The 61,687-nt window shown below is 49.3% G+C and overlaps 1 long non-coding RNA gene across 2 annotated transcripts; it reads left to right on the top strand.

Moving 5' to 3' along the window:
- The first annotated feature begins 1,999 nt into the window (after nucleotides 1-1,999).
- LOC310697622 lies at nucleotides 2,000-30,906 on the top strand. Of its 2 annotated transcripts, none has more exons than XR_014521107.1 (3): nucleotides 2,000-2,415; nucleotides 2,930-3,111; nucleotides 30,838-30,906. It is a non-coding gene; the product is annotated as an uncharacterized lncRNA (long non-coding RNA). The 2 variants fall into 2 exon arrangements; XR_014521108.1 differs by lacking the exon at nucleotides 30,838-30,906 and adding an exon at nucleotides 28,212-28,273.
- The last annotated feature ends 30,781 nt before the right edge of the window (nucleotides 30,907-61,687 follow it).

Here is a 61,687-nt window from a genome sequence, read left to right as displayed (position 1 = left end):
CTAAGTAGTTCTGTTTGTGACACTCTCAAGACATAGGACTATGCAGAAGGCAAGTTTGTTTGTTACACTTTTAAGACATAGGGCGATGCAGAAGGAAGATGGCTTTGCCAACAGGAACTGGCACTGAAGTGGCATTGCCAAAGTACATTGTAATTGTTGGACTTGACAATCTTTGGACTTTACAACAATAAAAACATATAGAAGGTTAATAGTAATAGGATATGTTATTGCCACCAGGAACTGTGCTTTGCAATTTTTTGATATGACGATTACAGTTTTATTATATATAATGTTATGTTACTTTACGGGGATGCAGGTGGTGCTGTGGTCTAAACCACAGAGCCTAGGGCTTGCTGATCAGAAGGTTGGCGGTTCGAATCCCCGTGACGGGGTGAGCTCCAGTTGCTCGGTCCCTGCTCCTGCCAACCTAGCAGTTCAAAAGCACGTCAAAATGCAATTAGATAAATAGGTACTGCTCTGGCGGGAAGGTAAACGGTGTTTCTGTGCGCTGCTCTGGTTCGCCAGAAGTGGCTTAGTCATGCTGGCCACATGACCCAGAAGCTGTATGCCAGCTCCCTCGGCCAGTAAAGACAGATGAGCGTCGCAACCCCAGAGTCGGCCACGACTGGACCTAACGGTCATGGGTCCCTTTACCTTTATCTCCCCTTGTGGCAGATATTAATGTTGCTGTGATGGCCTGGGAAACCGATTCAGAGGCTGAACCGGAGGAATCCCAGCCTGCACAGGAGTCCCCGCCTCCAGGGCCGGCTGAACTGGGGCAGGGCCTTGAGTCTGAAGTGCCTGCACCTGTGCCGGATCCTCAGGAGCAGGCACCAGGTGATTCCACTCTGGCTCCAGAGGTGGTTGAGGACTCAGTGCCTACAGGTGAGTCTCCCCCTGGGCCCAGTAACCCTTCAGCCTCTCCTGAACTGCAGAGGCTCAGGGCAGAGAGGCAGAGGGAACTGGTTTCTCCCAGGAGGAGTGCTCGCCTTAAGGCCAGGAGAGGCGGGTCTCCTGGGGGCCAGGACCGCCCCTGGCCTCAGAGAAGATAAAGGCCAGTCAGCCCGGTCCCAGGTTGCGGGAGCAACGTCGTTGAGTACCTGCCCTTGCCCGGACCCAGACCTGACCTTCCAGTGTTCCTGTCCCTGCCCGGCTTCCTGCTTCGGACCTCACCTCGCTCCTTGTGAACTGTTTCCAGCCCAGTGACCCAGGACCGGACTTTGACTACGCCAACGGTAACCTTCCCTCCGGGACCAGCATAGTTGCACAGCTTGAAGCAATTGGGTGCACAAAAGCTACAATAAAAGGAAACCCATCAGCTTTGTTAATCAGAAATTCTTCAAAGCAAGTACAAAACAATCCATGATACACCCAGAGAATTGCATAAAGCAGAGGGTTTCAACCTTTTCCAATCCTAGGATTGCCCTGGCCCAAGTGGTCCTTACTCGACGATTCCCAGAAAACATCTCTCCAGCAGCTGCTGACATTACGTCCAACTGAGGGGATCATTTCCATTCTCCATGCTTGGCAAAGTTGTCTCTTTCCTCCATGCCTTTCATGCAACCACTTCCTGGCAGGCCCCTTCACAAATCGTGATGTCATGGGAGCGCATTTTTGGGAGAGTGAAAGGCGCTTCTGTCACAGACCTGATCCACGGACCGACACCCCCCCCCCCGCTCCCCACTGACAGCGCAACCAGGGGGAAATGCATTTGGAGGTACGAGCTTTTGGATTTGTTCAGACCCACCCCCATTCCAATACACTGGAGAGAATCTCTGCACGTAATCCTAAAAGCACATTTAAAGCCTCTTCCGTGCTGATGTGTCTGTCAATGTGCCTATCAACGTGGGAGGATAGGAAGCAGAAGGATATCATTATAATTTCTCAAGTTTCCCTACAGATCTGTCAGCAGAGATATTTATTTGTACACAGCCATTCTTTGGGGAGCGCGGAAAAGTTACGGGATGCGGTATTCAGCTGCTTTCATTTTATAAAAATAAAACTGCACGCGTCAGGTTTCTAGTCCTTGTGATTGCAGACCCAAAAGCAGCTCTTCTCAGAAAGAAGACCCACTGGAAATGGTTCAGGTGATGCCTGAGGCAAAGGATCCAGTGCAGACTGAGTCTCCTCTGGTTCCGAGTCCAAGCCCAAGTCCCAGGCCATCAGACTTGAAACCATTTGTTCAGGTTCCACCTTCCAGAGCAGGAGAAAACAAGCTTTTTCCATCTTCCATGTGGCAACCCTTCAGATATTTGAAGATGGCTCTCATATCTCCTTTCTGTCTCCTCTTCTCCAGGCTAAACAGACAAGGTTCCCTCCAGGTAGATGTACTGTGTGTGGCTCATCTGGAGACACACCTGGCCTGTAGCAGAAACTCCTTCCACCTTTCTAGGTGTGGCTCCTTCCATAGCTGGAGTACTGTGTCCAGTTCTGGGCACCACAGTTCAAGAAGGACACTGACAAACTGGAACGTGTCCAGAGGAGGGCAACCAAAATGGTCAAAGGCCTGGAAACGATGCCTTATGAGGAACGGCTAAGGGAGCTGGGCATGTTTAGCCTGGAGAAGAGGAGGTTAAGGGGTGATATGATAGCCATGTTCAAATATATAAAAGGATGTCACATAGAGGAGGGAGAAAGGTTGTTTTCTGCTGCTCCAGAGAAGCGGACACGGAGCAATGGATCCAAACTACAAGAAAGAAGGTTCCACCTAAACATTAGGAAGAACTTCCTGACAGTAAGAGCTGTTTGACAGTGGAATTTGCTGCCAAGGAGTGTGGTGGAGTCTCCTGCTTTGGAGGTCTTGAAGCAGAGGCTTGACAACCATATGTCAGGAGTGCTCTGATGGTGTTTCCTGCTTGGCAGGGGGTTGGACTCGATGGCCCTTGTGGTCTCTTCCAACTCTATGATTCTATTCTATTCTATAGCTGAGTGAGAACTAGTCGTTTTCCCCTTGCTCCAGAGGCCAGGCCCAAACCAGTGGATTCCTATGACGGGAAAGGAGAGTCCAGCTAAATTTAGGAAGAACTTTCTGATGGCAAGAGCTCTTTGACAGTGGAACGGACTCTCTCAGAAGGTGGTGGACTCTCCTTCCTTGGAGGTCTTTAAGGAGAAGTGAGATGGTCACCTGTTCTTCATGCTTTAGTTGAGATTCCGGCATTGCAAAGGGGTTGGACTAGACCAGGCTTCCTCAGCCTCAGCCCTCCAGATGTTTTGAGACTACAATTCCCATCACCCCCGACCACTGGTCCTGCTAGCTAGGGATCATGGGAGTTGTAGTCCAAAACATCTGGAGGGCCGAGGTTGAGGAAGCCTGCACTAGATGATCCAACTCTACAAGCCCTATACGGCCTAGGACCCTTGTACCTACGGGACCGCCACTCCTGGTATGTCCTAGGGAGGACCTTACGGTCTTCAAATAAAAACATCTTGGAGGTCCCAGGCCACAGGGAGGTTAGGCTGGCCTCAACCAGAGCCAGGGCTTTTTCGGCTGTGGCTCCGATCTGGTGGAACGCTTTGTCACAAGAGACTAGGGCCCTGCGGGACTTGACATCTTTCCGCAGGGCCTGCAAGACAGCTGTTCCACCAGGCCTTTGGCCAAGGCACAGTCTGACCCCCTCCTTTGTTGATCCTCTTAGAACTCTGGCCCAGTGGTGAGAGCCAGTATGGTGTAGTGGTTAAGAGCGGTAGTCTCGTAATCTGGGGAACCGGGTTCGCGTCTCCGCTCCTCCACCTGCAGCTGCTGGGTGACCTTGGGCCAGTCACACTTCTCTGAAGTCTCTCAGCCTCACTCACCTCACAGTGTTTGTTCTGGGGGAGGAAGGGAAAGGAGAATGTTAGCCACTTTGAGACTCCTTAGGGTAGTGATAAAGCGGGGTATCAAATCCAAACTCTTCTTCTTCTTCTTGACATTTGATTTTGCATTGATTTTAGAATGAATTGATTTTAGAATGCTTTGTTACTTTTATTGCTGTTAGCCGCTCTGAGCCCGGCTCCGGCTGGGGAGGGCGGGATATGAATAATTTTTTATATTATTATTAAGCCTAGGATTCTAGTCTTGCCTTTTGTAGCAAGATGCACTCTGCTGAGTTGCTGTTCTGTTATTCGGGAATAAATACAATTCTCGAAGCTCCTCCAACTTCTGCTGCTTCCCAGCACTTGGCCAGACCCATTGCCAGGTTTCCTCGCGCAGTGAGGACCCTTCCCCAACTCTCAGGATTTGCTGCAGACGTAGTTTCTGGCCCACGCTGCCCGCATCCCTCTCCCCGTTATTTGCCTCCCACCTCTCTTGCTTTGCCAACCCTCCGGGGATTACGAGGCGAGGGATTGAGCTGAGACTAATCCAACTCTTCAATGTGCAAGGATGGGATAAGGAGCCGGAGCCAGTGGCCTGTGAGGAGAAACTTGGCCGTGGCTGCTGCCAGGCCTGTCCTGTTTCAAACGGCAAGTTTTGCATATATGCAGAAGACGTGGTCGTCTTGGGAAGACAATAAGCGAGGCTGCTGCATTTGGGACTGTTAACGGAAAAATCTGAGGGCTCCCTTGGACAAAAAGTAAAGACACCAACCAGAGTAAATTGAAGCAAATCAGCAGCCTGTAGGCTTGGTCTTTTATTGAAGAAAGACTGTCGCGACAGGATGTTCCCCTCACTTGCAGGAGAGAGGAAAGACCCAGAAAGATGGTGTGCAAGACCTTATAAAAACTTTTGAAATTCCCATCCTCCAGGTCAAGCCCACCCCCAGAAACATCATGCATACATTACAGAAAGGAGGGGTTGACATCATGCATACATTACAGAAAGGAGGGGTTGAGGGAGGAGTTGTGGTGGTAACCTGAGTGTCCTGTCACCTGGCTGGTTCTTCCTTTCCCCCTCCCCATGAGTCACTTCCAGGAGACAAAGGGGAGTTTGCAGTTTCCTGCCCCCAGAGGGAAGATCTGATCATTGTCCTTTGTTTCAGTCCATGCTGAATCCACTCCCATATGCAAGTTCTTTGTGATCTTGATTGTCTTCTGTCTGGGATCATCAGGGTTGGCATAGCAGCTGGGCAGGGCTCCTGTGGATGTGCTGGGATGGTGAAGGGATTATGGCTGACCAGAACCAAGCCCCCCCCCCTTTGATAGTCCTTGTCATATGGAGTAAAATAAAAATGGAACAGTGCAAATCCGATGTATGGTTGATTTTCTATGAATTTATAACAGAAATGTGGCGTATGTAGTGTGTGAGTGTGAGTGTGTGTGAAGTTTGTGCAAACAGAATGATTGGGGTGGGGGGTTCCTGCTACAGGACCTTGGGCTCATCTTTTTTTAAAAAAATAAATAAATCATTTTTATTGATTTTCCAATAAAAAACACCCAATTAAATACCCAATCATAATAGAAAAATAAAAAACTAAAATAAAAAAAGATCAAATTATAGTCCAAATTGTATTTATTAATCTCTTGGGGCTCCCCACGGTCTGGATCTCTGGAGCATATCTCCACATCTTAGTCCTGTTGTTGTTTCCATATTTTCCACATCTCGATATTAACGCTTGGTAATTTTTCGTCCCTGGGTCCGGGATTCTCATTCATGTCAAACACTATATACTTTCATCCTCCTTTCTCAATATATATATTTTTCCCAACTGCCTTTGTATCAGCTCAGCTTCGGGGCTCATCCTTTCTTGAAAATAAAATAAAAATATGGCGATGGGATGTATCTAAATTCTACTCAGAATAGGTCCGTTGAAATTAGAATCATAGAATCATGGAATTGTTGAGCTGAAAGGGACCTGAGGGTCATCTAGTCCAACCCCCTGCAACGCAGGAATGTCAGCGAAAGCATCCATGACAGATGTCCATCCAACCTCTGCTTAGAACCCTCCAAGAAAGGAGAGGCACAAACTTTCTTCTGAGGGAGTCCCTTCTGCTGTGGAACAGCTCTTACTCTTTCTTGGAAGATAGCTCTCATTTCACCTCTCAGTCTTCACTTCTCCATAACATAGCATGCTATGGTCTAAGAGAAAATTATATGGAAATGATAAATGAGTAAATTGGGGACGTGGGTGGCGCTGTGGGTTAAACCACAGAGCCTAGGACTTGCCGATCAGAAGGTTGGAGGTTCAAATCCCCACGACGGGGTGAGCTCCCATTGCTCAGTCCCTGCTCCTGCCAACCTAGCAGTTCGAAAGCACGTCAAAGTTCAAGTAGATAAATAGGTACCGCTCTGGCGGGAAGGTAAACGGCTTTTCCGTGCACTGCTCTGGTTCGCCAGAAGCGGCTTAGTCATGACCCGGAAGCTGTATGCTGGCTCCCTTGGCCAATAAAGCAAGATGAGCGCTGCAACCCCAGAGTCGGCCACAACTGGACCTAATGGTTAGGGGTCCCTTTACTCTTTACCTTAAATTGGCAAAAAAGCATAAATCCAAATCAAATAAGTGTTGGAAATGTAAAGAGAAAGAAGGTTCCTTTTTATAAAAACAAAATAATAATCTTTATTAATTTATAATCTCATACTACAAAAAGAAAATTAAAGAAAAAAGAATTAAGGAAAGAAGAAAAGAAAAAAATACAGAGAAAGAAAGAAGAAAAAGCAGATTTACGTGCATAAAAAAACCTTAATCTTCCTAATTAATACTTAAATAAACACTTAAATAAAAAAGACTTCTGACAAAACGAGTCTTCCAATCATTCCCATTGTACTGTTTATACTGTACAATATTAAAGAATATAAAACTGTGTAGAAAAAACAATGACAGAAGGTTCCTTTTATCATATGTGTTGTAGTAAGGTTAAAGCATATTGGGAAACGATATATAATGAATTGAAAATGATGTTTAAAATAACATTTGTATAATAATGATAATCAGCAGCAGCAGCAGCAGCATCAGCATCATCCCAGAAGCTTTCCTTTTGGGATTTATAGGGACAGAGCTACCCAAACTGTATAGAATTTTTTTTCACGTATGCGACCACAGCAGCAATAATGTTACTTGCCCAAAAATGGAAAGAAGAAGAAGTCCCAGCAAAGGAAGCATTGATACAAAAACTTATGCAGAAATAGCGAAACCTACCAGAAGAATAAGAAATCAAGATAACAGACTTTTTTATATAAAAGAATGAAAATGGTTTATTGAATATTTACAAATAAATTGCAAACAGATAAGAACATTGGCAGGCTTATGGGAATAACCCTATAAGAGTATATATTTAAAGTAGATGAATATGTGAGTAAATTTGGATATGCAGAAAATATTAAAAATAAATTTAAGGAACTGCAGAAAGAGGGGGAAGGAAGAGTCAAGTTTTGAAATGTTAAAATGATTATAAAATGATTGAAATGTATAGAATTGAAAATCATTAAAAAGTCTTCGCTTCTCCAGGCTAAACCATAGCTGTCAACTCACAGATTTGAAAATAAGGGACCAGCTGCCTCGGAAATAAGGGATCAGCAGCCAAAATAAGGGATTTTCCAGGCACAGGTATGTTCAACTTCTGAGCCCCTCCAAGCCAAAGGCAGAAAGCCCAGCCAGCAGCCAAACGAAGCCTCACGTGGTGGTTCCCACAACGCAGCAACCCGGCAAAGGGGATGCAGCAAGGGAAACCACCGTCACCTCTCCGCTGGGAAGCGCTGAGCAAAGGCGAGTCCCCAGGCAACGCGGCCGATTTGATCGGCACAAGGCATGCAAGCTCCACCCCCAGTCGTTCTTAGACTCCTTATTGGGTGAGCAACGCAGCCAAGCAACACAGTTGGAGCCTCCCTCCTCCCTGGCCGGCAGGGAGGGAGGGAGAGGAGCTGCTTCCTTTGAAACCTGGGAAATTTAACGGACATCATCAATAAGGGACAGCAGCGGGAAACGGCGCTGGGATAAGGGACTTTCCCGCCAAATAAGGGACGGTTGACAGCTATGGGCTAAAACTACTTGACACCTTCAACCATTCCTCATCAGGCCCGGTTTCCAGGCCCTTCATCATCTTAGTTGCCCTCTTCTGCACACATTCCAGCTGGTCAGTAGCCCTTTTGAACCGAACCGTGCTCAGAACTGGGCACAGGACTCCAGGTGGGCTCTGACCAAGGCAGAATAGCAGAATTAATGGAACTACGTTTGCTGGCTTCCGGAAGCAATTTATAAGCATTCCTGCTTACCCAGGCATTTGACAGCTGAAAGACAGCGCTCCTGGCAACCCTGAGAAACTATGCTCCTTTGGAATGCTTTTAAAAATTGTTTTATTATGCACTAGCACGGAGTGCCCAGCTCCGCCTGGGAATTTGTAGAAACCGAATAGCGTCGTGACTTTTAAACGGAGAGCGTCATTTGTGAGTTCGGACCTGTCACGCCCAAAATCAGCTGAAGTCTTGCCACAGTCATGGTCTGGTTCACCATCTTGAAACAAAACGCTGTTCACTTCCCAGACCTTTGGCGGCAAATCTCAAGAGATAGAAAGGTGGAAATGTATAGAAAGGCAATGGAAAAACAGACAGACAAACTATTTTCTAAAATATATAGCAGATGTGTTTGTTGCCCAGGACCCCTTTGGGGGGAAAGTTCGGATGTACACTGAATTAGTAGCATTATTATTATTTTTTATTAAATTTTATACCACCCTTCATTCAGAGATCACAACATAAAAAGACAAAACAAGAACACAAAATAGACAATAAAACCAAAACCAACCAGTAACTCCTCTCCCACAAATTCATTTGAGAGGCTATTGGATGTTAATCAGTCAAAGACCTGGTTGAAGAGAGATGCTTTTCCTGGCGCCTACAAGATATGTAATGAAGCTGCTAGGTGAGCCTCCCTGGGGAGAGAATTCCGCAGATGGTGGAGCCACTGCAGAAAAGGCCCTGTTATTGTGTTGCCACCCTCCTGACCTCTTGAGGAGGAGGCACCCGAAGAAGGGCCTCAGAAGATGATCTCAGGGTCCGGGTAGGTTCATATGGAAAGAGGCGGTCCTTGACGTACTGTCAGGGAACTGACATCAGAGCGAAAGGAGAAGGAGAGGCTCCCCAATTCTGCAGGAGAAGGTACCAGCACCAGGGGGAGACGCAGCTTGGTAGAGGGGGAAGGAAATCGGCGTAACATCAGGGATCCAGATGGGGGAAGCGGAGGCAGAGCTCCGGGATTCTTCCCTGGACATCAGTGAGGAGAGCACAGGTCCTCCACTACCCACGCCCTCCCTGCGCAGAAGACTCCCGCGCAGTGAGAGGCGGAGACGACTGGGAGTCAAACAGCTTTTATGCTGGAAAAGGTTTAAGAAACGCCCACAGACAGATTCTGCTAGCGACTGAGGCAGCCACGATGAGATGGGCTGTGCAGTCAGGACGGTTTAACCCAGGCAATTAAGCTCCCTAACGGGGACAGTTTACGCACGAGTAACTCAGACCCATTACACGTACTGTGGTACCTCGGTTTACAAACTTAATCCATTCCAGAAGTCCATTCTTAAACCAAAACCATTCTTAAACCAAGGCGCGCTTTCTCTAATGAGGCCAGTGCCCTTCCGCCGTTCGGATTCCGTTCTTAGACTGAGGTAAAGTTTGCAAACCGGGAAACTACTTCCAGTTTTGCGGAGTTCGTAAACCAAATAGTTCGTAAACAGGGCTGTTCTTAAACCGAGGAACCACTGCTTATTGCATTCCTGAGCCGGCCTAGGACCCTCGTACCTACGGGACCGCCTCTCCTGGTCTGCCCCACGGAGGACCTTAAGGTCCATAAATAGCAACACCCTAGAGGTCCTGGGCCCTAAGGAAGTCAGATTAGCCTCAACCAGAGCCAGGGCCTTTTCAGCACTGGCTCCAGCCTGGTGGAATGCTCTGTCTCATGAGACCAGGGCCCTGCAGGATCTGATTTCTTTCCGCAGGGCCTGTAAGACAGAGTTGTTCCATCTGGCCTTTGGCTCAGAATCAGTTTGATTCCCTCCCCCTCTTTCTATTTCATTTCTCCTCCTGTGAAGAGGCTGCATGTTTTAATGTTGTATTTTAATCTTTTTAAAATGGTATTTTAATCAACTTGTTTTTATTATTGGTTGTTAGCCGCCCTGAGCCCGGTCTTGGCTGGGCAGGGTGGGGTATAATAATAATAATAATAATAATAATAATAATAATAATAATAATTATTATTATTATTTCCGAACCTGCACTTTGAATTGGACCCAGAAACTCATGGGCCGCCAGTGCAGTCGGTCCAGGATCCATGTATTATGCTCAAACCCCGATGAGCAATCTGGCCACTGAATTCTGCACCCGATGGAAGTTTCCAAACCGTCTTCAGAGGCAGTCCTATGCATAATGCGTTGCAGTAATCTAACCTAGAGGTTACTGGAGCATGGAACACAGTACAGTGGTACCTCGGGTTAAGAACTTAATTTGTTCTGGCAAAACCAGAGCAGTGCATGGAAACACCGTTTACCTTCCCGCTGAAGTGGTATCTGTATATCTACTTGCACGTTTGGTGTGCTTTTGAACTGCTAGGTTGGCAGGAGCAGGGACCGAGCGAAGGGAGCTCACCCCGTTGCGGGGATTTGAACCGCCGACCTTCTGATCGGCTAGTCCTAGGCTCTGTGGTTTAACCCACAGCACCACCCACGTCCCAAAGAGAAGATTGTTGTTGTTGTTTAGTCGTTCAGTAATGTCCGCCTCTTCATGACCCCATGGACCAGAGCACGCCAGGCACTCCTGTCTTCCACTGCCTCCTGCAGTTTGCTCAAACTCATGTTCGTAGCTTCGAGAACACTGTCCCACCATCTCATCCTCTGTCGTCCCCTTCTCCTTGCGCCCTCCATCTTTCCCAACATCAGGGTCTTTTCCAGGGAGTCTTCTCTTCTCATGAGGTGGCCAAAGTCTTGGAGCCTCACCTTCAGGATCTGTCCTTCTGAGCACTCAGGGCTGGTTTCCTTCAGAATGGAGAGGTTTGATCTTCTTGCAGTCCATGGGACTCTCAAGAGTCTCCTCCAGCGCCAGAATTCAAAAGCATCCATTCTTCGGCGATCAGCCTTCTTTATGGTCCAGCTCTCGCTTCCATACATCACATGGAAGATGGAGCAAGCATGTTTTCTCCTGCTCCAGAGGGCCAGACCCCAAAACAATGAAAGGAGAGTCTGGCCAAAGGTCAGGAGGGGCTTTCTGGTGGTAAGAGGTGTTTGACAGTGGAGCCCAGTCCTTCAGGAGGCTGGGAATGGAGGGCGGAGGGGTGCAGGGAGAAGAGAAGGCAAACAAAGCTGAAGTTTGACAATTAAGACGTGCTGGGTTTCTGCCAGCTGCGGTGGGTGGGAAAGACAACATGCTTCTCCTTCTTTTTTCTCTCCTGGAAACGAAATCTTCCTCCTGCATGGGAATGTGATTTCCAGCTTCTGAGCACCGCTGCGAGGACAGCTGCTCCTGGCTCCGGACCCTGAGAGGAGAGTTGCAATTTGCACCCCTTCTGCCTCAAGACCGCAAGCCGTTGTTTGCAGATGCTAATTAGAGATTAATTAGATCTTGCAACACCCCCCAGCGAGAGAGCGCTATCACTTCCCAGCAGCTCGCAAACACCCCCTTTCCTTGTAACAACAGAACAGGGAGGGGGGAGAACAGTCTGTGGCATCCGAGACGCCAAAGCAATGCCAGCTTTGAGGGAATAGATGCCACAGTTGGGATGCTCAGGAGATGGGCACGATAATAACGCCTGACGTGGAGCATGCGTTTTGAGTCTTCAGAGCTAATAAGTGCTCAGGACTCTGATGAGGAGAGCACATTGTTGTCCCTGGTGAAACTCTCGGGTCTGGGCTGGTAGGTATTTGCCTTACTTTCAAGGTGAAAAGGGTAAAGGTAAAGGACCCCTGACAGTTAAGTCCAGTCGCAGACGACTCTGGGGTTGCGGTACTCATCTTGCTTTCAGGCCGAGGGAGCCGGCGTTTGTCCGCAGACAGTTTTCCCAGGTCATGTGGCCAGCATGACTAAGTCGCTTCTGGCGAACCAGAGCAGCGCATGGAAACACCGTTTACATTCCCGCTGGAGAAGTACCTATTCATCTACTTGCACTTTTTGGTGTGCTTTCGAGCTGCTAGGTTGGCAGGAGCAGGGACCGAGCAACGGGAGCTCACTTTGATCAGCAAGCCCACATCCCTTTGAAACTCCTTAGAGTAGTGATAAAGCAGAATATCAAATCCAAACTCCTCCACTTCTTCTTCTTCTTCTTCTTCTTCTTCTTCTTCTTCTTCTTCTTCTTCTTCTTCTTCTTCGTGAATTTATTGCACAGAACCCACAGACAGCTTTCTGGGTCATGTGGCCCAGCAGAACTAAACTGCTTCTGGTGCAGCAGAACACCATGACAGAAACCAGAGCGCATGGAAACATAGTTTTACCTTCCCTCTGCAGCGGTACCTGTTTATCTACTTGCCCTGGTGTGCTTTCGAACTGCTAGGTTGGCAGGAGCAGGGACCGAGCAACGGAGCTCACCCCGTTGCGGGGATTCGAACCGCCAACCTTCCAATTGGCAAGTACTAGGTTCTGTGGTTTAACCAAAAGGCTTCGGGGTTCTTTTTTTTTGCAAAAGAGATTTTAAACATCTTTTTGAGCTCATTGTATATTATGTCCCAATATCCCCTTATTTTCCTACAATTCCACCACATGTGAATCATTGTACCCTCCGCCTCTCTACATCTCCAACAAATGCTTGACCTGGTTCTATACATTTCTTTGCCAATTTTGATGGTGTTAGATACCAACGGTAAAGCATTTTGATGAAGTCCTCTTTCAGGGTATAACATGCGGTCAACCTCCAAGCCTTCCCTCCATAATCTTTCCCAGGATTCCATTAAAATATTATATTCCTTGCTAGCATTTGATTTCCGCTGGAGTGAGACGTGAGTTGAGAAATAAGACTAAGAGCACATATTGATACAGAAATGTATTAGATAATATGTAAAGAAATATACAATAATAAGAGTACATTCATTTGTAAAAGAAGCGGACACGGAGCAATGGATCCAAACTACAAGAAAGAAGATTCCACCTAAACATTAGGAAGAACTTCCTGACAGTAAGAGCTGTTCGACAGTGGAATTTGCTGCCAAGGAGTGTGGTGGAGTCTCCTACTTTGGAGGTCTTTAAGCAGAGACTTGACAACCATATGTCAGGAGTGCTCTGATGGTGTTTCCTGCTTGGCAGGGGGTTGGACTCGATGGCCCTTGTGGTCTCTTCCAACTCTATGATTATATGATTCTATGATTCTATGATTCTATGAATATACAATGGGAAAGAAAGGAAGTCCAGTGTGTTAGTATGTATATGATTTTGGGGAGGGGATTTTTTTTGTTTTCTCTCTTTGTTCTTTCTTTTTGTTTCATTTTCTTTCTAGGTCTATAAAATTTGCATATTATTTTTGTATACATGTCGGAAATTATATTATAGTAAGTCCTGTAAATAGGGACATGGGTGATCGGCAAGCCCAAGAGGCTCAGTGGTTTAGACCACAGCGCCACCCACGTATCCCTACTTTCAAGGTAGAGTAATCAAATCATAGAATTGTAGGAATCTCAGCTCAAGCATGCATGGCAGATGGCCATCCAATCTCTGCTTTAAAACCTCAAAGCAAGGAGAGTCCATACCATAACCCCCTCCCCAGGGTGGCCGTTCTGTGGCTGAACGACTCTTACAGTCAGAAAGTTCTTCCTGATATTTAGTTAGAAACCCCTTTCTTGTCACTTGAAGCCCTTGGTTCAAGAGCAGGAGAAAACAAGCTTGTTCCATCTTCCATGGGACAAGATACCGTATTTTTCGCTCTATAACACGCAACCAGACCATAACACGCACGTAGTTTTTAGAGGAGGAAAACAAGGAAGAAAATATTCTAAACGAAATAGTGGATATATGATTTTTGTGGTTCATGCTGTGGCCACAGACATGTGATCTGACAGTGAGTTTGGAGTAGCCCAATGCAAAAATCCTGAGGATTCATGTGGATCCATGCTTTGTAACCACGGAGGAGGGAAGGAAGGGGAAGCATGGATCCTCTGCTCACGACTGCAGCAGATCCCCCCACCACCACCCGCAGGCATTCGCTCCATAACACGCACAGACATTTCCCCTTACTTTCTAGGAGGAAAAAAGTGAGTGTTATGGTGCAAAAAATACGGTATTTGAAGGTGGCTGTTTGCAAGTGTCTTTGCAGCTATCCGAAAACCGTTTCTTGACCGGTTTGCCATCTTCCTTTAAAAGAAGACTGGACAAGTTCACAGAGGAGAAAGCAGTGGATACCAGTTGCTGGGAGACAAAGAAGGGGAGTGGGCTGTTGTGTGTGGGTCTGCTTATGGGTATCTGGTTGGTCCTGTGAGAACAAGATTCTGGACTAGATGGGACAATGGCTTGATCCAGCAAGGCTCATCTTTTTTCTCTTTCCCAAGATCAGAGCTCTCTCTGAGATCCTGGGCAAGAGGATCCTAATAATAATAATAATAATAATAATAATAATAATAATAATAATTTATTTATATCCCGCCCTCCCCAGCCGAAGCCGGGCTCAGAGCGGCTAGCAACAGTAAAAATAACACAGTTTACATAAAATCACAATCAATTACTGTAATTGAAATACATTCTGAAATCAATTTATTCTAAAATCAATTCAGAATCAAATTAATGGCGACCATTGGGCTAGAGTTCTGTGAAGAAATTACCAAAGGAGGGGGGGGGGGTGTCAGACTGTGCCTTGGCCAAAGACCTGGCGGAACAGCTCTGTCTTGCAGGCCCTGCGGAAAGATGTCAAGTCCCGCAGGGCCCTAGTCTCTTGTGACAGAGCGTTCCACCAGATCGGGGCCACGGCCGAAAAGGCCCTGACTCTGGTTGAGGCCAGCCTAACCTCCCTGTGGCCTGGGACCTTCAAGATGTTTTTGTTTGAAGACCGTAAGGTCCTCCATGGGACATACCAGGAGAGGCGGTCCCGTAGGTACGAGGGTCCTAGGCCGTATAGGGCTTTAAAGGTTAAAACCAGCACCTTAAACCTGATCCTATACTCCACCGGGAGCACCTGGGAACGAACAAACGAACAAACTACGGTAACTGCGTCTGCTTATTTCATTTCTGAAAACAGCTGATCTTTTCCAAGGTTCTGAAACAGCTAAGACCAAGTGCTTGTGTATGAAATTTAATAAGCATTTCATTTCATGAGCGGTGAACTTTGCTCATGGATTAATGAGGGATGCACCACTGGAAATGATATTTCATGTGCATTCATGTTTGGATAGACCCACATCAAACTGTACTTTTTGGTTTTATGCCACGCGAAGGCCAGCTTCAAAGAGGCAGCTTTTATGGGGTCTGGGACAGGGAGAGAAACAGTTTAATTTCCCTGACCCACATTTCCACCCACCCCAGACCTGAGGCTTCCACTTGCGTAACAAAAAACAAGATGCTTGTAAATTTGACTCCTGCAATTAATATCGAGTCTGCTTCAGCCTGGAGGTACTGAAATGAAAGTTGGTGTGCAAGTTCTGTCATGTGACAAAAGTATTTATAATAATAATAATTTATTATTTATACCCTGCCCATCTGGCTGGGCCTCCCCAGCCACTCTGGGCGGCTTCCACAGAGACCAAAAATACACTGAAATGTCACAGATTAAAAACTTCCCTGAACAGGACTGCCTTAAGATGTCTTCTGAATGACAGGTAGTTGTTTAGCGCTATTGATGGGAGGGTGTTCCACTGGGCGGGTGCCACCACCAAGAAGGCCCTCTGCCTGGTTCCCTGTAGCTTTGCTTCTTGCAATGAGGGAACTGCCAGAAGGCCCTCGGCGCTGGACCTCAGTGTCCAGGCAGAACGATGGGGGTGGAGACGCTCCTTCAGATGTACTGGGCCGAGGCCGTTTAGGGCTTTAAAGGTCAACACCAACACTTTGAATTGTGCTCAGAAACGTACTGGGAGCCAATGTAGGTCTTTGAGGAATGGGGTTATGTGGTCTTGGCGGCCGCTCCCAGTCCCCAGTCTAGCTGCCGCATTCTGGATTAGTTGTAGTTTCCGGGTCACCTTCAAAGGTAGCCCCACATAGAGCGCATTGCAGTAGTCCAAGCTGGAGATAACCAGAGCATGCACCACTCTGGAGAGACAGTCCGCAGGCAGGTAGGGTCTCAGCCTGTGTACCAGGTGGAATTGGTAGGCAGCTGCCCTGGATACAGATTTGACCTGCGCCTCCATGGACAGCTGTGAGTCCAAAATGACTCCCAGGCTGCACACCTGGTCCTTCAGGGGCACAGTTACCCCATTCAGGACCAGGGAGAGCAGAAGCAGTAAAAGGAAGCCGTAAAGGAGTCTAGAAATGTTGTGAAGTGCTGAAAAGCTGCAAAATCATTTAGCTTGCTGAGTCAATGTGACTTATCTTGAGGATGACTCATTCTCTGTATAAATAATGTATCTGCTTGCAGGCAGACTCAGTGTCTGTGAGTCTGTCAGTCAGTGTGTATTGTCTGTATGTGTGAGAGTGGTGGAGCCTGTGCTCTGTGAAACCTGTGCTCAATGGAAACTCTATGTATGCTCTGAACATAGCTGTCAACCGTCCCTTATTTGGTGGGAAAGTCCCTTATCCCAGCGCCGTGTCCCGCTGCTGTCCCTTATTGATGATGTCCCTTAAATTTCCCGGCTTTCAAAGGAAGCAGCTCCTCTCCCTCCCTCGCTGCCGGCCAGGGAGGAGAGAGGCTCCAACTGTGTTGCTTGGCTGCGTTGCTCACCCAATAAGGAATCTAAGAACGACTGGGGGGGTGGAGCTTGCATGCCTTGTGCCGATCAAATCAGCCGCATTGCTTGGGGACTCGTCTTTGCTCAGCGCTTCCCAGCAGAGAGGTGACGTGGTTTTCCTTGCTGCATCCCCTTTGCTGGGTTGCTGCACTGTGGGAACCACCACTTGAGGCTTCATTTGGCTGCTGGCTGGGCTTTCTGCTTTTGGCTCGGAGGGGCTCTGAAGTTGAACATACCTGTGCTCGGCAAATCCCTTATTTTGGCTGCCGATCCCTTATTTCCGAGGCTGCTGGTCCCTTATTTTCAAATCTGTAAGTTGACAGCTATGGCTCTGAAGCTAGTTTAATCTTCTGTTCACTATGCTGTTACTATCATACCCCAGGTTACAGACGCTTCGGGTTGTGCGATTTCAGGTTACGCACCACGCCGAACCTGTAAGTACCGGAATGGGTTACTTCTGGGTTTCGGCGCTTTGCACATGTGCAGAAGCACCGAATCACATCCCGCACATGTGCAGATGCGCTGCTGCGCTGCTGCGGGTTGCGAACATGCTTCTCGCACGGATCACATTTGCAACCTGAGCGTCCACCATATTTGCAAACAAGCTTACTTTAACTCAGTAAAGCTTTAATTCTTCTACTGAAGAAGACTCTGCGTCATTAATTTACGCTGCGCGTCATATTCGGGTCACCATTCTCTGCTTAAAGTTGAAACGTAAGTTTAGCTCCCCCTCTCAGAGGTCCGTTTTCAAGGGAAGAGGGAAGAACGTGCACACACAAATGAAATCTACTCCTCCCTTAGAATTTTAGATGCAGGTTTAAGCACACGAAGGCACACATTTTTCAGGAAATGATTTTCACCTCTAGCAAATCAGAAGCAGCTGGAACGTGAAATGGCCCAGTGAAGCTCTAACAGTCTTCTCCTGGTGCCAAATTCTGCTTCCACTTACTGCCAGATGCGCCTGATTCACCAGCTTTTGCAACCAGATGATATTTACAGAACATGTGAGGTGTATTTTATTTGTCAACAACAAACTAAAAGAGAGAAGATGAAGAAAAGAGAAAAGCAAGGCAAGATATTCCGGCTAAATACCGTATTGGCCTGAATATAAGCCTCACTTTCCCCCCAAATGCCGACTGTGAAAAGTTAAGGTGCGGCTTATATTCACAACCTTACGGTATGCAGCCAGGAGCGCGGGGCAACTTATATTCAGGTATTTTTTCTCTCCCTCCCCCCCCTCCAATTTTAAATGTTCAGCTTATATTCGGGTGCGGCTTATATTCAGGCCAATGTGGTAATAGTAAAAACTTTCTTTTCTTTTTTTAACCATGCTTTTTATAGGATTATTACTACAATACATAAACACTCTTTAAAAAACACACACTACAAATGCAAGCAAGAAAATACAAACAAACCAAAAAGGAACCTACACAATAACCGGTAAACATATGTTTTGTTTTTCTAATTTTTTTATTAAAATTTAAAAAAAAGAAATTTAACAAAGAACAACAAAGAACAACACATCACACTGCAAACACTTATATACATATTTTCCAAAATGAAAACTAATAAAGATAAAAAGAAAGAAAAGGGAAAATAAAAGATATAAAGAAAAAAGAAAATAAAAAAATACTTTTCATAACCTGGAATATTACCAAATTCTTGCTTCAAATACCACAATATATAAATCTTAGTTAAAATAGTATAAAAGACCTCCACCGCATTCACCACATGTCTCTTAGTTGTCTTACTCACCTTTACACCTGTTCTTCAAACATTTCCGCTCCTTAGATTCTTTCATAATCAATCAAATCTTTATTTTCTCTGTATTCTTCAATATAAATAAATATAAATTATATATATATATATATATATATATATATATATATATATATATCCCCCTCCCCAGCCGAAGCCGGGCTCAGGGCGGCTAACAACAATAAAATAAGACAACATTTTAAAATCATTTCATTAAAAAATTACTTCAAATCAAATTGATGGCAACCATTGGGTAGAGTTCTGTGAAGATTGCCAAAGGAGGGGGAGTCAGGGTGTGCCCTGGCCAAAGGCCTGGTGGAACAGCTCTGTTTTGCAGGCCCTGCGGAAAGATGTCAAGTCCCGCAGGGCCCTGGTCTCTTGTGACAGAGCGTTCCACCAGATCAGAGCCACATCCGAAAAAGCCCTGGCTCTGGTTGAGGCCAGCCTAACTTCTCTGTGGCCCAGGACCTCCAACATGTTTTCCTCTGAAGACCATAAGGTCCTCCGTGGGACATACCAGGAGAGGCGGTCCCATAGGTACGAGGGTCCTATAGGGCTTTGAAGGTTAAAACCAGCACCTTAAACCTGATCCTGTACTCCACCGGGAGCCAGTGCAGCTGGTTTGGCACCGGGTGAATGTGATCCCACAGCGAGGACCCCGTAAGGAGTCTCGCTGCGGCATTCTGCACCCGCTGGAGTTTCTGGGTCAGTCTCAAGGGCAGCCCCACGTAGAGCGAGTTACAATAATCCAGTCTGGAGGTGACCGTCGCGTGGATCACAGTGGCTAGTTCAGGGCGAGAGAGGTATGTTTATCAGGAAGAACTTTCTAATGGTAAGAAAGTTTGGCAGTGGAACGGACTCCCTTGGAAGGTGGTGGACTTCATTGCGGGGTTTTGAACAGAGGTTGAATCCCTGCCAGGGATTCTTTAGCTGTGAAACCTGTGTTGCAGCGGGTTGGACTAGATGACCTTTGGGTGCCCCTCTGCAATTCCAGGTGCTTTTAAAATTCACCCTCAGCAAGGCACTGCAGGGAGCAGAAAGTCCCTTGTTCCATCCTGGCATTAGGGAGCCGAAAGAGGTCATGATCAGGACACCAAGCTTTGTAAAGTCTCTTGGAAGGGGCTGCATGGGGGCAGCGGTTCGATAAAGCAATTTTGTATGTCCAAGCCAAGTCCTGTCTTGGCCTGGAAGGAAACTAGGGGACGTGATGCACCAGGGAGCAGATGGGGGGTGACTTTTCCCTTGCTATTTGGCCTCCGAACAGCCCCTTCTCCCCCAGGGCATCCCGACAAGCTGTCAGCATGGCCTCAGTGGACCTTCGGCAGCTGATCCTGTCTTGGAGATCAGCTGTTGGAATGGGAGGTTTCCAGTTTCAAAGCCACTCAGCGAGCAGGGCGGCTGGCATTCTGAGAGCGGGATTGCGCCATCACATCCCATTTCGAAATGGGTAATAATTCATCATTGTTGCAAAGAAGAACTGTCCAAACGGATGGGCTGCAACCTGCAAAGTTTGTTGTTGTTGTTGAGTCGTTTAGTCGTGTCCGACTCTTCGTGACCCCCTGGACCAGAGCACGCCAGGCACTCCTGTCTTCCACTGCCTCCCGCAGTTTGGTCAACCTCATACTGGTAGCTTCAACAACACTATCCAACCATCTTGTCCTCTGTCGTCCCCTTCTCCTTGCGCCCTCCATCTTTCCCAGCATCAGGGTCTTTTCCAGAGAGTCTTCCCTTCTCATGAAGTGGCCAAAGTATTGGAGCCTCAGCTTTAGGACCAGTGAGCACTCAGGGCTGATTTCCTTCAAAATGGAGAGGTTTGACCTTCTTGCAGTCCATGGGACTCTCAAGTGTCTCCTCCACCACCAGAATTCAAAAGCATCCATTCTCCGGCGATCAGCCTTCTTTATGGTCCAGCTCTCACTTCCATACATCACTACTGGGAAAACCATAGCTTTAACTATACGGATCTTTGTTGGCAAGGTGATGTCTCTGCTTTTTAAGATGCTGTCTAGGTCTAGCCTGTGAAATTAAAGGTAAAGGGACCCCTGACCATTAGGTCCAGTCACGGACGACTCTGGGGTTGCGGCGCTCATCTCGCTTTATTGGGCAAGGGAGCCGGCGTACAGCTTCTGGGTCATGTGGCCAGCATGACTAAGCCGCTTCTGGCAAACCAGAGCAGCGCACGGAAATGCCGTTTACCTTCCCGCTGGAGTGGTACCTATTTATCTACTTGCACTTTGAGGTGTTTTCGAACTGCTAGGTTGGCAGGAGCAGGGACCAAGCAATGGGAGCTCATCCCGTTGCAGGGATTCGAACCGCTGACCTTCTGATCAGCAAGTCCTAGGCTCTGTGGTTTAACCCACAGCGCCACCCGCGTCCCTCTGCCTGCGAAGTTGGGGACAGGCAAATTGGCCAGTTTCAGTTTTCCCGTTTTCTCATTCTCCCCCAGGGGCATCTAGTCCAAGCCCCTGGAATGCAAGAATCTTTTGCCCAATGTGAGGTTCAAACCCATGACCCTGAGATTAAGAGGGCAGAGGGGGAAAGAAAGCACTATTGTTCATTGTTAATTTCTTCCCCAAAATTTTTTTTTCTCTTATAGAACATAGACATTAACACAAAAGAAAAACATTACACTTAACACAACATAAAAACATAACAACAAAAAAAAATAAAAATAAAAATATATATAAAAAGAATTGTTTCTTCTTGTTTCCTGGTTATATTACATATTACATATTACATATTATATATTATATATTACATTGCTAAATGACTTCCCCAAAACCCTCCAATCTGAATTTCAGTGTATCACGTATTTAACAGTTTCCAACTTCGTATTTATAACACAAATATCTTCTTTCAATTACAAACTTCTTATCTTTACTTTATATTCCAATCCGTAATGTTCATTATTACAAATCTTTTTCTATCCCTAGGCCTAGTTTATTACAGTGGTACCCCGCAAGACGAATGCCTCGCAAGACGGAAAACTCGCAAGACGAAAGGGTTTTCTGTTTTGGAGGCGCTTCGCAAGACGAATTTCCCTATGGGCTTGCTTCGCAAGAAGAAAGCCCATAGGGAAATCTCCGGGGACCTCTTTTAAATGCTGGTGGTGGGGAGCAAAGCCTTTCCCCCCCCCTCCGGCCTTCAGAAGAGGTCCAGGAAGGCCGGCGGGGGCCGAAAGGCTTTGCTCCCCACCGCCAGCATTTTAAAAGCAGTCTGGGATAGCAGGGAAGCGCTTCCCGCTATCGCGGACGGCTTTTGAAGGCAGGCGGGGGGGAGCAAAGACTTTCGCCCCCCGCCCGCCTTCAGAAGAGGTCCAGGACCTCTTCTGAAGGCAGGCGGGGGGCGAAAGTCTTTGCTCCCCCCTGCCTGCCTTCCCGGGAGAGCGGAGAAAGGCAGCACGTTTCTCCGCTGTCCCGGAGGGCTTTGGAAGGCAGGCGGGGGGGAGCAAAGACTTTCGCCCCCCGCCCGCCTTCAGAAGAGGTCCAGGACCTCTTCTGAAGGCGGGCGGGGGGCAAAAGTCTTTGTCCCCCCTGCCTGCCTTCCCAGGGGCTTTTACATCGCCCCGGACAGCGGAGAAGTCCTCCGCTGTCCTGGGCGATTTTAAAATGCCGCCCGCCAGCATTTTAAGATCGCCCCGGACAGCGGAGAAGTCCTCCAGGTTTTTTAAAATGCTGGGGAGATTTCCCTATGGGCTGGGGAGATTTCCCTATGGGCTTTCTTCTTGCGAAGCAAGCCCATAGGGAAATTCGTCTTGCGAAGCGCCTCCAAAACAGAAAACCCTTTCGTCTTGCGAGTTTTCCGTCTTGCGAGGCATTCGTCTTGCGGGGTACCACTGTACCCCGCAAGGGGGTACACTGGGGGTTTTTTAAAATGCTGGGGGTGGGAAGAAAAGCCCTTGTCCCCCCCCCCAGCCTTCAGAAGAGGTCGGGGGACAGACTGTCCCCGGACCTGGTCTGAAGTCGGTTTCCCTAGGAACGCATTAATTGATTTTCAATGCATTCCTATGGGAAACCGTGCATCGCAAGACGAAAAACTCGCAAGAAGAAAAAACTTGCGGAATGAATTAATTTCGTCTTGCGAGGCACCACTGTACTTCCAAGAATTTCCTGATTATCTTATATTGCAATATCTGGCGAGATAGTCTTTAAATTTCTTCCAGTCTTCTTATGTTTCCTCTTCTTTCTGATCACGGATTCTTCCATTCAGGTCAGCCAGCTCCGAAAAGTCCATCATCTTCATCTGCCATTCTTCTATTGTCGGTATTTCTTGCAATTTCCAATTTTTGGCTAATAAGATTCTTGCCGCTGTAGCTCGTTGCTAATTTCCTGCATCGATTTCCCATCTTCTTTTCCAATAAGCTCAAGGTGGTGTGCTTATTTTTTCCCATTTTATCGCCGCAACGACCCTGCAAGCAGGATAGACCGAGAGGCAGATATAAATATTGAGCAGCTTGAAGCAATTGGATGCATAAAAAACCTAACTCCTTTTGAAATAAAAGTTGTCCAGGCCCATAAATATGGTTCAAACCTTTACTAACCAGAACTTCTTCCAAACAGGTACAAAAACAAATTAATGATACATCCAAATAGTTCCATAACTAAAAGGCTATTAGAAATATTAGGTTATTCGAATTAGACCTAGATTCAAAGGACTATTTCTCCTTTCAGCCTCAACAAGCCTACATTTTGGCCTGAGGCCGTTCCTCCTGGAGAGAATCATTTGCACAGCTTCCTCCCACAAAAGGCAAAATGACAACTCCCTTCAAAATGGCAATTTGTAGTTGAATACCTTCATCATGTGATCTTTAAGGTTAAACACTCACATGAAAGAGCAGAGAACATCAACAGTTAATTATGAACCCAGCTAGAAGCTTAGAGAGCCAGATGGGCAGGGTATCCTGGTTGTTGTGGTTGCTCTTGTTGTTGTGACTTTTGTATTCCTCAATGGAATTTTCCAATGTTAAACCCTTCAGCAATATACATACAGGCACTCTCCATTTCAGCGATTAGACAATTCTACGTAACAGGGACTGGCCCCCAACGGTCAGTCAATGAGCTTTGTGGCCAAGTGGGGATTTGAACCCCCAAATGAAATGGACAGACCGATCCATCCCTATTGAAATAAAAAAAATAAGGTCTTATATACAGTGGTGCCTCACAAGACGAAATTAATCTGTTCCGCGAGTCTCTGCGTCTTGCGGTTTTTTCGTCTTGCGAAGCACGGCTATTAGCAGCTTAGCGGCTTAGCAGCTATTAGCGGCTTAGCGGCTATTAACGGCTTAGCGGCTTTAAGAAAAAGGAAACAAACTCGCAAGAACTCGCAAGACGTTTCGTCTTGCGAACCAAGCCCATAGGGAAATTCGTCTTGCGGAACGACTCAAAAAACGGAAAACTCTTTCGTCTAGCGAGTTTTTCGTCTTGCGAGGCATTCGTCTTGCGGGGCACCACTGTATATAATAAATGTTTATAAATGTACCAAGCAAACACGTACATAAATATATAAACCACATGTCTGAAGCAGCACAGGAAAACAGCCATGAAAGCCACTTCCGCGATAAGGAGGAGGTGGGGTTGCGGGCTTCACGCCCCTTCCCCAAACTCGTGGGGGCTGGCTGCAGCCCCTGCGATAGCAAAGGGAATCCTTGGCTGCATCATACCCCGGGCCAGCCAATCGGCTGGCTCTGGGGGCGTGGCCTCAGCTATTTAGATCTGCCGCAGCCAAGGCTCCCGCTCTTTCCCTTGCTGCAGCTGACCCGGTTTTATGAATAGGGTGAGCCTGTGATGTGGCTCAGGAACTAAGTATTTATCATTACAAAAGACTGGCCAGGCTCCCCAGGGTATCCAATCAAGTGAGCATTAACAGGTAACCTGCCAGACAGGAAGTAAACAACACACTCAGATTTCTGTTGTAGACCGCCCTTTCTGTGATGTATGTGTGATGTATGGAGGGGTGGTCTTGGACTCCAGGCCGGGCAATTTAAAATGTCTATATAAGGCCTTGCGCGCCATTGTTCTGGGTTCCTCCTCTCCTGCGTGTGAGGGGAGCACCCTGTTGCAACAGTTCAATAAAAATCAGGCTTACGAGCTGCTTTGCTTCTCAATATTCTCTGGTTGTCCTCTGTTCTTTTCTCCGACTGATGGAGAACCTGCAAAGGACTCTAGAAGGGCTCTTGTGTCCCCCATAAGGGAATAAGGCCAGATTTCCGTTTATTACGCAGCTCTGCATTGAAATTTGCAAAGTTCCGGAGGCCTCCCTACGCAGTCCGGCTTCACGCTCTCTCTCTCTCTCGTAACTCTGATTCTCAACTCCAGCCAGGGTCTTTTAAGACTTCCCTTCCCTAGGAAGAAAGGAAGGGGGAAGGGAGGGGGAAAAGGGAAGGAAAGCTGCCTTTTTGGTGATAACAAATTCACAATGACGTTTCCCCCTTGGCAGAATACATTGTACTGAGATGTAATGTGGTGCGCGGAGGCAAGGGGGGGCCGTCGGGCGGATGTATATTTGTTTAATGTGGATAAGAGGAACGTACACACAGAAGAAGAAGAAAAGCCTTATTCCTACCACAAATAAAAATCACTTAAACCAAAGCTGAGGATTAATTACACCCCATCAAGAGCTGGAATTGTAAGCAAAGAGGAAGAGGTTTAATTCCCCCGCCTTCTTAAAAACACACACAATTCTGATACTCGGGGAAAAGTGGAAGTAAGGGAAATGCAGTTTACCAGGCAGACGCTGCAGCTGTCAGTATTTCATGGAATCATAGTTGGAAGGGTCCCCCAGTGATCATCTAGTCCAACCCCCTCCGGTGCAGGAATCTCAACTAAAGTATACAAGACAGATTGCCATCCTGCCTCTGCTTAAAAACCTCCAAGGAAGGAATATAATATTTCTTCTTTTCTTTTCTTTTTTTGAATTTGCATTTTATTTATTTGTTAACGTTCTTATATTGCATCGGTAAACGTTGTCATATTACATTACAGGACTTAAGGTAAAGGGACCCCTGACCATTAGGTCCAGTCGTTGCCGACTCTGGGGTTGCGGCGCTCCTCTCGCTTTATTGGCTGAGGGAGCTGGAAAACAGTTTCCGAGTCATGTGGCCAGCAGGACTAAGCCGCTTCTGGCGAACCAGAGCAGTGCACAGAAATGCCGTTTACCTTCCCGGCAGAGCAGTACCTATTTATCTACTAGGACTTTGATGTGCTTTTGAACTGCTAGGTTGGCAGGAGCAGGGACTGAGCAATGGGAGCTTACCCCGTCACGGGGATTCGAACCGCTGACCTTCTGATCGGCAAGTCCTAGGCTCTGTGGTTTAAACCACAGCGCCACCCATGTCCCTATTTACAGGACTTACTATAATATAATTTCCGACATGTATACAAAAATAATATGCAAATTTTATAGACCTAGAAAGAAAATGAAACAAAAAAAGAACAAAGAGAGAAAACAAAAAAATATCCCCGGAAAATCATATACATACTAACACACTAGACTTCCTTTCTTTCCCGTTGTATATTCCTTTTTTTACAAATGAATGTACTCTTATTATTGTATATTTCTTTACATATTATCTAATACATTTCTATATCAATATGTGCTCTCAGTCTTATTTCTCAACTCACGTCTCACTCCAGCAGAAATCAAATGCTAGCAAGGAATATAATATTTCAATGGAATCTTGGGAAAGATTATGGAGGGAAGGCTTTGAGGTTTACCGCATGTTATACCCTGAAAGAGGACTTCATCAAAATGCTTTACCGTTGGTATCTAACACCATCAAAATTGGCAAAGAAATGTATAGAACCAGGTCAAGCATTCGTTGGAGATATAGAGAGGCGGAGGGTACAATGATTCACATGTGGTGGAATTGTAGGAAAATAAGGGGATATTGGGACATAATATACAACGAGCTCAAAAAGATGTTTAAAATCTCTTTTGCAAAAAAAAAAAAGAACCCTGAAGCCTTTTGGTTAACCACAGAACCTAGGACTTGCCAATTGGAAGGTTGGCGGTTTGAATCCCCACGACGGGGGTGAGCTCCCGTTGCTCGGTCCCTGCTCCTGCCAACCTAGCAGTTCGAAAGCATGTCAAGTGCGAGTAGATAAATAGGTACCGCTCCAGCGGGAAGGTAAACGGCGTTTCCGTGCACTGCTCTGGTTCGCCAGAAGCGGCTTAGTCCTGCTGGCCACATTACCCGGAAGCTGTACGCCGGCTCCCTCGGCCAGTAAAGCGAGATGGGAGGCGGTATTTCTATTTTGCTTAATTGTTTGTGTGGGTTTTTGTGTCCGCGTCGTTTGTGCAGGTTCTCTTTGCTATTCGCTTGTGTTGCTTTGGTGGTGAGAGAAATTTGGGTTGGCCTAGGGTGTGGTTGTTCGTTTGTGGTTGGCTGCGGTGGTCTTTGTTTTCGTGTGTGAGTGGGGTGGGTGGGTGTTTTTGAATCAGGTTAGCCATGTTGATTCATTTGCTATTGGTGGGTTCTTGTCGTTGTCTTGTTGCGCTGTGTACGTGATGAAGGGGAGCCATACTGGGGTGAAGGTATCGTCTTCTGTTTGTCCCTGTGTCAGTTTCAGTTTACAGTGGTACCTCTGGTTACATACGCTTCAGGTTACATACGCTTCAGGTTACACACTCCACTAAGCCAGAAATAGTGCTTCAGGTTAAGAACTTTGCTTCAGGATGAGAACAGAAATCGGGCTCCGGTGGCGCGGCAGCAGCAGGAGGCCCCATTAGCTAAAGTGGTGCTTCAGGTTAAGAACAGTTTCAGGTTAAGTATGGACCTCCGGAATGAATTAAGTACTTAACCTGAGTGTCAGGGGACTGACATCAGAGCGAGAGGCGAAGGGGAGGCTCCCAGATGATGCTGGCGAAGGACCCAGCAGCAGGGGGAGAAACAGCTCAGTAGAGGGGGAAGCCAATCAGCGCAACACCAGGGATAAAGGGGGGCAGACGGGGGAATTGGAGAGAGGGCTCCAGGACTCTTCACTGGACATCAGTGAGGAGAGCCCAGGTCCTCCGCTACCCACGCCCTCCCTGTGCAGAAGACTCCTGCGCAGTGAGAGGAGGAGGAGACTGGGTGTCAAACAACTTTTATGTTGGAAGAGGTTCAAGAAACGCCCACTGACGGATTCTGCCAGTGACTGAGGCAGCCACGTTGAGAAGGGGCTGTGCAGTCAGAAAGGTTTAACAAGGCAAATTAACCGAGAAAGGCACCAGTTTACGCACAAGTAACTCATACCCATTACACTGAGGTACCACCGTATCGGTAAATTTTTCAAGTTGGGCTGTTGTCAACACCCTTCTTAAACTGTGCTGCCCAGAACCGGACACAGGATTCCAGCTGAGAGCGTTCTGAGGGCCAGGAATGGGGGTCTGGGGTATACCACACCCCACCCGAAAACCTAAGCTTGTGAGTTCATAACAGAGAGGTGCTTCCTTATTCTGCCTCTTCACAGACTTCTTACACTGTCTTTCAGAGTGTGCTTGGAAGACTCTCTGTGGTCTGGCCTGCATGTCTTTCCCCATTTTTTTGAAAGCTATCCTCTTGACTTTACTCCCCACCCCCTTTTTCCTGCTCCCTTCCCTAATCTAATGGAGATAATAACCCTGCAATCTCCAGCCTCTTCTGTGCTAAAGTCTCAGCTATTCACCTCTCCAGATCTCCGGTCTGATAGGAGCCAGTCAAGTGGAGGCAGCGTTCTGAGCAAAACAGAGAGCGATTTTTTAAAAAATAAAATAAAATCCCATCCTATTATCTCCTTCCCCTCCCTGCACAGACAATTCACTTCGGAGAGATACGGCGCGACAAAAGAAAAACATCCATTCTGTATTTCTGAACAGGTAGGATTGGGGAGCCTGTGGCCCTCCAAACATCGGGGAACTCCAACTCCCACGAGCCTCAGCTGGAATGCCCAAAAAGTTAGGGATGATGGGATTTGTAGTCCACTGATGCCCAGGGGACGAGAGGCTCCCCATCAACGCTCCACCAGAACGGGCATTGCTCTCTCCCACCAGGCATTTGGGCAAAAATAGGTGGACTTGCCTTTGTACTGAAGGCTGTAGTCCACATAGCTGTCAACAGCCCCTTATTTGGTGGGAAAGTCCCTTATCCCAGCGCCGTGTCCCACTGCTGTCCCTTATTGATGATGTCCCTAAAATTTCCCGGGTTTCAAAGGAAGCAGCTCCTCTCCCTCCCTCCCTCCCTGCCGGCCAGGGAGGAGGGAGGCTCCAACTGGGTTCCTTGGCTGCATTGCTCACCCAATAAGGAGTCTAAGAATGACTGGGGGTGGAGCTTGCATGCCTTGTGCCAATCAAATCAGCCGCGTTGCCTGGGGACTCGCCTTTGCTCAGCGCTTCCCAGCGGAGAGGGGACGGTGGTTTTCCTTGCTGCATCCCCTTTGCCGGGTTGCTGCGCTGTGGGAACCACCGCTTGAGGCTTCGTTTGGCTGCTGGCTGGGCTTTCTGCCTTTGGCTCGGAGGGGCCCAGAAGTCGAACATACCTGTGCCTGGAAAATCCCTTATTTTGGCTGCTCATCCCTTATTTCCGAGGCTGCTGGTCCCTTATTTTCAAATCTGTAAGTTGACAGCTATGCCACAGTGCAGTTCTCTAGCTGAGCAATGTGTACGAAACTGCATATGCCAGGATAAAGTGTGCATATAAATGTGTATAATGGTGACAATATACACAAAAATGTATCTTGTTTTTGAGCGGTGGGGGCGGTTGTTTTGCATAAACATGTACATGTAGCAAAATGTCCAGCCTTTATTTCAGCATCCCCCCAGGCCTCTCTCGCTCAGGGCCTTGGAGGAGCATCACCTCAACAGTTCTCCTCCATATAGCTTGCTCAGGTGCAACTATCCCTTTTTGCCTGGGACATTCCCGGAATTACAGAAGCCATCCTGGCTTCAGATATGATCCTGGAAGGTCCCAGGGTTGAGCAAAAAGATGTATGTCCTGGTTTTCACCAGAGTAATGCTGGAGGGTAGTAGTAGTAGTAGTAGTAGTAGTAGTAGTAGTAGTAGTAGTAATAATAATAATAATAATAATTTATACCCCACCCATCTGGCTGAGTTTCCCCAGATGCTCTGGGCAGCTCCCAACAGAATATTAAAAACACGATAATACATTTAAAAAACCTTCCCTAAACAGGTCTGCCTTCAGATGTCTTCTAAAAGTCAGATAGTTGTTTATTTCCTTGGCATCTGATGGGAGGGCGTTCCACAGGGCAGGCGCCACTACCGAAAAGGCCCTCTGCCTGGTTCCCCATAACCTCACTTCTCGCAATGAGGGAACCGCCAGAAGGCCCTTGGAGCTTGACCTCAGTGTCCGGGCTGAATGATGGGGGTGGAGACGCTCCTTCAGGTATACAGGACCGAGGCCATTTAGGACTTTAAAGCTCAGCACCAACACTTTGAATTGTGCTTGGAAATGTATTGGGAGCCAATGTAGGTCTTTCAGGACTGGTGTTATATGGTCTCAGCAGCCGCTCCCAGTCCCCAGTCTAGCTGCTGCATTCTGGATTAGTTGTAGTTTCCGGGTCACCTCAAAGGTAGCCCCACGTAGAGTGCATTGCAGTAGTCCAAGCGGGAGATAACCAGATCATGCCCCACTCTGGTAAGACAGGGATCTGGCAGGAAGGGTCACAGCCTGCATGGAGCTGGTAGACAGACGCCCTGGACACAGAACTGACCTGTGCCTCCGTGGACAGCTGTGAGCCCAAAATGACTCCCAGGCTGCGCACCTGGTCCTTCAGGGGCACAGTTGCCCCATTCAGGACCAGGGAGTCCTCCACACCTGCCCGTCCCCTGTCCCCCCAAAACAGTACTTCTGGCTTGTCAGGATTCAATCTCAATCTGTTGGCCGCCATCCATGGTGTCCGAGGGCAATGGTGCCTCTGGTTTGTCCGGATGTTCGTAGAAACCAGAGACATTTGAGTGGATGGCCTACCATAGCTGTCAACTTACAGATTTGAAAATAAGGGACCAGCAGCCAAAATAAGGGATTTTCCCAGCACAGGTATGTTCAACTTCTGAGCCGAGTAAGGGACGGTTGACAGCTATGCACTGTGGAATGGAGAGAAATACAGACTTCTAAAGACGTCTGTGTATTATTTGTTTATTACGTTTGCACCCCCTCTTTCCCCTGAGGAGCTCATTCCTACTTCTTTGCCTCTCCGTGTTATTCTTACAACAACCCTGCCAGGTAGGTCAGGCTGAGACTGAGCCACTGGCACCCTTGGCCACCCAGGGAGCTTCATGGCTGAGTGGCGATTTGAACCTTTGGTTTCTCTCCAGGCTTGGCACTCTAACCGTTGCACCACGCTGCCCCAGAAAGTGTGGATTTGGTAGGACCGCCTTTGAACGTGACCTGAATCAGATTTCTTCTCCCTCCTCCTTTTTCAGGGGGCAGAGGCGGCGCCTGAGTCCAATGTCCTACCAAACCCCACAAGAAGATCTGGGGGCACAGAAATGGAAACAGGAAGAGATGCCCACGAAAGAAGAATGGAGGACGAAACTGATGGAATACGCAGAAATGGACAGATTGATGGGGAGAATTAGGAACCAACGTGACCAGAGATTCTCCGAGGACTGGAAGAAATTTACAGAGTATATCAAAAATTTCTGTGATGAGCAAATAATATTCGTTGGCTTTCAAGGAGCTCTGTGAAATTACTGTTGGAAATATTGTTTAAAAAATATGATGTGATTAAGAGTATTTGAGTGCAATATAATATTGGGAAATGTGAGACGAGGATAAAAAAAACAAACGGAAAATTATCAGACAAGCTGAGGGAAGTTCTGGAAAAAGGGTTTAAGTTAAAAATGGATGTATAATTTTGTAAAAAAAAATTTAAATGGAAAATCTAATAAAAAATATTTATATATAAAAAAAGAAGATCTGGGGGCTTAAAAATGAATTACTGGGCCCCGTGAAGTTCCTACAGGGAGGGGTTTGACAACGTGAAGCCTCCTCGCTCGCCTTTCCCTTTCACGCTTTGAGAAACGACAGCAGGCCACGCTCTCTAAGAGAGATATTAACCTTTGGAAAGAGCTCTCGGCCTCCAACCCGGAGGCGCCAAGGGGGACCTCCCAGGACCTGCCTGAACAAATACCTTCAGCGACGGCTTCCAAATGAATGGCAGGGATGTGCGCTAAATCATAGGCGATCAATAACCGTATATCAAGGGAGCATGAGAGGCGACGGACGTAGAGAGTCTGGGGATGGAAGGAATGAGCGGGGGGAGTAGATGCAAGTGGGGAGCCCCCTTCCCGGCCCGGTCTCTGTGATCACAGGAAATGATTAAAAAGAGTAGTTAAGCGCACTGATTGGGTGTTTAATCTCAGCGTCCCGAGAGGGTCTGGGGGTTGGGGGGAATTCACTTATTTCTGAGATGCACAAGGATGCTTAGAAAAGGGGAGGTGATGCATATGGCAGAGAGGGACTTGGGGCAGGAGGGGCAGGTAAATCAGAGGCAAGTTGGCTTAGGAGGGCAGAAGGACACAGCTGGGGAAGCTGATAAGTGGTGGCGCTGTGGTCTAAACCACTGAGCCTCTTGGGCTTGCCGATCGGAAGGTTGGTGGTTCGAATCCCCGCAACAGGGTGAGCTCCCCTTGCTCTGTCCCAGCTCCTGCCAACCTAGCACTTCGAAAGCACACCTGCACAAGTAGATAAATAGGTACCGCTGCGGCAGGAAGGTAAACTGCATTTCCGTCACGGTGTCCTGTTGCGCCAGAAACAGTTTAGTCCTGCTGGCCACATGACCCGGAAAGCTGTCTGTGGACAAATGCCAGCTCTCTCGGCCTGAAAGCGAGATGAGCGCCGCAACCCCAGAGTCGCCTTTGACTTGACTTAACCATCCAGGGGTCCTTCACCCTTTTCTTTATAGCTGGTGGCTCTGCCGTCCCCTCCACATACACCAAGAACCACAACAAGCGAGTCGGCTGAAGGGAAGCCAGCAGTTGGGCTGTTGGGATGTGGCTGTCTTGAGATACAATGGAGTGCGCTTCCAGGGGTGCATCAGCAGCACTGAAGTGACCTCTCCAGGGTGCAAGCCTGGGCAGCATGTATTGAGGTCCTGGGATGGCCTCAATGTCAACAGCCAGAAACCAGAGTGCACGGAAACACCGTTTACCTTCCTGCCACAGCTGTATCTATTGATCTACTTGCCCTTCTGGGAAATGATCTACAATGAGTTAAAAAAGGTATTTAAGTATACCTTTCCCAAGAAACCAGAGGCCTTCCTCCTGGGCATTGTCGGCCAGAAAGTGTTAAAGAAAGACAGAACTTTTTTTATGTATGCAACTACAGCAGCAAGAATTCTCATCGCAAAACACTGGAAAACACAAGATCTACCCACACTGGAAGAGTGGCAGACGCAATTGATGGACTATATGGAACTGGCTGAAATGACTGGCAGAATCCGAGATTTGGGAGAAGAAACAATGGAAGAGGATTGGAAAAAATTTAAGGACTATTTACAAAAATATTATAAGTTGTATGAATGTTAAGAATTTGCACGATTTGGAAATTTTAGCTTCAGCAATTAGATTTGGTGAAACAGGAAACTAAGTTATAAGTAAGAAAAGGTTGAAATTTAAAGTAATATTATGTTTAATTTAAGGTACAAGTAATTGACAAAAAGTATTTTAAATCCAAAAACAATATCTGAAAGGTACAAAATAAGACATGAAACAAGGTAATAATTTGCTGATATTTTTATTGTAAAGAACGCAGGGTGAGGAAGATGTGGGGAAGTCCAGTAGGTTGTATAAAAAAGTTTTGGAAAGTTGGTTTTTTCTTCTTCTTTCTTTTTTCTTCTTTCTTATTTCTTTCTTGTATTTTTTGTATGTCTGGAGTTTGTATCTGAAAAATGTAATAAAATATTTTATATTTATCTACTTGCCCTGGTGTGCTTTCGAACTGCTAGGTTGGCAGGAGCAGGGACCGAGCAACGGGAGCTCAGCCCGTCACGGGGATTTGAACCGCCAACCTTCCGATCAGCAAACCCAAGAGGCTCAGTGGTTTAGATCTAGCGCCACCCGCGAAGCCACCACTTATAAGCTTCCCCAGCTGTGTCCCTCTGCCCTCCTAAGCCAGCTTGCCTCTGATTTACCTGCCCCTCCTGCCCCAAGGAATTGGACTCAAGAGGGCGAGATGGAGGAGGAGTGGTGGAGATCACCCCCCCCCTTTTCTGACGCTGCAGGAGACGGGGGAGGCAGCACTGGATGACAGCAGGGCTTTGAGGAGTTTGAAGGGAGGTCACAGCTCAGAGACAGACAAACAGAGAAGTTGGGCAGTGTTGGGAGGAGGAGGAGGGGGAACTGCAGAGGGGCAGCCAAATGACACGTCATCACTGGAGAGTATTTATGATCCCCCTTCTCCCAGAACGCGACGTTTGTTGAGAGTGCAGGAACAACAGAATCTGTGATGGCTTGGGAATCTGATTCAGAGGCTGAAGCTGAGGAATCCCAGCCTGCACAGGAGTCTCCGCCTCGAGGGCCGGCTGAGCTGGGGCAGGGGCTTGAACCTTAAGGACCCTCACCTGTGCCGGATCCTCAGGAGCAGAGACCAGATGAATCCACTCTGGTTCCGGAGGTGATTGAGGACCCATTGCCTACAAGTGCGCCTCTCCCAGCCCTGTCAGGGGAAGGTGAGCCTCCCCCTGGGTCCAGTAACCCTCCAGCCTCTCCTGAGCTGCAGAGGCTCAGGGCAGAGAGGCGGAGGGAACTAAGTTCCCACAGGAGGAGTGCTCGCCTTAAGGCCAGGAGAGGCGAGTCACCTGTGGACCAGGGCCGCCCTATGCCTCAGAGGAGATCAGCCCAGTCCCAGGTTGCGGGAGCAACATCGATGGAAACCTGTTCCTGCCGACACCCTGACCTGCTCCCCTGAGTTCCACGCCCAACTCCTCACTTTGGACCATGCTTCGCCCCTGACGGACAGCCTCCATACCCTTGACCTAGGACTGGACTTAGACCACGCCGCACGGTAACCCCCCCCGGGACCAGCACAGAATCAGAGGCATTTGACCTCGAGCGGCCACTGTACGGGAAGATGCTGTTGTTAGGAAGGAGGGAGAAGAGACCCAGTTTGGAGCAAGGCCATTGTTAAGGCTCGTTGCGTTCTTTTGTCTATTCGGATTGAATAAAACTCATTTAAAAGGACTCTACCTTGTTTTCTCTGCTCTTGCTGCAACCGGGCGGGGGGGGGGGGATAGCTTTCCCTGCCTCTGACTGTGGAAGCAGAGCAGAGCCATCCACACCACTAGCCATCGGCAGCCCTCTCCTCCAAATCCTCTTCTAACGCCACCTTGTGCTGTTGGCCATCCCTGCTTCCTGTGCAAGGGAGTTCCACAGTCTAACTCTGTGCTGCCTCCTTCTTTTGATCTGTCCTGATAGTAGCCTATGCCCACTCAGCCGTCTGAGAACACCAAAGGGTAATGAGACAGGATCATGGTCAGTGGTGGGGATGTACAGTGGTACCTCTGGTTGCGAACAGGATCCGTTCTGGAGGCCTGTTCGCAACATGAAAAGAGCGCAACCCGCAGCGGCGCCTGCGCACACGTGGGTTGCGATTTGCCGCTTCTGCGCATGCGCGTAACATCATTTTGCGCATGTGCGAGCGCCGAAACCCAGAAGTAACCCTTTCCAGTAGTTCCGGGTTGCCGCGGGATGTAACCTGAAAGAACATAACATAAAGCGGACGTAACATGAGGTATGACTGTATCAGCAGGGGGGGGAAGCTACCGTATTTTTCGCTCTATAAGACGCACCAGACCATAAGACGCACCTAGTTTTTGGAGGAGGAAAACAAGAAAAAAAATATTCTGAATCTCAGAAGCCAGAACAGCAAGAAGGATCGCTGCGCAGCAAAAGCAGCAATCCCTCTTGCTGTTCTGGCTTCTGGGATAGCTGCGCAGCCTGCATTTGCTCCATAAGACGCACGCACATTTCCCCTTACTTTTTAGGAGGGAAAAGGTGAGTCTTATAGAGCAAAAAATACGGCATTTCTCTCTGGATAACGAACCCACAGCCTTGGTCCGCAAGGCCTTGCGGCCACTGGCTGCAGTGCGTTTTTGGCTGAGACCTCGTTCGGAGTCCTCCACTGGTGGTGTCTGTGGGCGTCAGAGGCCCTGGCTGGTTGGCATTGCCCACGTGGGTGAGTTTATAGCCATCGCCTGGACACTGCTGGGAACGAGCAAAGGAGACAGCGTGCAACCGTTTCCGTTAAATAAAAAAGCACCGCCCGGCCGAGCTGTGATTTAGTTGCTGCTCTTTAAAAGGAGCTCTGAGGCAGGTGATGACAAGGAACAGCTGGCGCTGAGATAGGCGCCTTCTCGGCTCTGCTGTTTGAGACGCATTAGGCAAATAAATAACCGCACGACGGGAAACGTGCCGGACCAGAGGCTGCCAGAGGCCTGCAAGGATGGCCCCAGCAATGGAGTCTCCGGCGGGGGGGGGGGGGAAGAGTCTTAATAACACATGATCGCACCTGACCTCCACTTGACATGCACACACATTTGCATTTGCTTTGCTGCCTGGTTCAATCAAGTCCAGCCACCTTTTCTCTCTGCAAGGACTTGGTCCAGGATGGCCCCAGCAATGGAGTCTCCGGAGGGGGGGGGGGGGAAGAGTCTTAATAACACATGATCGCACCTGACCTCCACTTGACATGCACACACATTTGCATTTGCTTTGCTGCCTGGTTCAATCAAGTCCAGCCACCTTTTCTCTCTGCAAGGACCTGGTCCAGGAAATGCTACTACTACACACACACGCCATTGATTTCTGTGCGCGCACACCCCTTTTGCGCTGTCCATCTGCCCGTTCCCTCGTCCGTGACAGCCTCCGAGCTGAGTCGCAAGGCCATTATCATCCCAGTGCCCTTTCCAGCTCCGTTCGGCTGGGAAGATTAAAGCCCAGATGTCCGACGATGACAATAAACAAAACTATAAATTTGCACGGCGGCCGACAGCTGTTTACAGATTGGGGAGAGAGGGCAAACAGCGACTGAAGCTAGCTTGCCTACCTGTGCCAAGTCTCAGATATTTCCCCACTCCCCAAAAAGAGGGGCACAGACTGAGGCTCTACCCCCATATCTCATCCACATATATATAATTTTTAATTAAATTTCCTGTTTTACGTTTTAGAATATTTATTTTACATCCTTAAGATACCAATGACTTCCCTTCTTCTCTTTCCATGGTTCATTTTGCATATCATAAATCCCTGCATATTTTACAAAAGCTATGCCAATCAGTATTCCATTATTGCATCCATCAAAACTTATTTACACTGTTGAATTTATCTTAATGCTGCCAGCATTTTCAGCTGTACACAATTATTTTCCATATATTCAAAAAGCATTTTCCAATCTTCTTTGAACGCATGTTCTTCTTGTTCTCTTATTCTATATGTTAAGTCTGCAGGTTGCGCATATTTTGTCAACTTAAGTTGCCATTCTTCTTTTGTTGGAACTTTGCTCGTTTTCCATTTGGGGGCCAACAAAACACGGGCTGCAGTTGTTGCATACATAAATAACCTTTTCTGACACCTGGGAATTTCAGTCTGAATTATCCCCAACAGAAAGGACTCTGGTTTATTGCAGAAAGTAATTTGAAACATTTTTTCCCAATTAATTATAGGTCATTTCCCAATACTCTTTTACCCTTTTACATCTCCACCACATATGAAGGAACGTTCCCTCCGCCTCTTTGCATATCCAGCGCTTATCTGATTCTGTCTGTTCTTCCCCCAGATCTTGTCCTCCTCAACACCTTGCAGGACTTGTGCCCAGTCAAAGGTGACTATGGGGTTGCGGTGCTCATCTCGCTTTTCAGGCTGAGGGAGCTGGCGTTTGTCCACAGACAGCTTTCCAGGTCATGTGGCCAGCAGGACTAAACCTCTTCTGGCGAAATGGGACACTGTCACAGAAACCAGAGTGCACGGAAACACAGTTTACCATCCTGCCGCAGCGGTACCTATATATCTACTTGCGCTGGTGTGCTTTCAAACTGCTAGGTTGGCAGGACTGGGACTGAGCAACGGGAGCTCACCCTGTCGCGGGGATTTGAACCGCTGACCTTTTGATCGGCAAGCCCAAGAGGCTCAGTGGTTTAGACCCCAGCGCCATCCATGTCCCTAATGTTATTATTTGTACCCCGCCCATCTGTCTGGGTTCCCCCAGCCACTCTGGGCAGCTTCCAGTACGTATAAAAACATAATAAAACGTCAGACATTAAAAACTAGCCAATAAAGGGCTGCCTTCAGTTGTGTACAACTGGATGCCATTTTGCATCACAGTGGCAGACCGGACTTTTCTGAAGCGCACTGAACTTAACCACCGGCTATGCAACCACCCTGATTCGTTGGTTCTTTGCACTTCCAGCAGGTATGAGTCTGCTGGCAAGGAGGAACAAAGCACAGGAGATGAAACTTGACTTCTCAGCATGGGCAAGGAGGGGGGAGCAGACAGATACAAGCAGTCGCTTAACCCCCCTCCCACCACCTCCCGCCGTGCTTGCGCAAAGAGAGGAGAAGGAAGACGACTGCCAGAGTTAATGTGGGAGCTGTAAATGCGAGGTGAGAATCGCCCACCGCATGAGACTGTTCATTGAGAACATTAAACTCCAAGCATCTGGCTTAAAAAGACAGAGGAGAGAATCTCTTTCCTCTCCAACAAGATGCAAGATTGATTTCAAGCCATAAAAACACGAGGGCCTTCGGTAAAGATTTGATGCTCATAAGTTTGTAACTGCCTCTCCTCCCGGCTTCCCTCATTACCTCCCCTTTGCATTCGTTATCAGCGAGGACCGGGATTAATTTCTACGTTTGTTTGTTTTCTAACATCCCTGTCCCAGCTTGCTGGCATTTTTTCTCTCCCAATAAGCCTTTCCAACATAGTCCAGCGCTGATGCCCGATATTTCTTCATTATTATCGCAGGACCCGGTTAGCGCTGTATTTATTTACAGTCGTACCTCGGGTTCCAGATGCTTCAGGTTGTGCGTTTTCAGGTTGCGCACCGTACGGAACCCGGAAGCACAGGAACGGATTACTTCCGGGTTTCGTTGCTCGCCCATGCGCAGAAGTGCTAAATCGCGCTTTGCACATGCGCAGAAGCGCCAAATTGCAACCCGCGCGTGCACAGACACAGCACTGCGGGTTGCGAACGCTGCGGGTTGCGAATGTGCCTCCTGCGCGGATCATGTTCGCAACCCGAGCGTCCACTGTATTTATGTTTCATAAAATATATATACTGCTTGGTTGCTGGAACAAACGAACAAACCTCAAGGCAGTTTACAAAAAAAAAAGAAAAGATAAAAGCATAACATTATATATACCGTATTTTTCGCCCTATAGGACGCACTTTTCCCCCTCCAAAAATGAAGGGGAAATCTGGGTGCGTCCTATGGGGCGAATGCAGGCTTTCGCTGAAGCCTGGAGAGCGAGAGGGGTCGGTGCTCTGCGCAACCCTCGGGAGACCGGCTCCAAGGGTTGCGCAGAACTGCCTGTAGTCCCCGGCTCAGCACAGCTCTGCGCGGCCATCGGGAGCGGGGCGCTAAGTCCCGCCCCGCTCCGGATGGCGGTACAGAGCTGCCTGCCATCCCGGGATCAGTGCAGCTCTGCGCGGCCACCGGGAGCCGGGGGTGAAGCCCCGCCCCGCTCCCGATGGCCGCGCAGAGCTGCCTGCAGTCCCGGGACTGCTAAGTCCCGCCCCGCTCCGGATGGCCGCGCAGAGCTGCCTGCAGTCCCGGGATCAGCGCACTTCTCCCCATCACCAGCCCCACAAGCTCGTGGGACAGCGGGGAGGCAGAGCGTGCCTTCCCACTGTTCCCCGACCTGGTTCTTCCAGCCCCGCACCTGGGGGGGAAATAATTTTTTTTCCTTTATTCCCCCCCCCAAAAAAACTAGGTGCGTCCTATGGGGTGGAGCGTCCTATGGGGCGCAGAATACGGTATATATTATAGTTTAAAACAACAGAAGAGACTGAAACAAATTAAGGCTCATGCAAGCTTCCTAAACATCTGGCTATGCTCGTCTAAACAAGAAGGTCTTCAGCAGGTGTCGAAAGGAATACAGTATAGGGCCTGCGTGGTATCAATAGGGAGGGAGTTCCAAAGTATTATGTAGAAAATTTGTGCCCTGCCAATATTCAAACCGCTGTTCTTCCACAGTTCAAGGACAAGAGGCACCTGATGGAAGTTTCCTGTGAATTAACTTGTACCTGCCACTCTAATAATAATAATAATAATAATAATAATAATAATAATAATAATAATAATAATAATAATTTATTTATACCCCGCCCACCCATCTGGCTGGGTTTCCCCAGCCACTCTGGGCAGCTTCCAACCAAATACTAAAAACAATACAGCGTCAGACATTAAAACGTCTCTAAACAGGGCTGCCTTCAGATGTCTTTTAAAAGTAAAATACAGTGGAACCTCGGGTTAAATACTTAATTCGTTCCAGAGGTCCGTTCTTAACCTGAAACTGTTCTTAACCTGAAGCACCACTTTAGCTAACAGGGCCTCCTGCTGCCGCTGCGCCGCCGGAGCAAGATTTCTGTTCTCATCCTGAAGCAAAGTTCTTAACCTGAAGCACTATTTCTGGGTTAGCGGAGTCTGTAACCTGAAGTGTATGTAACCTGAGGTACCAGTATAGCTGTCTATTGCCTTGGCATCTGGTGGGAGGGTGTTCCACAGGGCAGGCGCCACTACAGAGAAGGCCCTCTGCCTGGTTCCCTGTAACCTCATTTCTTGCAGCGAGGGAACTGTTACGATATGGATGCAATGCGGCAGCGAGCTGCAGCTAGCTGGAAAGCAAAACATGATGGGAATGTTGGGACTGTTCCGTGGGAACAGAGGGACAGTCTATTCACAGTGCTGAGCACCGGATTTAGCTCAGAGTGTAATTTGACCTGTACAGGAAGTACAGGAGGTGGAGTTTGTCTCTCTGCTGATGGAGTTTGAAGAGAGCAGACGTGTTTCTCTGTAATGCTGCAAAGACAGAAATAAAGGCATGTAAATACATTTCTGTCTATCTCTTTCCCCTGCCTGGAGGCAGGGAAAAGTGGTGTGTTCTTCTCACGCTTGAGGAGGATCGCCGATCGTGACCTAGCCTGGATCCTGCCGGAGAATGCAGACAGGGAGGTCAACTGGGATTCAAGCCGGGTGCCTGGAGAGTGGCCAGTTTCTCCTGATAAGGCTTGATTTCCTGACAGGAACCACCAGAAGGCCCTTGGCACTGGACCTCAGTGTCTGGGCTGGACGATGGGGGTGGAGACGCTCCTTCAGCGTCCGTTACAGGACCGTTGCACCACCTGACTGTCCCTCATCCCTCCGCATCAGTGGGATACGCTTTACCCCTCCGCACTCCCCAACAAAACTGCTGAGCATGAGGTTTGGCTCAGCCCTGCCCATCAGTCTGAACTCAACCTATCTCCTCAGACTTTTGTGAAGATAAACCACAGAGGCCACCTCAAACTTCTTGGAAGAACTGCTGGACTGTGGTCTACCTTTACCTTTACCATTTATATGTGCGCACTCAACCGCCTCAACCTGCAGAACTGGCACCATTGCAGCCTGCCACGTAATACCCGCTCCACATTTGTAAGACCTCTTGAAAGGACCCTGGACGGTTGAGTCCAGTCAAAGGCGACTATGGGGTGCAACACTCATCTCGCTTTCAGGCTGAGGGAGCCGGTGTTTGTCCACAGACAGCTTTCCAGGTCATGTGGCCAGCAGGACTAAACCGCTTCTGGGGCAACGGGACACTGTGATGGAAACCAGAGTGCACAGAAACGCCGTTTACCTTCCCACCGCAGCAGTACCTATTTATCTACTAGCACTGGTGTGCTTTCGGACTGCTAGGTTGGCAGGAGCTGGGACGGAGCAACGGGAGCTGATCGCATCGTGGGAATTCGAACCGCCGACCTTCGGGTCGGCAAGCCCTAGGCTCTGTGGTTTAACCCACAGCGCCACCCACGTCCCATTCATATCTTAAATGTGCCCTTAAGACAGGATTTGTGAGGAAAGAGACAATGGGGAGGTTTCCCACTTTGACCTTGCAGAGAAATAATTTGCTCAGTTTGGGAATCAAGATGGTTCCAGGTCGGTCTTCCTGTGCTGATCTATGTACATGCGGGGATTCAAACCGCCGACCTTCTGATCGGCAAGCCCAAGAAAAGGCTCAGTGGTTTAGACCACAGCGCCACCTACATGTGTGGCATGAGGCAGATCTCGCTGGTAGACCCAGCTGTTGAGGACTTTATATGCTAAGAGTGACACCTTGAACTTGGCCCAGTTGGATCTCTGAGCACAGGTCTTATGCTTCATTATGATCACCAATCTGTGTGAAGGGGAAATAAACCTTTCCCTCCCCACTGTTGGTCTGCTTATGGTACCCATCAGCTGCCATTTTCTTTCCTTCTCCCCGCAACCCTCCCCAAACCCTCTCTCTGTTTCTGAGCGTACGAGGAGGAAGAGGACTCAGCAGGCGCTTTCCTGAATATTTTATGCAGACACATGCAGACAGAAGCGCCAGCCTGTTTTCAATTCAGATCTCTTCTCCTTCCACCAACACCAGCACCCTCTTTCCAGCCACGTCGCTGGATGAATGATGCATAATGTCTAAGCTCCACGTCTTGGCAAGGAAGTGCGACGCTATTTGTGCCAGCTGGCCTGGTGGCTACTAGAGAGGAGTCTTCTGGCCTGAAAGGAGGCTAAGCAAGACCCCTTCCTGGATGTTCCCTCATCTTGCTGGAGCATGAGAAACGTACCCTGGGACTAAAGCCACAATGGCGACCCCATCGCGCGAGGATCCTTGGCCATTGGTTCCTTGTGCTCTCTCACTCTCTCTGATGTTTCAGTTACAGATAGGTAGCCGTGTTGGTCTGCCATAGTCAAAATAAAAAAAAAATCCTTCCAGTAGCACCTTAAAGACCAACTAAGTTAGTTCTTGGTATGAGCTTTCGTGTGCATGCACACTTCTTCAGATACACTGGAATTTCAGAAATAGACTGGAAAGAGAAGCTGCTGAATTGCAACTCATTACCAAACTTAAAACCATGGAGAGACCTGGTCTGAACAAAGACATTGGATTCTTATCTCATTATACATGACTAAGCCACTTTTCACCTTCTCACCCCTTGCCTTTTCCTGTAAGACCTATTGCAGTCGTTAAGAGTCGTCAACAGGCTCACCTCAGCTATCTGCCAATCTCCCATTCCCACCACCCTTCTGAGTAATACCCCTCCCCACCTTCTCACTATATAGAAGGATCTGGCAACTTCTGTTTCAGTGTATCTGAAGAAGTGTGCATGCACACGAAAGCTCATACCAAGAACTAACTTAGTTGGTCTTTAAGGTGCTACTGGAAGGAATTTTTTTATTTTCTCTCTGATGTTGTTTCTGGAAGTGCACTGGAGGGAATTGAGCAGCGCCAAAGTCTATTCATTTGCCCCTGGCATGATTAGTGCCTTGCTGTCCTCCCCAGCAGAGATTTGTGGCTTTCTGTGGACAGACTGGTGGTTCAGATGGCGACCAGAGCCCAGAATAGGCATCTAGACAGCACCACGCAACACACAAGGGAGGGGTGGGGAACTTATTTCAGCCGAAGGGGTCCACATCCCCCTCCTGGGCAGCCTTTCAAGGGCCGCATGCCACTAGTGAGCAGGGCCAGAGGCAAAAAGCCACAAATGTAAAGTTCACCTTTATACAATAGGCTAGTTTCAACATGGGGTGTCTGGGGGAGTGTTAAGGAAGGGGTAGTTTGTGGGGGACAAGTCATTCTCCTTCTGGGGTAGTTTCTGGGGCAGAGGAAGGGGTGTGTGGTGGTGTGGGCCACCCCGGGTGTCACCACTGAGGGGGGTGACAAAATGCCAGGTGGCACTCACCGTGGGGCCTGCAGCGCGTCCAAGCCACGTATCTCTCCTGGGAGTGACGCGGTGGCGTGGGTGCCCGCAGGCTTCGCGCTGCCCCAAATGGTCCGCCTGCTCCCTGCCCCTCAGCTGTAGGGTGGCTGAGTAGGGGGAGTCAGGCAGACTCCTCAGAGGCCCCGCGGAGTGTCCTACCCTGGCTCACCCCACCCTGTGGGCAGCTGGCCCCGCCCCTGGGCACAGGGCACGTGCGCCACCCCAGGCGCCCAACTGGCTGGGTAGTTTCTCCACCTTTGGTCCCCATCCTTCACTCAGCTCTCACCTGTGGCTCCTAGAAGCTGTCAGCAGGCAACAGCAGCCACACCTCTGGAATGATTTTGACTGGCTGGCTAAACCAGATAAGGGTAGCCAGTGAATCTCAAACCCTCCATGAGTTAGGGACCCATGTGAAGACAGGCTTTGGCAGATTGAGCAGACGAGACCAAGACTGGGTTCAACAGCCAGCAAGGGGCGTTCTGCAAAGGAAAGTGAGGGGCAGATGGGGTTGTCTCTCATCTAAGAGAAGGAAACTCTGACCCCAAACCTCCGCTGCCTTGCGAGATATCTTCGGGAGACGAAAAGGCTCAGGGGTGGAGTGGAGTCCCTAAATTGGTTGGGTGGCGCCTTGTATGTCTGCTTCCGGCAATTCCTGCAGCCAAGTTGGTCCCACGTGTCTTGCTCTGCTTTCCTTCGGACCACCTCAGCGAGGCCGAGACGGGGGTGGGTCTTGTCACCTGGGCAGCCCAAGACCTCCACACACACTGCCCAGACCTGTGCCCTGGGGAGGTCACTTTGGTGCTGGTAATACAGCAGTTTGACTTCATCCCTGAAGACACACTCCATTGTCTCTTGAAACCAACGGATGCCAACAAACAGCCAGTTTCTACACACACACACACACACACACACACACGAGCAAGAGACATGATCAGAGTTCAAGGACTCATTCCAGACAGGTGCAAAGTTGGGTCAGTGAGGGGTGTGGCCTTTGGGGGCGTTCCAAGGGTCAGGTCTAGAGGCCTTGAGGAGGTGTAGGCAAACACGGCCCTCCAGATGTTTTGAGATTACAATTCCCATCATCCCTGACCACTGTTCCTGTTGTTAGGGATGATGGGAGTTGTAGTCCCAAAACATCTGGGGGGCCGAGTTTGCCTTGTGCCTGTCCTTGAGCAGGCAGTGGCCCAAGGCAGGAGAGGGGGTCTTCAGACCAACTGTGACCCTCAAGGCCAGGCACAAGGCAAACTTGGCCCTCCAGATGTTTTGGGACTACAACCTGGTCTTCCCCACAAGCTTCCAGTGTGGTGTAGTGGTTAAGAGCGGTAGTCTCGTAATCTGGGGAACCGGGTTCGCGTCTCCACTCCTCCACATGCAGCTGCTGGGTGACCTTGGGCCAGTCACACTTCTGTGAAGTCTCTCAGCCCCACTCACCTCACAGAGTGTTTGTTGTGGGGGAGGAAGGGAAAGGAGAATGTTAGCTGCTTTGAGACTCCTTAAAGAGAGTGAAAGGCGGGATATCAAATCCAAACTACTACTCCTCCTCCTCCTCCTCCTCCTCCTCCTCCTCTTCTTCTTCTTCTTCTTCTTCTTCTTCTTCTTCTTCTTCTTGCCTCTCCCATCCCATTCAGGCGTTCACCCACATCTGGAGAGCCCCATGGTCTTTCTTCCTGCCTCAGAGGGTTGGGCAATCTGCAAGTCTCTGATTTCAGGCACATTTCTCAGGCAGGATTAAAGGGTGTCGGGAAGCAGGGGGGTCTACTGCCTACACTGCCAGCCCAGCCCAGCCCAGCCCAGCCATTCCACCCTCCACCTGCTGCCTGCAGCAAATGATACAAACCTACGAAAACCCTTGGCACGGTGCGACTGGGAGCAGATGCTCAAATGTGCTGATGTTGGCATGGAATCGCACCGGCGATGATGTGAGCAGCCAGGGAATCCAGTGCTCCAAGCAGATCTTGCCTTTCCTTTCCAAAACCCAAAGACGCATTGGCGTAGGAAGTCGACGCTGACTCAAAGGTCCTGAGACAAGATTCCCCCACCCTACCCTGGCCATACCTGGAGAAGCCAGGGATCGCACCTGGGTCTTCTTCCGCAAGCAAAGCAGAAGGTCCACCACTGAGCTATGTCTTCCTTACCTGGTTTTCACGGTCAACGAGAATCTTTATTGTCATTGTCCCATACAGAACAACGAAATTGAAACATCTACATAAGACACTCAAAAACCAACAAGACTGCTATCCCTGCTATCCCAACCTGGTTAGCCCCCTAAAAACTCTGATACTCCATAATTAAATACAATATACTCCCATAGAGACTCCTTAAAGGTAAAGGGGCCCCTGACCATTAGCTCCAGTCGTGGCCGACTCTGGGGTTGCGGCGCTCATCTCGTTTTATTGGCCGAGGAAGCCAGCATTCAGTTTCTGGGTCATGTGGCCAGCATGAATAAGCCGCTTCTGGCGAACCAGAGCAGCGCACGGAAACGCCGTTTACCTTCCCACAGGAGTGGTACCTATTTATCTACTTGCACTTTGACGTGCTTTCGAACTGCTAGGTGGGCAGGAGCAGGGACTGAGCCACAGGAGCTCACCCCGTCACGGGGATTTGAACCACCGACCTTCTGATCGGCAAGTCCTAGGCTCTGTGGTTTAACCCACAGTGCCACCCACATCCCTAGAGACTCCTTACACTGCGTTTAAAACCAAAATCACATTTGGGTAGAAACTGTTTCTCAGACGGCTAGTCCTAGTCTTTAGAACCCTGGACCTTCTTCCAGAAGGCAGAAGCTGAAAGAGATCATTTCTGGGGTGTGCACTGTCCTGCGCTATCTCTGCAGCTTTCTTATGGCACCTGGAAGCATAGATTTGATGCAAAGTGGGAAGAGTGCACCCAATTATTCTCTCCGCAGTCTTTACAACCCTGGACAGTGTTGTTTCTTCAGCCTTGGGCGCGGGGATGGGAGGTTTGCAAACAGCTCCAACTATGGAGGCAGCAAAGCTGCAGAGGCCATTCTTATGTTCCCTATCTATGGTATTTTTAAACCAATTCAGTATCAATATGACAAGCAGGAACTGTGTAAGAAAGGGTGTGCAGGGATCCTGCCACTCACCCCCCCACTGCCACCTCTGCCCCTGCCAACGCCTATCTGAGTCACGCTGTGCTGCCCATCTTGTGAGATACCTCACTAGAGATCATGTCACCTTGCCTGGTTGCTAAGCAACGCCTCGAGCCCTCCTCTCTGAGCTAATTGAGTTGCTGACAACACGGTTAACTCTTAAGTTCCAAACTGAATGATCCTTGCTGTTGCACTTCCATGGAGAAGTGCCTAGACTAGAGAATGGGCCTTTTCTATAGGAGCTCCCCATCTAGCTCCCCATCTGCCTAGGGATATCCACCTTGCACCCCCTGTGTCAATGTTTTAGCACCAGGACATTATTTTTGTTTTTTCTGGGCATTTGGAAGCAAGCACCGACCGCCGACTGCTATGTTTTCAGTATGTTCGTGTCTTCCCAACGCTGCGTTTTATTCTCATTGCAAATGACTTTGAGCCTTTTTTCGTGGGAAATGGTTCGTAAATTCAACCTAAACCCTAACCTTGGAAAATATATGCAGGCACACGCTGTTCCGCACTGGGGGGTGAAACTGAAAGGGCAGGTATTTGGCCATGCAGAAAACACACGCCATCCTCTCCATCAGACTTCCCCGCTCTTGGACGCGGCAAGGAGCAGCCGGGCTCTTTGGGAGGTGAGATCTGGCATGCCTCCAAGGCCTCTACGCGATTTGATAATCCTGGAAAGCCCCTGTCAGGGAACTGACATCAGAGGCACGGGAGAAGGAGAGGGTCTCTGATTCTGCAGGAGAAGGTCCCAGCGCTAGGGGGAGACTCAGCTGGGAAGGAGGGGAAGAGAATGAGTGTAACACCAGGGATCCAGGAGAGCAACGGGACAGGGAGGTGCAGGGGCTCCAGGACTCTTCGTTGGAAGTTAGTGAGGAGAGCCCAAGCACCCCGCTGCCCACGCCCACCCTGCGCAGGAGACTCCCGCGCAGTGAGAGGCGGAAACGATTGGGCGTCAAACAACTCTTATGTTGGCAACGCTTTAAGAAATGCCCACAGACAGATTCTACGAGTGACTAAGGGCAGCCACGCAAATATGGGCTGCGCAGTCCGGAGGGTTTAACCAGGCAATCCGATGCTCAAATGGGGCAGGATTACGCACGAGTAACTCCCAACCACTACAGCCCCCAAAGCAAAACATTCTTGGGAAATAAGGCTGCCGTCTCACAGGCACTTACCTAGGGGAAAGGGATAGCCAGATCAGTGAGCTAGTGTGGTGTTACGGTTAGAGTGCTAGACGAAGACCCTGGAGACCCGAGTTCGAATCCCCACTCATCCATGAAGCCCACTGGCTGGCATTGGGAGCCAGTCGCCGCCTCTCACGGGGTTGTTGCGTGGCGAGTTCCCGCCTCCCCCCAAAGAAATAAAGACAAAGGACGCAAGAGTTCGAGTTAATGGGTCAAATAAGGCCACAACTTTATTGATTGCAGGAATCGAGCGGTATTGGCTTAGTCATTGGTCCTAACAACTAACCGGCTTCAGCCAGTATGCTTGAAGGCCAGTGAGGGTTAACCACCAGTGGGAGGAGTCCTGCTGAGCAGTGGCGTAGCGTGGGTGCAGGGGGGGCCGGCCGCACTGGGTGCAACATCGGGGGGGGGCGCTCGCACTCGCAGCTCTCTGCCCCTACCTGGCTCACTCACTCTCTCTCACTGCAGTGCTGGCTGTGCGAATCCGATCCGAGCCGCCGGGTCGCCGCCCACTGTGGAGGGGGTGGGTGCCAGGCGTGCGGTGCGGAGAGAGAGCGAGGGACTATCTGGGGGAGGGACAGTGCAGCGGCCGCCCAGCGCAGCGCTGAGCGCGGGAGAGAACCACACCAGACCAGACCAGGCAGCAGCAAGAAGAAGCTGGCAGCGGCGGCAGGTTAGGGGTTAGGGGGCGCAAATTACTTGCCTTGCCCCGGGTGCTGACAACCCACGCTACGCCGCTGCTGAGGCATGTCAACTAGGAGCTCCCCCTGGTGTCACCGCGTGGGGGTGTGCCATAGGCCCACACCTCCCTAGGCTTAGGACAAGGCCATGCCCCCCGGAATCCTTTACTGGACTGCCCTTTCGTTTGGGGGAAGGTGATGGCGCTCCTTCCCCCCTTCATCTACATAACAATAAAACAGTACCCCCACCAATGCCTAACCGCCACTCGAGCCCAAGCTCGCTGCCGATACCCTCAAACCTGTAACCAATCCCTAATCCCTAAGATGATATCGTTCAGCCAAACATTGTTTTTTGTTTTGTTTTGTTTTGTTTGCTTTTTTGCGGCGCGGGAAAGAGGAAGAGCCTCGAGGCCACACCCCCTGAGTCAGCCGATTGGCTGGCTTGGGGTATGACGCATCCGAGGATTCCCCGCGAGTGTGGGAAGGGGCGTGAAGCCCACAGCCCCACCTCCTCCCTAACTCGGAAGTGGCTTTGTGGGAAATTAATGAGGAAGAGGAGAACCATGTACCTTTTGGCTCATTGGGGGGAAAGGTGGGCTCTAAATGCAACAAACAAACAAACCAGTTTGTGCCCACCCCATGCCAATTTCAAGTGCTCGTTCATAAACCGATTCCACCATCAGGGCCACTTCAGAGGTAAAAGCAGGGTGGCTCAGCCCTCCAAAATCCACAGAGGGGGAAAAAGGCATATGAGGAATGCCTGAAACAGGGACATAAGAAGCCACCGGCCCATCATCTCTTTTTCATCTCCCTTTTTCATCTCCGCCAAACCAAGCAGTTGGCTCCTTACCTCTCTCGCCCTGACCTAGCCACTGTGATCCACGCGACGGTCACCTCCAGACTGGATTATTGTAGCTCGCTCTACGTGGGGCTGCCCTTGAGACTGACCCAGAAACTCCAGCGGCTGCAGAATGCCGCCACGAGACTCCTTACGGGGTCCTCGCTGCGAGATCACATTCACCCGGTGCTATACCAGCTGCATTGGCTCCCGGTGGAGTACAGGATCAGGTTTAAGGTGCTGGTTTTAACCTTTAAAGCCCTATACGGCCTAGGACCCTCGCACCTACGGGACCGCCTCTCCTGGTATGCCCCACAGAGGAACGTATGGTCTTCAAACAAAAACATCTTGTAGGTCCCAGGCCACAGAGAGGTTAGGCTGGCTTCAACCAGAGCCAGGGCTTTTTCGGCTGCGGCTCCAATCTGGTGGAACGCTCTGTCACAAGAGACCAGGGCCCTGCGGGACTTGACGTCTTTCCGCAGGGCCTGCAAGACGGAGCTGTTCCACCAGGCCTTTGGTTCAGGGCGCAGCCTGACTCCCTCTTTTGGCAATCTTTACAGAACTTAAGCTTAATGGTTACCATCAATTGGATTTTAATTAATTTTTATAATGAAATGTTTTTGGAATGTTGCACTATTTTATTGTTGTTAGCCTTTGGCTGGGGAGGGTGGGATATAAATTTATTTATTTATTTATTTTTATTTTTATTTTTATTTTTATTTTTATTTTTATTTTTATTTTTATTTTTATTTTTATTTTTATTTTTATTTTTATTTTTATTTTTATTTTTATTTTTATTTTTATTTTTATTTTTATTTTTATTTTTACTATTATCTATCTCTGGACTGTCGGCACTGACTGGCAGCAGTCCCCATCATCATCATCATCATCATTTTAAATTTGTATACCGCCTTTCTATCTTACAATACTCAAGGCGGTTTACAAGCTGAAGAAACAAAAAATGTACCGTATTTTGCGCCCCCTAGTACGCTCCGGCCCATAGGACGCACCTAGTTTTTTGGGGGAGAAATAAAGGGAAAAAAAATTATTCCCCCCCCCCAGGTGCGGGGCTGGAAGAACCAGGTCGGGGAACAGCGGGAAGGCGCGCTCTGCCTCCCCGCTGTCCCCCGAGCTTGTGGGGCTGGCTATGGGGAGAAGTGCACTGATCCCGGGACTGCAGGCAGCTCTGCGCGGCCATCTGGAGCGGGGCGAGACTTCGCGCCCCGCTCCCGGTGGCCACGCAGAGCTGCGCTGATCCCGGGACTGCAGGCAGCTCTGCACGGCCATCCGGAGCGGGGTGGGACTTCGCGCCCCGCTCCCGGTGGCCGCGCAGAGCTGCGCTGATCCCGGGACTGCAGGCAGCTCTGCGCGGCCATCGGGAGGGGGGACGGGACTTCGCGCCCCGCTCCCGGTGGCCGCACAGAGCTGCGCTGATCCCGGGACTGCAGGCAGCTCTGCGCGGCCATCGGGAGGGGGGGCGGGACTTCGCGCCTCGCTCCCGGTGGCCGTGCAGAGCTGCGCTGAGCCGGGGACTGCAGGCAGCTCTGTGCGGCCATCCGGAGCGGGGCGGGACTTTGCGCCCGGCTCCCGGTGGCTGCGCAGAGCTGCGCTGATCCCGGGACTGCAGGCAGCTCTGCGTAACCCTCGGAGCCAGTCTCCCGAGGGTTGCGCAGAGCTTCCTGAAGCCTGGAGAGCGAGAGGGGTCGGTGCGCACCGACCCCTCTCACTCGCCAGGCTTCAGCAAAAGCCTGCATTCGCCCCATAGGACGCACACACATTTCCCCTTCATTTTTGGAGGGGAAAAAGTGCGTCCTATAGGGCGAAAAATACGGTACATCTTATAACAATCCAATGCAATACGAAAATGTGATAATAAAACATAACTTTAAAATAGGCAACCTCCATCAAAAAAGTAACATTCAACAATCATTAGAATAGTATAAAACAAGAATAACATATAAAAGTTAAACAGAAATCCACTCAACAGTTACAATAATATCTAAACTATAATCAATAAAACACCGGCAAGCCACAGTAGATAAAACAATACAATACTCATTGAGAAGCAGAGGGTGGGGCGAGGCAGGTGGAAGGAGGCCTTGCCTGATGGAGTCTCTCCCCTCCAGGGGACATTACTAGCTCTATGAGATTCCAGCAGACATTGAAGCTGGGTACCTTTCACATTTCATATTGTGACCTCCAATCTACTGTGGCCTTTATGCCGTAATGTCAGGGACTGGACTGAGGGGGAATGTTGGGGGTCGCCCCCCCTCCCAACCTTCCAAAGAAGCGGAGGACAGTATTGATATAGCTCAGAGGCGGCAGAGGGGAGAATCTGGGGAATATTGGGAGAGGAGCAGGAGGGAGAAAAGCACAAGGGAGAAACAGCTGACAGGCTCAGTGTCTCTAGAAAGCATTCCTGACCCCACCCCTCTCCCAGGACCAGGCGTACATTGAGGGTAGGAGAACAGAAAGCTCAGAGGCAGAAAGCTCAAATCAGCCAATGCAAGGATGGCGTAGAATAGGAGGGAAGGAGGAGGTGCGACTTGGAGCAACGCCATTATCTGTGATGGCCTGCGAATCGGATTCAGAGGCTGAACCTGAGGAATCCCAGCCTGCACAGGAGTCTCCGCCTCCAGGACCGGCTGAGCCTGGGCTGGGGCTTGAACCTGAAGGGCCCTCACCTGTGCCGGATCCTCAGGAGCAGACACCAGCTGAATCTGCTCTGGCTCCAGAGGTGATCGAGGACCCATTGCCTGCAGGTGCTCCACTCCCAGCCCGGACAGGAGAAGGTGAGGTTGCCTCTGGGTCCAGTAACCCTCCAGCCTCTCCGGAGCTGCAGAGGCTCAGGGCAGAGAGGTGAAGGAAACTTAGTTCCCGCAGGAGGAGGGCTCGCCTCCAGGCCAGGAGAGGCGAATCACCTGTGGACCGGGACCGCCCTATGCCTCGGGGCAGATAAAAGCCAGCCAGCCCCAGTCCCAAGTTGCAGGAGCAACATTGTTGGTAACCTGTTCCTGCCGGCACCCTGGCCTGCTCTTCTGCCAGAGTTCCTGACCACACCTGACTCCTTGCCTTGGACCCCGCTTCAGCCTTGATGGACAGCCTCCATACTCCACCCTTGACCTCGGACTGGACTCGGACCACGCCGCACGGTAACCCCCCAGGACCAGCACATTTTCTAAGAGAGACGGCTCTTTCTGTGAATACTGAATAAAAGGCTTGGTACAAACTCTTCTTGTTTATTGAAATACTTTATTGTCACTTGTTCAACTTGTATACAATGAGATCACATGAGAACCCCCCCCCCACTCATCTCTCTTAGTCTTAATTCCCCTCATTTACTGACACACACACACCAAACCCAAAAGCCAGTTGCCCTGTTGTTATATTTTCATTCAGCAGCCTAACAGCCCACGGATAGAAGCTGTTCTTTACCCTGTTGGCGCGACTAATCAAGCTTCTATATCTTCTGCCCGAGGGCAGGAGATCAAGAAAGTGCTGGCCAGGGTGTGAATCATCCCTGAGAATTTCCCTCACTCTCCTGAGGCAACGTTCTTCCCCAATGTCATCCAGCGGACTCACAGGACAGCCCATAATATCTCATGCTGTATTCACCACCCTCTGTAGGCACTTCCTATCGGTTGATGTCAAACCAGCGTCCCACACCGTGATGCAGTATGAAAGGACACTTTCTGTTGTGGACCGGTAGAAGGTGGTTATCAAATGTTGATTGACATCGTTCTTTCGCAATACTCTGAGGAGGTGGAGTCTCTGTTGGGCTTTCTTAACCACCTGGGTTGTACTGATTTTCCAAGTAAGGTCTTCTGCTTCTTGGCTGCCATCATGGGAGGGATAGGATTCCCTGAAGCGCTACACGTAAAAACATCAGCAGATGTCCTGCATCTTCTGTTCTCTTCTCCAATCTTCTTTTATAGCCATCCAAGTTGGTGGCCGGCTCCATAATTTATGCACACGCTGCGTGAACTCTCCCAAATCTTCCCAAATTCAGCTTTCCCGGATATCCAGGACTTCTAGCGTCAAAAGAGAGGGGAAACATCTTTGCTCCATCCATGTCGAACCCAGACAAGGCCCTAAACGCAGCTCAAGAGAATTCCTCAGCCGCTGCGTTAAAGACAAGTCTTTTTACCTCCTTAACTGTCATTGATCTGGATTTTGAAGGACGCCGGAGTGTCCTTTATTATAGAATTACGAAGTGCAAGGAAGCCACGCTCCCCGCCATTCAGTCTGGATGTGGGTAGAACGCTTGCTTTGATTTCAGAGCAAATATACCCTGGGTGGTCTCGCTTCACAGTAGCAGCCGGCCACGGCAGCTCACGCAGGGGACCGCCTTTCGAATCCGAGGGCAACCCCATACTGCGGTTAAATCAAAGCCTTGGGAGGCTGACCTCAGCTTTGTCCCTGCCAGGCACCCGTCACTGTCAACTACAATCAGCCTCGCAGCCGAGCCATCAAGTAATCTGTTCCCTGGGGGTGGTCCTGAGCGAAGCAGCGCTTGTGTGGCTGGAAATGGGCAGCGGGAGGTCCATCGTTTTTGGAAGTTGTTGCCATGACAAAACGGTGGGTGGGTGGGGGCGTCGCTCATCTTGTTCGAGAGGGAGGGGCTCCCTGCGCCCAGACGACACACATGGAGGTTCCAGAAGCCTCGTTGCCCCTCCTCTGCAATCAAAGGTTTCGTTGGCGTTCGAACTATAGGGCCGTGCCAGAAATTTATCCCACGTCTTGCCCCTGACGATGCTCTGTGAATGAATGAGGGGGGAAAGAGGCTGCGTTTGAAAACCAGAGGAAATGCCGGTGAAATTCTCACAGGCAGCAGTGTAGGGCAGGCATAGGCAAACACGGCCCTCCAGATGTTTTGAGACTACAATTCCCATCATCCCTGACCACTGGTCCTGTTAGCTAGGAATGATGGGAGTTGTAGTCCCCAAACAGTTGGAGGGCCAAGTTTGCCTATGCCTAGTATGGGGTTTTTAGGTGGACTCTCCTTCCTTGGAGGAGGTTGTTGTTTTTTCAGATCAGGAAGTGCGGGCAGCCAGGGAGGCTGCGACAGGCTGGGAAAGTGTTGCACCTTGCTGCTACGTTTTCCTCCGCTACAAATGAAGCGAGATTCCAGTCCAAATAAAGGGCTGGTTTAAATCGGGACGTAGGTACCACAATACTGGAGCCAGTGTGGTGTAGTGGTTAAGAGCAGTGGACTCGTAATCTGGTGAACTGGATTCGCTTCCCCGCTCCTCCACCTGCAGCTGCTGGGTGACCTTGGGCCAGTCACACCTCTCTGAAGTCTCTCAGCCCCACGCACCTCACAGAGTGTTTGTTGTGGGGGAGGAAGGGAAAGGAGATTGTTAGCCGCTTTGGGACTCCTTAGGGTGGGATATCAAATCCAATACTGTCTACACTGATAATATTGACAGGGGCTTCAAACAGGGGGCATTTACAGTCCTACCTGGAGACGCTGGGGATTTGAACCTGCATGCAGAGCAGATTGTCTAACCCATGGGTAGGCAAACTAAGGCCTGGGGGCCGGATCCGGCCCAATCGCCTTCTAAATCTGACCCGTGGATGGTCCGGGAATCAGCGTGTTTTTACATGAGTAGAATGTGTCCTTTTATTTAAAATGCATCTCTGGGTTCTTTGTGGGCCATAGGAATTCATTCATTTTTTTTTCTTTTTTCAAAATATAGTCCGGCCCCCCACAAGGTCTGAGGGATAGTGGGCTGGCCCCCTGCTGAAAAAGTGTGCTGACCCCTGCCTAACCTCTGTGCCATGACCCTTTGGAAACAGAAGGCAGATGCACATCACGCATTGTAAACACATTCAGTGCACATTTAATGCACATGACTCCCCACCCCACCCCAAATCCTGTGAACTATACATTCCTGAGGGTGCTGGGAATTCTAGCTCTGTGAGAGTGAAACCAGGATTATTGGGAGGAAGTTTGTTGTTGTTGTTTAGTCGTTTAGTCGTGTCCGACTCTTCGTGACCCCCTGGACCAGAGCACGCCAGGCACTCCTGTCTTCCACTGCCTCCCCAGTTTGGTCAAACTCATGCTGGCAGCTTCGCGAACACTGTCCCACCATCTCGTCCTCTGTTGTCCCCTTCTCCTTGTGCCCTCCATCTTTCCCAACATCAGGGTCTTTTTCAGGGAGTCTTCTCTTCTCATGAGGTGGCCAAAGTCTTGGAGCCTCAGCTTCAGGATCTGTCCTTCCAGTGAGCACTCAGGGCTGATTTCCTTCAGAATGGAGAGGTTTGATCTTCTTGCAGTCCATGGGACTCTCAAGAGTCTCCTCCAGCACCAGAATTCAAAAGCATCAATTCTTCGGCAATCAGCCTTCTTTATGGTCCAGCTTTCACTTCCATACATCACTACTGGGAAAACCATAGCTTTAACTATACGGACCTTTGTTGGCAAGGTGATGTCTCTACTTTTTAAGATGCTGTCTAGATTTGTCATGGGTTTTCTCCCAAGAAGCAGGCGTCTTTTAATTTCGCGGCTTCTGTCACCATCTGCAGTGATCATGGAGCCCAAGAAAGTGAAACCTCTCGCTGCCTCCATTTCTTCCCCTTCTATTTGCCAGGAGGCGATGGGACCAGTGGCCATGATCTTCGTTTTTTTGATGTTGAGCTTCAGACCATATTTTGCACTCTCCTCTTTCACCCTCATTAAAAGGTTCTTTAGTTCCTCCTCACTTTCTGCCATCAAGGTTGTTATGTGCTTTCAAAGTGCTTTAAATTATGGTTGGGTTCCGCCCAGAAAGGGAACGGATTGAGCAGACGTCGTTCTTGCACCTCTAGCTCAGCTTACCTTGCCTGCTGCATCCCATAAAACACCTCTCTCTTAGAAAACTTGGAGGCTGCACCTGGAGCCTTGAAATATTTGCCTGCATGCAACCCACTCGAGGTGAAAGGTGCCAGGATCCTATCACGCATACCAAGCTGTCGGCTGTCTGTCGTTACACAGGTTGAATTAAGCATTTACATTTAACACCTTGCCGTAGGATCTAGCGAGATGCATATTTTTATCTCCTGCGCCCACTCAGGTGTGTGGTGAATAATACAACGGTTCCCGGCACGGCTACCTCTGAGGAATCCTCCCCCACCCAACTCTGCGTTTTGTCTTTAGCCCCCTTCCGAAAATAAATCTGCAAAAGACAATTTATCCTTTGTTGTTGCCGCCGCGTTCCAGCGAAGGCAAGAGAAATCTCGCTGCGTCGGGAAGCACAACACACAGCAACAGCTTGCAGAAGTTAGGCAGCAATTTGAGATGGAGGCTTGGGGAGGGGAGGGGGGCTTTAAGCAGCGAGTGGAGGGTGTTTTCTGACCATGAGACACAGGCCCTCTAAGTGTCCCAATTTTCCAGGGACGGTCCAGGAATTACAAAAGCTTTCCCAGCTTTTGATCTGATCCCCGAATGTCCCAATTTCCTCTGCCAGTGCTGACACCACTGATTATTATTAATTATTATTATTATTAAGGTTAATGGGTTAATAAGGCCATAACTTCACTGGTTACAGGTGATGAGCAGTATTGGCTTAGGCATTGGTTCTAACTGAATATATCTGGCTTCAGCCCGTCTGCTTGAAGTCCGGGAAGGGTTAACCACCAGTAGGGGGAGTCCTGCTGATGCACATCAACCAGGAACTCCCCCAGGGTCGCCACTCGGGGGCGTGCCTTAGGCCTTCACCTCCATAGGCTTCGGACAGGGCCACGCCCCCTGGAATCCTTTATCAGACTACCCTTCAATATGTGGGGCAGGTGATGGCGCTTCCTCCCCTCTTCCATCTACAGAACAATACCAATGCCTAACCGCCAATAGCCAGAAAGTTGTGATGATTTGCTACGAGGTAGGCGGAAACCAAGTGGCTGGTGCCAATTTGCCAAGTGGAAAAATTCCTACCAGGCCCCTCGACGGCGACCAACCAAGGTCCATAGCAAGGTCAAGAAATGAAAACCTTATAGGGCGGGAGGGTGGGAAACAGGAACTGCTGGTAGGTGGCAAAAGAGGGAGATCCCTGGCCGCGCCGTCCTTAAATAGGGCAGGCCACACCCCCAGAGCCAGCCGATTGGCTGGCCAGGGGGTGATGCGGCCGGGGATTCCCCCAATCATGCAGGGGCTGGGGCCGTGACGCCAGCAACTCCACCTCCTCTGCAGGGCGGAAGTGGCTTTGTCCCAGCCGATGGCAGAGAGGGAGAATCCTGTGTCCTCTCCATGGCCACTGCTGCTGGCCTCCCCCCTTAAAAAGGTAAAGGGAGCCCTGACCATTAGGTCCAGTTATGACCGACTCTGGGGTTGCGGCGCTCATCTCGCTTTAGTGGCCGTGGGAGCCGGAGTACAGCTTCCAAGTCATGTGGCCAGCAGGACTAAGCCACTTCTGGCGAACCAGAGCAGCACACAGAAATGCCGTTTACCTTCCCGCCGGAGCGGTACCTATTTATCTACTTGCACTTTGACGTGCTTTCAAACTGCTAGGTGGGCAGGAGCAGGGACCGAGCAACGGGAGCTCACCCCGTCGCGGGGATTTGAACCGCCAACCTTCTGATTGGCAAGTCCTAGGCTCTGTGGTTTAACTCACAGCGCCACCCAGGTCCCGGGTCCCGCCACCCGCCTCCCCCCTTAGGCAACTTGTATTCATAGAATCATAGAATCATAGAGTTGGAAGAGACCACAAGGGCCATCGAGTCCAACCCCCTGCCAAGCAGGAAACACCATCAGAGCACTCCTGACATATGGTTGTCAAGCCTCTGCTTAAAGACCTCCAAAGCAGGAGACTCCACCACACTCCTTGGCAGCAAATTCCACTGTCGAACAGCTCTTACTGTCAGGAAGTTCTTCCTAATGTTTAGGTGGAATCTTCTTTCTTGTAGTTTGGATCCATTGCTCCGTGTCCGCTTCTCTGGAGCAGCAGAAAACAACCTTTCTCCCTCCTCTATGTGACATCCTTTTATATATTTGAACATGGCTATCATATCACCCCTTAACCTCCTCTTCTCCAGGCTAAACATGCCCAGCTCCCTTAGCCGTTCCTCATAAGGCATCGTTTCCAGGCCTTGGACCATTTTGGTTGCCCTCCTCTGGACACGTTCCAGTTTGTCAGTGTCCTTCTTGAACTGTGGTGCCCAGAACTGGACACAGTACTCCAGGTGAGGTCTGACCAGAGCAGAATACAGTGGCGCTATTACTTCCCTTGATCTAGATATTGGCTGCTGGAGAGCAGGAAAGAGGAGAGGCTGCAGCCACTGAGGTCCAGCCCTGTGTGACATGCTGGCTCAGGAGCAGGCAGAGGGCAGGGTTGCCCTGGGCAGGAAGAAGGGGGAGCAGAAGGAGTCTTGTGCATCCGTGTCTCACCTTGCCCCTTTCTCATCATGATGGATGAGTGCTGAAACAGGGTATCATCGTGTCCTGATATGACACAGACCCTGACAGAGTGTAAAGTCCGAGGGGCTGACCAGGAACCGAGAAGACCGACGTGTGCTAGGAAAGGAGCAGAGAAGAGATTTGGGTGGCAGGTAAAAAAGGTAAAAGTAAAGGGACCCCGGACCGTTAGGTCCAGTCGTGGCCAACTCTGGGGTTGCGGCGCTCATCTCGCTTTATTGGCCGAGGGAGCCGGCGTACAGCTTCCGGGTCATGTGGCCAGCAGGACTAAGCCGCTTCTGGCGAATCAGTTTCCTTCCCGCCAGAGCGGTGCCTATTTATCTACTTGCACTTTGACATGCTTTTGAACTGCTAAGTTGGCAGGAGCAGGGACTGAGCAACGGGAGCTCACCCCGTCGCAGTGATTCGAACCACCGACCTTCTGATCGGCAAGTCCTAGGCTCTGTGGTTTAACCCACAGCGCCATCCACATCCCTTAGGTGGCAGGTAGGCAGTTTCAAAAACTGGTCTGAAGGAAAGAGAGTTGATCCAAATAATCTCTTCTCCTGGAAAAGAAAAAAGAAAAAAGAATTGAACTGGGGAATTAGAATGAAGCAAAACAGTCATGAAAACTTCCTCCAAGTTGGCCCGGTTACATGCAAGTTACAAGCCCCAATTTCTTTGCTCTAACAACCTGTTAATTAAGCCCTTGGTTTTAATTAGTTCCATTATTTGCTTATTTCGCCTCTTATTTTATTTAGGCAAAATGGTCCCACAGCTGCCTTTTAATGGGATCCCCCCCCCCGCCCCCAGATTCAGCTGTTTCACTTCTAGGGCAAACCTCCCTCGCCGTCTTTTGTAGATGAGGAACAATCTCGACCGTTACCTGCAAAGGGAGAGTGGGGGGTGACCTCATCCAAAGGCCATAAAATTGCAGAGATGGGACCTTATGAGGTCAACAAGTCCAGTTCCCTGCTCAGGGCAGGGATTTTGCAACCGATAAATGACCATCCAGTAGCTGGGGAAGGAGAGTCCACCACCTACTAACACAGTTTGTTCCACCGTTAAACCAATAATAATAATAATAATAATAATAATAATAATAATAATAATAATAATTTAAAAATGCCACTCTGGGCAGCTCCAAACAGAATATAAAAACATGATAGAACATCAAACATTAAAAACTTCCCTAAACAGGGCTGCCTTCAGATGTCTTCTAAAAGACAGATAGTTCTTTATTTCCTTGACATCTGATGGGAGGACGTTCCACAGGGCGGGCGCCACCACCGAGAAGGCCCTTTGGGCAGCTCCCAAAAGAATAATAAAAACACAATAATACATTAAAAAAACCTTCCCTAAACAGGGCTGCCTTCAGATGTCTTCTAAAAGTCAGATACTTGTTTATCTCCTTGACATCTGATGGGAGGGTGTTCCACAGGGCGGGTGCCACTACCAAGAAGGCCCTCTGCCTGGGACCCTGTAATCTCACTTCTTGCAATGCGGGAACTGCCAGAAGGCCCTCGGAGCTGGACCTCAGTGTCCGGGCTGAACGATGGGGGCGGAGACACTCCTCCAGGTCTACAGAGCCAAATTATTCAGGGAATGGACAAAGTGAGAAAGGTTTTCCTCCCTCTCTTGTAACACCGGGCCTCGGGAACATTCAATGAAGCTGAATGTGAGAAGATTCAGGATAGAAGTCCTTCTGAATGGAGGGTATAGTTATTTTTTATGGAACTTGCTTCCACAGAAGGTGGTAGTGGCCACCAACTTGAATTGCTTTAGAACAAGATGAGACAAATTCCTGGAGGGTATGGCAGTCCATGAAGGCTATGCTCCGCTGGTGGCAGAGGCAAAATGTTTCTGAATACAGTGGTACCTCGGGTTAAGAACTTAATTCGTTCTGGAGGTCCGTTCTTAACCGGAAACTGTTCTTAACCTGAGGTACCACTTTAGCTGATGGGGCCTCCCACTGTCGCCGCGCAATTTCTGTCCCCATCCTGAAGCAAAGTTCTTAACCCAAGGTACTATTTCTGGGTTAGCGGAGTCTGTAACCTGAAGCGTCTGCAACCCGAGGTACCACTGTATCAGTTCCTGGAGGGGAGAGTCCTCATGTTCCCAGGGCCCTACCACTTGGCATCCAATAGGCACCTGGTTGGCCATGGTGGGAACAGAATCCTGGACTAGTTGGTCAGTGACTTGATATAGCAGGGATCTCCATATGTTCAGTGGGTAAGAACTGCAGGGAATTAGACGCTCTGGTTATCTCCCGCTTGGACTACTGCAATGCGCTCTACGTGGGGCTACCTTTGAAGGTGACCCAGAAACTACAACTAATCCAGAATGTGGCAGCTAAACTGATGACTGGGAGTGGCTGCCGAGACCATATAACACCAGTCCTGAAAGACCTACACAATTTGAAGTGTTGGTGCTGACCTTGAAAGCCCTAAATGGCCTTGGTCCAGTATACCTGAAGGAGCGTCTCCACCTACATCGTTCACCCTGGACACAGAGGTCCAGCTCCGAGGGCCTTCTGGCGGTTCCCTCATTGCGAGAAGTGAGGTTACAGGGAACCAGGCAGAGGGCCTTCTCGGTGGTGGCGCCTGCCCTGTGGAACGTCCTCCCATCAGATGTCAAGGAAATAAAGAACTATCTGTCTTTTAGAAGACATCTGAAGGCAGCCCTGTTTAGGGAAGTTTTTAATGTTTGATGTTCTATCATGTTTTTATATTCTGTTTGGAGCTGCCCAGAGTGGCATTTTATTATTATTATTATTATTATTATTATTATTATTATTATTATTATTGGTTTAACGGTGGAACAAACTGTGTTAGTAGGTGGTGGACTCTCCTTCCCCAGCTACTGGATGGTCATTTATCGGTTGCAAAATCCCTGCCCTGAGCAGGGAACTGGACTTGTTGACCTCATAAGGTCCCATCTCTGCAATTTTATGGCCTTTGGATGAGGTCATTTTTGGGTGAATTTTAAGTCTGCTTCCAGGATGTGTGTGTGTGTGTGTGTGTGTGTGTGTTCCGCTTGAGCCCTGGCACCTTTAAAAATTAAAACAAGCATCTTTCTCTTTCCAACTTTACAGAAAGAGGAGGGACACCCCCCACTCTCCCTTTGCAGGTAACGGTCGAGATTGTTCCTCACAGAC

Source organism: Podarcis liolepis (assembly GCF_965112155.1).
Source record: "Podarcis liolepis genome assembly, chromosome: 18".
Taxonomy (NCBI): Eukaryota; Metazoa; Chordata; class Lepidosauria; order Squamata; family Lacertidae; genus Podarcis; species Podarcis liolepis.
This window is presented reverse-complemented; position numbering and strand designations above follow the sequence as displayed.